Raw genomic sequence first — 56821 nt, 5'->3', positions numbered from 1 at the left:
CTGCAGTGCATCCATCTAGGATCTGTCTAACATGAATCAAACCAGAGGCATTTTTAGGCAAGGGATTTTTCTGCTGTTATTTCTTTTCTTCCCTGTCTTTAGCAACAGCTCTTCTCAGGAAAGTCTGTAGCACATCCTGCCTCAGAGGTCTGGGATATTTCCCATGTATCTGAGGCAACCAAGCTGCTCTCCTCTCCGAGGCAACCAAGCTGCTCTCCTCTCCTTTCATAGTTAATGCAGAGGGAAACAGACCTCAGCATGCAATGTAGCTCCTCCATTTTGATTAGCTAGTGGTTTTAAGGTGGGTATCCCAGACCTGACCACCTAGCACTAGCAAAATCCCTCTGGCATGCTGCTCCTCGTCAGGGGACCCAGCAGGCATTAGAAGGTCCTCTTATGTTCTCATAGGCTAATTAAATCATTCTTTATCAGCTGAATTTTGTTATTCCACCCCAAACACGGCCTATTGTCCTGAGTTCAGACTGGCTGCTCGTCATTCTACAGCTAAAAAAAGGGTAACCATCTCTTACAGCAAAAGGTAACAGACATTGTTCCTGGTGCCAACTTATTAGGGACCTCCTACATAGTTTAACATTATCATGTTTTAAAGCATCTGTCACTATTGCATTTGGATTCTTTGCTGAGTATACTCAGCTAGTACTATGTTTCTACCTCATATAAACAGCTTGCATAGGGTTATAGAACAATGGGGCTTTTCAAAGCCCTCTAGAGACAAGAGTCTCTTATGTTGGCCACTGAAATCAGTAAAAATTTCTTACTGATGTAGAAGACAGCAGGATATACATCTCAAGGTGATTAGAGGTGACTGCCACACCAGTCCTGCCTACAAGTTTTCAACAAAAAGTTGGAGGAAGGATACAATTGACAAATTACATAAAGTTCACAACGGCATTAGGCACATTACTGCACAGTTCTATCATCAAATTTTCTGATATCTCACATCCACAAACCCTCGTGTACTCCCAGCTTCTTACACCTTCAGGTATTCCCAGTTGGTGTACAGATACATTTTGTTATTCTACCTGGAAATGGAAGAGGTTAAAAAGTAGTATATCTAATTCATGAAAACTTTCTTCCCTTCCCTCCCACAACCCCAATTCTTCCAATTTGTCTTTCCAAACTTCTGCACAAACTGACAATCCAGAAAGGCTGAAAGGGCTCTTTCTCTGAGCAACTGCCTGGCTAGAGCCAAGACTTCATGAGCTTTCAGTTCCTTAAGCTCAAAAAGACACTCTAGGAGCTCTGGTGAGGTTCTGTAGGAACTGCTTGGGATTCAGAAAAACCATGCTGAGCCTGAGGGTGTGTTAGCTCTAATAGTTCAAATAAATCATTGTCTTTTGATAAAAAAGAATCCCACCTTCTATTCTGCCAGCAGCTGTTTTTTTCAAGTTCTGTCTCTCAGTCATTAATGATCCTTTTCACTGTCCACAGCATGTCTATGCCATAAAATATAGTGTCTCCTAAATGAGGGGTTTACTGATAACATCTCTTCATCTATATCCGATTCAGTGCAGTGATAAATCCACCTTGTTGGTACAATTATGAATTCACAAGAGGGCTTAGGCTTTGCACCTCTATTCTCCATCACGTGACATGATACCTGGATAACACAGCAGGTAGCACTGATTTGGCAGGTAGGCTCCATATATAGTTTAGTGGAAGAGTTTGGGGCTTACAGAAAAGATCCAAAAAGCAAGCAAGCAGAATGAGGGAACACTTCAGCTAACTGAAAGGAAAGAGTGCCCTTTAATCCCTGTTCCATTTACACGTTTGCCATTCTCAGCTACAAGAAATTTGAAATTCACGGCCCAGTCATTTAGTAGTAGGTAGGCATTACACAGCATTTTCAAGTACCGAGAAGAGTCCTTCATGCAAAGGGTAGTGATACTGGTACTGTGACTCATTCAACTACTTGGTAATTATAACAGGAGCTGGGTTCAGTTCTGTCTGGTTTCTGGAAAGATTCAAATCTGCATTTACCCCCATGTATCCAGAAAAATGCCTGATGAAATTACAACCTATGTAGTCTGAGAAAAGGGGGGACCCATGTGCATTCCCTGCTGTTAAAGCAGGTTCTCTTTCCACTGTTTCTTAAGGATTTTTTGGGACCAAAAGTTGAAATCATGAGCAGCCATGATGCCACCTGAGTTAATAGGGCATCCAGCTGAAACAAGGGATGTCTGGGCTCCCACAAACATTTACATGTCTAGAGGGAAAAGAGCATTGTGCTATAAGCCTAGCTGGTGGGCAGAGCTATTGACAGAAATTCATAAACACTTGCACAATACTGCAAGAAAACAGCTGACCCAGAAAAAGAGCTTGTCCAATTGGTGGGAAGATTTCTTCCAACAGAAGATTTATTTTCTGCTGGAAAGTTTCAGATGAAAGTTTCAGTTCCCCCCATACAGAATGTTTTTTTTTTCCAGTAAAAAAACCTAATATCACAACTGATCTATGTAATAGACAGAAGCAAGCAAAACAAGCCCATCATCTGTCTTCAGTTAAAGGCCCAAACTTTCTGAAGTCTGAAGCATTTGTAGCTATTAAAGCAACTGCCCTCTTCAGTGTTTTCAAACAGCTACTGCAGCCACTCTTATTCAATAACACCTTTTCCCTTAACAAAAGCAAGAGGAAAAAATAATGGAAGTGAATAGAAGATATATGATATATAATCTGAACATTTTTAAGTACTTTATTAAATCATTAATCTTTAACCTTCACAAACTTAGTGACAACATACAGTGATATTTGATAGAGACAACTGTTCTTTCATGCTCACACAGCAGCATTATTTATAGTACTAGGACACCTCTGAACAACAAAGGAGAATGAGAGTTAGCAATGAAAGATTCATTGTAACATAAGCAATAAATCAGAGAGCACTGAATTGTTGAATGCTAAAGAAAAGGAAGCTACCTGAAAATAAGATTGTGATTCAGCAAAAATCTTTTAAAATGTGTTTAGTGCTAAGCACATATTTGTTTCTTACTGAAGTCAGTGAAATTTAAGCATTGATTCAGCATTAAGTATGTTCTTAACTGCTCTGCTGAATCAGGATATAAATGAGGATGACATTTCTGATGATTTCCATCCAAGTCAACAGGAAAAATAAGGTTTTCAGTGAAATTCATAAAGCCATCAAATATATATGCACATCTAAGTTGATAACAACAAATATCACTGACAGAATAAACTCTATTAGCATTCATTTTAGATTGGATTAGTAGCATTTCTGCAAGCATTCATTTTTCACTTTCCACTAAAGTGCTTTTGTTCACAAAAAAATTGCTTCAGGAGGCATAAATATATCTAGGAGTTGTTACAGGTAAACCTTTCTCCTTTACTCATCATTTTCACGTGGTGCTAGAGCAATAATCCAATAAACTCAAGAATAAACCATTGAATTCATATCTTTGGTCTCTACCTTTACAGATTCCCCATGGTTTTCATACATGTGGGATTCCTTAATATGTATATGTTTGTGTGCATATGGATGCCTGTGTGTGTATTCTCTTAACTGGCAATTTCAACATTTAGCTAAATAAATCTCCATATTTATCACTTTCTCTAAAAAAGTCCTGGTCATCAAGGCATTAGGATCTGGCCTTTCCAATATTTAGCGTAATTATTTTATTCGAATAATTATTTTTCACTCATTTAAAAAAAACTTAAAATAAAAATGATCAAAGGCTCGGGAAAATTGGCCTATGAGATGTGAAAGAACAGTTATTCAGGAGAGGAAACAAGTGGAGAAAGATCACAGAATCACAGAATCACAGAATGGTTGAAGTTGGAAGGGACCTCTGGAGATCATCTCGTCGAACCTCCCTGCACAAGCAGGGTCACCTAGAGCACATTGCCCAGGATTGTGTCCAGGTAACTTTTGAACATCTCCAAGGAAGGAGACTCCACAATCTCTGGGCAACCTATTCCAGTGCTCAGTCACCCTCACCCAGAAGTTTTTCCTCATGGTCAGATGGACCTTCCTGTGTTTCAGTTTGTGCCTGTTGCCTCTTGTCCTGTCGCTGGGCACTGCTGAGAAGAGTCTGGCCTCATCCTCTCGACATCCCCCCTTCAGATACTTGTAAATGTTGATGAGATCGCCTCTCAGTCTTTTCTTTTACAAGATATGGAAACAGTCTTCAAAAATATCAACATGTGATGGGACAAGACATGATGGGCAAAAATTGCAAAAATGATTTTAAGGTGGCCATTAGGAATGAAAAAAAATCTAATTGCAAGGTAAGGGAAGCTCAGAGATAGGTTGTTTGGGGAGGCAGTGGAAGCCCATCCTGGGGGCTTTCTAGTTTGGTTAGAGAAGCATCCATCAAACAAGTTTTAGGTATAAATTTGTCTTGCCATGGGAGGAGGAGACAGATCTCTTGAGGCGCTGTCCATTTGCACTTTTTTCTGATTCGAGGGGGAAATCTGAGTAGAAAGTATTAGAGAAAAGGGGAATTGTAACTGTAATCCATGTCAGAGTGCAGAGTCAGGTACAACATTGCTCTTGTACAGCTGTGGCACTCCATGGTGCATGTGTCACATTTTATCACCTCAACAGTAGGATTCAGCTGCCTAAATATAGTTTTCTGGAGCCATTTTAGACACGCTAGCATCTACTAAACACGTCATGGGGCTGACCCAGCTGAGACAGCTTTCTCACTGATAACTTGAAGGAAGTCTGAAGCCAACAGGTAATTTGCGTTTACTTATATAAATGCAAGTGTTCCTGCTCTCCCTTAGTGGAAATTTTCTCTTTACTTAAAAGAGACCATGACTAGTCTTCAAATGTGCTTGTTCTGCATCACTATTGATGACTGAATTACTTAATGGCAAATATATTGAGTACCTCCTCAGTAGAAACAAACCCTGCAAATCATCAACTTTGTGCATAGATTGCAATGGCCCTGAAGTGGTTGTTTTTGGAGCCCATTTAGGACCATAGACTTCATTTCCATTTTCATTTATACTCATGCTTTGATTTAGCAAAACTAGATATTGCTATTGGTCTTTGGTGATCTAAGTTAATGTGTCTGACTGTGGGAATCAATCTTTGATTCAAACTGAGAGCATCCTCTTTCATTAAATTAGTGTCAGCTTGGGTCTATTACAGTATGACAGTGACTTGGTAATGAAAACCATTTGGCTCACACTCTTTCTTTAAATAAAAAGAATCCAAGCAGCTGCAGAGGTCAATATCAAAGTGATGAGTCATGAAATGAGAGTTTCAAACTAAGTTATATAATGAATGTGAGCATATAGCCTTCTTTGCACAGAAATAAAGCAGAAGCTTGTGAAATAAGCAAGAAATGACTAGAAAAAAGCTGTTTTCTGGTCCTTCATAAAAGTTGCTGGTCTTTTTCAGTTTGAAGACCTTATAAAAGTTTTCCAGGGAAGCTATATGTCCTCTGCAGTGAATTTAGGCTTTTGTTGATAGGTCTGTTTTTTCTATGTACTCCCACTAATTCCTTAGAAACCACAGACATATGTGAATTCTCTGAATCCAGTGAAATTTAAAAGGGAATAATAATCATGTTCTTTGCAAGCATGCCTGTAAACAATTGTAATTTCCTTGTTGTTCTGCTTGTGATTAGGGAAAGTAGGTCCTGCTTTGTTTAAAAAATCTAAAATGAACAATCTTCTCCCCTCAAAGACATGACCCCAAGAGATGCATCAAGATGTGTATCTCAGCAGAAATAGGCTCCAAGTAAGGTTTCTGCAGACTGCTTTTCCAATGTTTTCATACTAAATGCTTTTCAGAAGGGTTTTAGGCTACCATTCCAATATCCACTGAAGTCAATGATACTGATATCATCGAGGAGTTGATATTGATATTTTTTCAGTGAGAAAGAAAGACCAAGTGGCAGATTCAGTGTGTTTTCAGTTTCCTGTGAAAAAAAGCTAAAAACAAAAAAATACTGGACAATTTCGCATATCTACTCTATGCTAGGTATTTCTGTAGCTAACTCATTGCAGCTGCAATTAGAACTAACCTAATTTTAAAATTATTTCAGCAAAATTTGCTTAATTTAGTGCAGAAATGATCATTAGCAAGACATCTCCAACAAAAGCTGTCAGTATCTTCCAGCATGCCTTAGTCTAGTAAAAATGGTTTTCAAACCTTTTCAATTTGCTGGTGTTGAAAAACTTTTCAGTGGTGTTGCCAACCACTGTAGTGTAAGCTGAAGCCTGAGAGTCCACAAGTAAGTTTAGTTTTCATTGTTATCGTATGTGAGCTCCTTGGAAATTACCCAGGGACCTTTGAGGTCTTCAAAGACCTGCTGAAAGCTGCTGGCCTGCATGGGCATTTCTCAAGACTTGCTGCAGTTCCTCCACCATCCACCCTGTACTTCTATGATTGTATGGCTGCCATCACTTTGCCATCAGGGCAAAGCTTAGTCACTTGTTACGCTCTTAAATATTACAGAGGTAGCTGAAGTCAAAGTAATTGGCAAGTAGTGGGCTGATAAGCACCCGCTCATTACCCATTCCCCCCTCTTTGGGCTTTATCACTTTTCAAGAAAAATCTGTAGGGTTTTGGCCACCAGTGCCTGGAACATGGTCTGCAACTTTGGAAACAATCCAATGCAGCGTTCAGAAGGCCTTGTGCAATGATGAGAAAAGTCCATAGTTTGAGTACCAGACATGATCTTTCCACCAGCTGGTGCTTTGCTCAGTTCATTACTCCGATGGTATAGAATGATGTAAAACACTACCAGGACTGCATTGTATCTATTTTTAAATGCTTTGAACAGCTGCACAAAACAACATACTGCGAACACAAGACAATGAGATTTGCTGTATCCTCATCTGGAGCTTTTAACTACTCATTTATTATTAATGCCAACCTGTAAAAATGAGCTGTGTTTGCAGTCCTAAAGGGATTGAAATTATTTAGATGAAGTGACACAGTCCTCAGCAGTTGACCTTCCTGCAAGAAGGGCATATCTGATGCATTCTGATTTTAGTATTTTATTTTTCAGTATGAAAATGATATCACAATTCTCTCCAGCTACATCTCTAGACACATTTTCACATGTGGTTCCATTTTATTTACTGTCAAGACTTATGTATATATTTGGCTTTTTTTTTAACCTAGAAGCAGCGCAGAAGTATTAGAGATCATACAGAAGTATGTCATTTTTAAGAGTGAATGTTGTTGATAGCAAAAATACGGTGGGACATTGACCCTCGTTTATTGAATTTCTCTGTCTTGCAGTGAAGGAGAGCACTTTCCTTCCCGCTTCGCCTCCCTGCCCCCCACTTCCCTCCGTAGGGAGCCACTTCAAACTCACTCAATTTGGAGTTTTTCCACTCACCTCTTGCATCAGAATCTAAATGGAACAAACCTCCAGGTTCATATCCAAGCCATAAACTCTACTCTTAAACCATCCATCTTTCAATCTGTGTTTTACACTACAGCAAATAATTTTCATAACCACCTCCTTTCCTCTCTGTCAAAAAAAAAAAAAAGCTAATTAAATTTATGGCACCATTTTCCTTTTAAGCAAACTGCCCCATTCTTCTTCTGGGTCTTCTCATAGGTAGGGTTTGGAGACTTTTTTGGTTTGCTCTTTCTTATCAACATCTCTTGGCAGATCTGTAATATTGGCAGATCTGTAATAAAACCATGAATTTTCTTCTAACACCAAACAAAACTTAAAGGGCCTACTGAAGTGTTTGGAAATCTCCCATCAACTTCAGTAGGGTGACAATTTCATCTTCCAGGAGGAAACAAGCAGTTGTGCTAGTATTGGCTTGTATCCATGACCAATCCAAACTTCTACACATAGATATACTTCTGCATGTCTCCATATATCGTATTTTAACTTAAAACTGTAACAGGCACTAGTCAAAGAAATATTAATTTCCCTTGCCAAAAATCAAACAAAATGAACATTTAATTCATTATTTGGAGTGGTTATTTAAAATCGCTTAAGGTATTGTCTATAGTAATAACTAAATATTGCTTCCTTTTCTGCATGAGCAAATTCAAAACCGTGCATGTCACAGCTTCCCCTTTCTACCTTCACTTAGCACAACTACTGCATAGTAATAACATATTGCATTCCCTGATTCTACCGGGAATTTATCTTCCTGCACTTGGACAGCTGTAGAAGCCATCCTTATTGACTGTCCTGCTGCCTCACTTTCTCTCGTAAGGGTGATCTCATGGTCTGGAGACCCCTAAAGAAAGACACTGATATACAACTATCACTGTACTGATGCCGATTATCCTTAGTGTGTGTACATCCCACACTGAAACTGAAATTGTTTTCTTCCATCTTGGTATGGATATCACAAAGTCCTAACTTCTAACCCTCACCCTGCTGTAATACCATTATTATACAGTTGCTAGTCGCCAGAGATAGTTTTTCACATGAGCCATATAGGTAGGCAGGTGCAGTATGTTGAATCTGGGGAAAGACAACTTTAGTGGCATTTTGGTTTTCCCAGAACTCACAGCAATGGTATAAGCTGCAGAGATCTTCATCAAAGTCTTTTCATTCACCATGAAACACAGCAACAATGTTGTTATGTCACCAGTTTATTTTCTAGTTTTCTGTCATGGTGCAATTGCTGTCAAAATAAGCCATCATCCAATCGCAAATTATCACATACTGGTAATAAAAGTTTCTTTGACTATTTTACAGTATTTCTTGAATTGTTTTAATTTTGCAATACATTTTCTATTCCTGACAGTTGTTCTGTGCCCCTCTTTGCTGCCAGTGTATGACTTCTCATACTTCTGTTTCTCAAAGAACAAGATATGGTGTTAGCCATCTTCCATTTTCCTATTTTGTTCTCATTTCTTTTTTTAAAAGTCAGAGAGAGAGAGCATAATGAAAACAGTATTGACAGAATAAGGCATTGTATTTTCAAAGAAGAACTGCATTTCTGCTGTTATTTTAAAAGACAACTAGCCATCATTTTAAAAATCAATCTAAATCTAACATTGTGAAGCACTGTCTTTTCAGTTGTCTTCCTCATCTGTTCTTTTTAACAAGTTTATTTAGTGGCTTAGAATTGGAAAGCAATTTTGAGGTAAAAATACATAGCAATAGCCTCCTATTGCTAAAATGTCCTAAAAAAAGAAAACTGACCCACATGGATTCAGTTTAATCACATCATATTCTCAGCATTTTTTCAAATAACAGCTTGTTCCAACAGCTGTGTTAAGAACACATTCAAGGAACTGTCCATCTCTACTTTGAGCATTTTACTATTACATCAGTTTTGGAGGCTTTTTACTTTCCCATTCTGTTTGCTTTCCCTTTCTCACTGTATTCTTGGTTCACCTAGGAAAAAAAATATAAACATTTTTTTAACTAGAGTTTCAAAACTCTTATCCTGTTCCTGTTATTTTATCTGCTGATAGTTTTCATTAAGTCAAGCCCCCAGAAGTTATTTGCAAATACTCATTCCAAGTACAAAAGCTCTCAAATTTCTAAGTTAAACTGATATACCCAGTTTATTTTGGGGTAAGCCATGCAAAATTCAGAAAATTCTGAGAATTCAATGTATCAGATTGAATCGTCAGATTTCTACTTTCTTAAGTGTTTTGCTCATTTCTACTTCTAATAGGTGGTAAGGTTTTTAAAGGAATAACAGGAAAAAAATGCTTTTTTTTTTCCACCAGAAAACTTCCACTGAGCAACCTTGGCATTATAAATTTGGCCCAATGTAACCTTGGAATTACACTCCTTATCTGTGTAAAAGTTGATCTTCTCATGAAGTCTTTTAGGCATATGAAAAGCATTTATGTTGCACCATCTTGTCATGCAAATTTAGTTTAGCTGAGTCTAACTGAAACAATGTTTTACTAAACCGTTACTTAGTTTTCTTGTTTTGTAAATCAAACACAAAATGAATGTTTCCTCATTATTCACTTCTTCCCCATTTTGTCCAAATTCACAGAAATAAGCTAATCAATCAATAGGTTATCTGTATGTTCATACCAGGGGATGAGAAGAAATACACGTTTTGCACTCTTTGCTACATTTCAACTCCAGTTTTCCTCTTTTTGCTTGCAGGTCTCGTAAACAGTTTTCAAAAGTTTTCAAAAACAAGGGCTACTTGAGAGCCAAGGTAACTCTTCTCTTCTGAAGCTTTTTGGGTAATTGTTTTCCTGTCCATTCATTTAAAATTCCCATCATGGAAGCCATCAGCTGCTGAAATATTTTGTTAATACTTAAAACTTTTGAATGTAATAGCCTCTTTTGTGCAAGGGTACAGATTTTTCATACAGCCAGAAATGTGACGCTGAACCAATCTGAAGTGAGAGACGTAACACATTCATCCTTTCAAATAGCGCTTTCCCACCAACAGCAGAGAAACAGAAGTGCACATATTCTTCCTCCAAGGGCCATTTCTTAACACAGTTCAGAGAGAAAAGCAAGTGAAAATGGATTCTGCAGGACTGAGCTACACACAACTCCCACAGCAGTTCCTCCTCGCAAGCCGAACAGGATAGGGATGTGCATTAAATAAGCCCTTACTATCTCACCACATCACAGTGGTGGCTGTGCTTTAGCTGAAGCTTCACATAGACAAGCATGGGGCTCCTTTTTACTCAGAGCAGTCCTTGGTGCAGCTGTGACTGAGGGTCTTTTTAGACTTAATTTGCTTGCTACTCATTTTTTTAGCTATTTAATTAAAAAAAAAAAAAGACAATCTAAGCAAATTGGTCTGAAGCAAAGACGGATGAGTTCACTGAAGAAACTTTTAAAACAGATTCCTAAAGATCACATACTCTTAATGATATTCTCTATTTTTTCTTTTTTGTGTCTTTCTGAATACATAACACTATGAAAAATATCCACTACCCTATCTGCAATGGAAAGGACAAGCAAAAGCACATCAACTCTCAACTCTATGCTGACAGAGTCTACGTAACACCATGATAAAAACTTGACAATCTCTCCTGGATCACTCAGACCTACATTTTATCGGTGCTTAGTTGTAAGCACCTAGAATAAAAGAAACCACCATTCAGATTTAACTGCATGTGTAAAATTGCCTGGCTATTCTTGAACTGTAAAAAACCTTGCATTTTATGTGCAATTCAAACAAATATCTACTGCTAAATAAGGATTAGTGACTGCACACAGAGCTGGACCAAGAATAAAGTAGCCTTGAGGGTATTTGGGTACAGGGCCATAAGACATGAAAATAAAGTGGATTATGCTGAGGCATGAAACAAATACCTCCCCTAACTATTCTCAAATCATTTAATCTTTATAAAGCAAAAATGTTTTAAAGTCATGCTATATATTCTGCCAATTTTAAAGCTGTTCCCATCACTGCTTCAGTTTCTAACTAGTCTTCACGTTTCAGCAGCTTGCTGAAAAGCCTGAGCCCTCTATTCAGTGTGTGTTGTGGACAGGAGAGCCATGTGCTCCTGGCTGCAGGGCTGCTCCACCATAGCACTGGATCCCAGCCACTCTTCCAGCTTTAGTCATGCTTCATGTGTACTTTCAAGAATGAGCAACTCCATATAGCTCCAGACTTTTTTTTCTAACGCTATTTTGCATCAAAGCAAGGAGGAGTGCTCTCAAAAGCAGCTCTGTGTGGCAAAGTAACACATGAGATTTGCAGGGTGCCTTTGAGCCCTCCACTGTCTTACATGCAGGAGCCTCAGATGTGCTAAGGCTTTCTCTTCTTGAAAGAAACAGGGTCCTTCCTGTGATAGGATAAGTCTTTGTAGAAAAAATATAGTTTACATAAAACTTTAATTTTGTGAGAAGCAGCTGCACTTTCTCTGCCTTGCACACTGGCCTGTATGGTTGGAGGGATACAGGCAGGACCAGCTGGGAGGAGTACTGTTCACTTAGTTAATTTACGTTGTGGTTGCAAAGTAAAAAACTTCAGCGCAATAGTCAAATATCACCATAACTCATCAGCTCCCTTCCAGCTTGTTATCAATCTCACAACAAGTCGCTGACATGCAAACACAGCCATTTAATCATTTCACTGTACAGTGGAACGCTGCTTTTATTCCTCCTTATTTCTCCCCTCTATTTATTTGTTCTCCCACCTCACTGTGGACTAAAGAGTGTGACAAAAATGCAGTGCTGGCGTGCGACCATTTCTGCACTTTAGTACCTGTTACTAATTCAACAGTTATTGCCCTTGATTTGTGTAAGTTTTGAGTTGACTGTCTCAGGTGGTTCAGAGGGAAAATTCTCCACACTCCAATCAATGATCTCAAAATATATGGCATTCCATTGGCTTCAGTGGAAATGTAAGGACATGTTTGCGAACCTTGATAGGTGAAGGCCTTGGTGAAACTTACACAAGGTTTGTTAAGTACTTTAAGAGCTTTATATGAGGCCACTGCATTGGTGCAGATTGCAGGAGGCATCTTACCTCTACTGAAGTTAATGGTAGACACTGTTTTCACTGGAGGGTGACACATCTCAGGATGTCTTGAGCCAGGATATCTGGAGGCCAGGCTTCCAAAATGCAGCTTAGCTTCTCAGAAGGGAGTAAAGAGTTGAATTATTAATTATTTAGGTTTGAGTCAAGCTTAGGTTCAATCGAATTTAATGGCTTCGGGTTCAGCTCCCGTTCAACCCACTGACAAAGAGAGATGGAACTTAAAATGGAAATATTTTTGACTATTTTTAAACTTCATATGATTTCACTATTCCTTTTCACTACTTTTAAACTTCACAATATTTTTGCAACTAAAAAGGTATGTGAGCAATTCATAGATGTATTAAGTAGCCTAAAATAAAATCTTCTATTGAGACCTCAGACTGATAACACCAGAGAGCTGCAACATGCACTTACAGTGTTGGACTAGACAGAATAATTTTTGCCAGTTGATTCAGCTGAGTCACGTCATTTCAATGATGTTTACAGAAAAGTTAGTGCACTTTCTTGCTTATTGAGACATGGTCCATCTGTAATGAACTGGTTTGATTCCATTTTGGAGCATCCTCCACCCAGATCTGAATAGAGCTCATCATGAAATCTCCAAAATAGAAGAAAGAAATTTCAGTTCCTCATCTCTGCTTTCAAGCTCAGATATGTTTAACATTGATTCTGTGATATTACTTGCGGTTTCTGAGCAAAATGTCTCTCCTCGTTTATGTGTTGATTAAATGAAACTTTACCCTATCGTTCAAACTTAGAAGTAGAACTGCTGTCTATGACCACTGTACACATCTGATGAAGCGTACATGTTCAAACAGTGTTTTTCCTTCATCTTTTTTTTTTCAATGACATTTATAAAGCTTCAGGAGAAGAAACAACCCAACAGTTCCAGCTGACATTTTAATAAAATATTATGAAGTTCCTCATGCAGCTGTTCATATTGCAGTTTTTGTTGTCTTAGCAGGCTTCAGGGCTACCATAATACCTTCAGTGATATCACATGCTTACTTCTGCTTCCAGGATAAATACTTTAGGTGATTCTGTGTGGCAGTCAGGTGTTTCTTGTGGTGGCAGAAATCTTTGAGCACAAAGAGTTACTTAAACATACTCTAATTTGAATGCCATTTAGTAGGTCAAACTAAGATAGAGGGTTTTTAACCTGCTTTCCTAAAATAGCAAAATTTATGTAATTACATTGTCTGCCTTTCAGATTCCCCTTAACTTTTGAGCCCACTGGCCACTTTCACTCAAATCTAGCAGAGCACTAGGTGTTACCAAGACATTAAGTTCCTACAGCTTCATGAACGTCAGCTGATAGTAGAAAGCACTGATGTCCCTACAGAGGACTCACAAAGGAGAATGTTTTTTTTTTTGCTGGAATGATTTTCCATTTCACTCGGCAGCAGCAATCCAGCCCATATATAGGCGCATGCATGCACACACAGAAGTTACGGAGAGCCACCAACATGCATGGACTAGCTATAGCACGTGTTCACCTCTGCCCAGCCAAAGGTCTGCAAAGGAGACCGCTGTAGTGATATGGCATGGTATTTCTCATTTATTTTTAAGAAGATATGCATATCATGCTTTATAACTTATATGAGAGAAGAGACTGCATCAGTTTTAACTTTGAAAAATAAAGGAAAAAAACGCTCTCCTATTTAAATGCATCATTAATCCTTCTGGTCATAAGGCACAATGCTCAATCAGTAAAATTTGTCTTCCCTTGATTTTTGCTGATGGTGATGATTGTTACTATCTTATATTCTTATAAGATAGTTCTTATATGTTTCAAGTCTCAGTTATTTTCATCATTTAGTCAAAGTTTCAAGTCCTACTAATATAGGTTCAACTATTTTTCAGAATACTGATTTGCACACACCTACAGTGACTGAAAATAGGAGTGGACCCAGGAGATATTTTGTTAAGTGCCGCTGCATGGGTGACTAAGAAATCCAAAGTAACTTGTGTCACAGTAACCTTCATGGATGGGGGTTTGACCAAGAGTATGTTGTTGAAGGAAGAAGTTACTTAGGATTTGAAAGAAAGGCAAGGGCGTGTATTTTGCAGGTTGATGCATTTGAAAGAGTCTTCACACGGGCAGGCTGGTTCCCTAGCACAAATGACTGCTGCTCTGCTTCCCTTACTTCACCACTGCATTTTTTTTTTTCTTTATTTTAGCACTGTCATATCTGAAGAACAGTCCTGTGGAATATTTTTTCCATTTCCTCTTTGACTGCAGTTCAATTGCTGCTGCAACATATACTACAAGTATCATTTTATGAATTAAGGAGAGATGTTTGCTTACTTATTCCAAGAATTGAATTAAGGATAGCTGTGAGTTTTTGGTAAAATAACAGTAAGAGGTCTGAGACACAGAGAAGAATGATCTTGAAGCATTAATGATCTGTGCATGTTCTGTTGCTGTCAAAGCCCAGTGCTGCAGCCAAGATGTCTCCTGCCCTTGGCTGGCCATGGAATTCCCCTTCTCCCCAATGGCAAAGGTTGGCCATGTGCTTTTTTACATCCCACCATATCCTTTATCATTCCTAGCACAGCTGTATAAAGCACTCCTTCTTTCATTAGTAGTCTTTATAGCTAAAAAAAAAAATTCAAGCATAAAATAAAGGGTCCTCCTTTTTTAATATATCTGAGAAGTTCTTCCCCCATGCACATGCAGTTCTTTTGGGTTGGATCTGGTAAATTTTTTACAGTTCAAGTGAAAACATGAGTTCCCACTGATTTCCTGCTTTGATGCCCTGCTGGGTAGTAAGTTCAACAGCAGTTTGCAATGTGACTTCTAATGCCAGAAACCACTGAGCCCTGGATAAAGGGTCAGTTTTAATTTCCGCAGCCTTACCAAGCCCATCTCAGGAGAGCAATCCACTCTCTCTCCCACACACAGCAAGCAGCTTGCTGGGTGCTACATCTCTCTGCAGCATTCCCAGCTCACGGTTTATTCAGCCATGCAGCCTCCCTCTGGCCCTCAAGCAGCCATCCCCTCCTGCAGCCCACTGGCATTGCACTCCCCTTAGGGACTTCTGGACCCTTCCTCAAGGAAATATCGCCCTAAATGGAGAGCCACTGCTATATAATTAGTAATCAAGTCTGACAACTAGTCTAAGCTAGTCTGGGACAACTAGGCTGACAGCTGCACTGGCACTACCAGGACAATGCCATCAGACTCAAAGGGACTACATTTACCTATATATGTCGAGGCCCCATACCTCACTCATCTGAGACAAATATTGCACAAAAGCTTTGTGGCTGTTTTTTGCTTTTTATAAATCATGCTGCCTGTTAAAACTTCCACACGGTCACTTATTGAGCTCTTTTATTTAGAGAAGGACTACTTTCATTAACAGGTTTACTAGGTTGGCTTGTACTGTGCTTACATCACTGAAGTCTTATCTGTGAGGAATGTAATACACTAGGCTGTATTTCCTATAGTATCAGCAGTAACAGCAATCATCCTGTTTCAAAGAATTATTTTTGAACCCTTTCCATGGTACTTCATGAACGATCTCTCCAACATAGATTAATATTGTACAACCTGCCCTGCACTGTGCATATGTTTTGAGTTATACTTCCCTTAAGACCCTGAGAGCTAATATAGAATTTTGAGGACACGCAGCTGGAGGAGGAGGCAAGAAACATTTTACAGTAACGATGAATACCAAAGACACAGACTCAGAAAGGCATGCACGATCCTAACTCCCACTGTTCTCAACAGAAGCAAAGATCTTCCACTCCTTTCTGACAGGCTATGATGTTTGCTTTTATTTGCACAGTCTGCAGCAGCATGTTATGTACAGATTTCAGTTCACAGTGTAGCAGACGGATGAATAGAAAGTATGTTATTGGGGCATTTTCCTCGTTCCGGTTGTGCAGAAAAACAATCACATACGCACTGTTCAACCAATTATGTTGTTCTCACCCTGTATCAAGTCAGTGGGATATTTCTGCCCCTCCTCTGAAAGAGTTCCCTGATAAAGACATAGCCACAGGTTACTGCACATTAAGACGCAAGCAAGGATCATCTCAGTAACTATATGATACACGACTTCTTAACATAACTTGCCACAGTGTGGTGACTTGGTTGTGTTAACCTGGGCTGTGATATACTTAGCAAAATCTTTCTGAAGATAGGGTGAATACTAGGGAATTTGATTTAGCTTAATCCCCTTCTGCTGCATGCTAATGCAAGACATTGCAGATATCTCGGGAGGAAAAAGCCACCTTTTACAGTAATCCAAGTTATTAAACTAAATCCTTACTGCTATAAACTTCCCTCTTCAATGTATATTTCTTCTCCACAGTGTCTCTTGGTGCTCTGGAGTCCTTGGAGCCACAGTAGCTGTTTAACAGGCTATGTTTACCCACTAGCCAAAATTAGTAGATTACTTAATCTGCTTCTCTCACTGATAAGGGATCCTACTTACTCAGTCCGCTTTAACCACAGTCATACCTTGTGACCATCTTCACCACTCTAGTTTCTGTATCCAGTCACTGTGGCAAATAGCTGACATAGGATAACATAGTTCAACAGATCAAACACCATCCATGTAGGTTCAGCTCTGAGCTACCCAAGGGAAAAGAAGTCAGATGTAGCTCCTGTTTGTATAAATTTAATCAGATCTTCAAACACTGTATCATGCACTTTCCCATTAGTTAAATGGCTTCGTCTCTTTAAGCATACAGTCAAGCCTTGGTCATTATCAGCAGCATGTCTTCAACTTACTCCATGTCTTTGCTATATTTACCACTTGCAGTCTAGTCTTTACATCCCCACTGCACAATACTGCAGACAGCTTGCATAGAGCTCTGCTGGTTTTCTAATGGACTGCTACATCTTGGTTGTTAGTGTATTACCTGACTGTTCATCAGTTGCACTCCTGACAGTCACACTCCATTACCTCCTCCATATTGCTATAATAATTAGACTTTTTGTTTACAGGCACGCAAAGCATTGCTGCAGCCTGTACATACCTCAAGCAAAATTCCAGTCAAATAAAAATGGGCCGAGTGCATCCAAATCTAATGCAGAGGCACGAACGTAATCGTTATTTGACTTCTGTATTATATCAGTAAAAAAATGTAACCCTGCCTTTACTTTGATGGTATTTGACATTTACAACATGATCCTAAGGAATGAAAACAAAATTTTATACATATACACACATACAAACACATTTATATATGTATATGTGTATATACACATATATTTAATCTGCTTTTATGTACGAGTTGGATTCTTGCTTTGGTTTTTTTTAGTGTGTTCCAACAGCTCCGTTATCAGAACACAGAACTTGAAGGGACATCCTGAAGGGTCATTAAATCCTGTCCCCTCATCCTGCAGGCACAAAATCATACTATTCCTTCCACAAAATATTATCCAGCTCTGGCTTAGACAGGGCTTTTTGCTCCCATCGCCGTCAGAGGGCTGGGCCAGAACCTCACGGCTCTGATGGTTAGGAATGCAATATGCAGATTAAGCTTATCCATGGCTTCCTAATATCCATTTACTCCTGTGCTACTGCTGTCATTTCACTTTGGTTAGTCTTTCTAACTCACTAGATTTTTAGCCCCCTAAGCATTTACAGCCTTCATATTCCACCAAGCTTTTATTTCATCTGGCTAACCAAACCATGTTCTGTTAATGTCCCCTCAAAGGTTAGGCCTTCTACTCCCCTCATCACTTCTGTGTGACTGTTCCGGTCCGAGTTTACCTTTCTAGAGGGAACGCTGGAATTTTACACAGTTGTCCAGATAAGGTCTAACAGTGTCTCATCCAGTGACACAGCTACTTCCCTGACCTTGTTGGAAAGCTATTCCTGAAAATTGCTTAGTGATCTCAGTGGCTTTTTTCCCAGACAATACTCGCCTTTTTAAAATGACCATTTGGTAATTGAACCATCCAAACTTTCTGCATGAGATCCTTGCTTTGCAGATATCATTACCGAAATCCTGCTGCACAAAGCATAAAAACAATTTCATATTCTGTGTCTTCAAGAATGGCTTCAGGTTCCTTCCCTGACCCAGATCGTGACACACAAGGGAAAACAACTTCTGTAATCACGCACAAAACTCTAGTAAGCTCAGCACAAAAACATTTAACTCTCTTTTGCATCCTATTCCCCTCCCTCAGCTCTTACAAGTTTGAATGACTGTACTTCACATTTATTCACCTTCAGCTAGGAAGGACAGTATAAAACAGATGAAAGCTTCAGTCAAGAAATGCCAGTAGTTGTTTGAGTTTGTGTTTCTGCTCCACAGGAAAGCAGAATAAAACTTGATCCATTTGCTTCTGGATCTCAGTTTCATAGACCCCTTTGGCAATTTCATTGCAGCAACAGCACCATGGAAAAAATAAGCCCTAATTTTTTAATTCTAGCAAATTTCATTAAATGCAGAGTCTCTTCCCTGTGTGTCTTAAGAAATTCCTTCAGTTTTCACATGCCCTTAATAGTGCTTGGATAAATAAAGTGATTTTGCTTTCAAGTAACCTGTCTGTGTGGGCTGTTAGATTGCAGCAAATCGGCCTTTTTAAAAACCCTAACGCACACAGTGGGTTTTTACCAAGAGTTAAATAAACTATTCAAACCATAATTGCATGTTTATCTTGGAAAAAAAAGTCACCTTTGCCAGCACTGTGATAAGAAATAAACTTTAGACCTCTCTACAGCTTTCAGATTTGTGTTAATAACACACACATGTTTCCTTGCAGCTATCAAGTGGAGCAGCTTCCTAAACTCCTTACTAGAAGCCCAGGATGGACTGGAAATATTATGGGTGCATCCATGTCACCATTTTAGTTCAGATCAGGAGTGCCCTTTTGAAGTGAATCCCCCGATTGTCCCCACTTACCATGCTTTGGTTCACATGGCAAAGCAATCTTGGAGAACATAAACTTGATGAGACGAAATTCTCTGGAAGAAGCATCCCAGGAGTGCCCCCATGGTACTCCAGTTGCTGATGGATGTGAACTCCACAGGACTAGACTAAGCTCATCCAAAGTTAATCCCTCTGAAATGTGTATCTCATGGACATTGGGTCCACTGTTTGTGCCACAGATCCACTCCTACTGGTCCACAGTACTTACTGATACAGACAGATAGCCCAGGTCAAACCAAATGTCACACTTCTCACACATCTTCTCTTGCTTAGTTTCACTGCCTTGATGACACATTTTCTGAAGTTTCAGAGCTGGATTTCAGATATGCCTCAAAGCATTTGGATATTTCATCAAACTCATCTGTGCCTCTTAAGGCAGCAGAGCTGAGCTAAAAATATTGCACATATTTACTTACTCACCAGAAATCTGGTGTTTCTGCTGGAGGTAACATAATGCAGACTCTTCTGCAGTTTGAGCAATTTTTTTTCCATGCCTAGCTAGCAACCAGTGCTGAAAAGAAATAAAAACAAAGCAATAAAATAGAAATAACTGAACGCCCCTCATTCAACTAAAGTTTGACTCTCTGGCATGTCTGAATCATAATACTCAATGAAGTTAGGGACAAATACACCTACTCTTGTTCTTGTCCCAGCTGAAAAAACATATGGCCTTGAACTGTTTGAAATCAGATTGGAGTTTTCAAACTCTGAGAAGGTTGTGTTCATTCGCGTCAGCCAACTGACCTATGGACTATTCTGAGCATTTTGTTAGGTTGTTTTACTTCACTTTTTGGACCACGAGGCTCAGAGAGATGAATTTATAGACTGGTAGGGGTAACACTGCAGTGCACAGCAAAAAGTGACAACTGGAAGCAAGTAGTACAGCCTGATGATCCTTAGAAGAAAGATTCAGAGATAGCCTTATAAGGAACTCTGTATTCCAACGGTGTGTCCCATTCAAAGCATAAATAAAAACTCATTCTTTTAAGCAAGGGAGTAGACACATAAACCACATAAAAACAGCTCACCACTATTATTTCATTCTGTCCTGCTCCACATACACACACTATGGCTACATGCACCAATTCACTGCCAAGTATGGTCTCCAAGGAGGGATTACTACACGTTATCATCCTGAAATGCATTAATGAGACCTGGGGAAGTTATTAATAGTGGCCAATTTCTTTTAACAAATTTCAGCCTCATTTACTGCCTGTATATTCATAAATTCCAGACTCTTGATTGCTCTGCTAGCGTTGCTAACATCATAGCCTGCTGTCAGGCCCCTGAGGGCATCCCCAACCCTGGTGGTCCTGGGCTCCCCCCACCCTGCCCAGCCCCTGTCCCCATTTCAGCCCAGCCCAGGGCCATCAGTCCCTTCCCCACGACGCCACAGTGCTGGGCTCTGGCCCTGCCCCTGCCCAGCCATGGGCCCCCTGATCCTGCCCCTGAGCTGTGGCCTCAGCCTGTCCCTGTTGTCGTGGCAGTGTCTGATGTCTGGGGCCGGGGCTGCCCCTGGCTGTCCCACTCCCTTGTGGGCAGTGGGACAGGCCCTGGCTGCAAGGCCTGACCCTGGTGCCGTGGGGAGCTGTGCAGGGCCCTGACATCTGTGTGAGTTCCTCTAACTACTGATTTTAGCATGGTCACTTACAGTCAGCAACTCGCTGCATACAGACAACCAGCACAGCTTCTGCCCCCAGCACAGCTCTCAAGGTTTTCAATGACTACTGCCACTGTAGATGCATTTCCTAGGACATTTTTGCAAGATCACTTGCACAACAGGGCCATGCGTCCCTTTGTGCAGTAAGTGATAAGCTTTCTTAAAACAGCTGCATTAAAAATAAAGCATGGATTTCATTCACAAAACATTGAAAAATGCAAATACAAACATAACAAATCAAATCCAAGGCCCATGAACTGGGTCCAACCAAAATATGGTCCAGCTGAAAATAACTATGCAAAAGGCTGATAAAATAAGAATGGTTGTGTCACATCTCAGAAGAAAGAGGAAAGCTTTCCACAAACTAAATTTGGATGTCAGTCTGAGAAACTTGCAGGAAATTGCATGCTTTTGTTTTCTGTGTTCAGTCTGAGTTACCTGGAAGCCATCTAATTCTCCAAGAAGTGGTGCCAAATGTTATTTGAGAATTAGGTCCTTTTAAAACGTCATGTTAAGCACAATCCACATCACCCAAACATCACTCATTTCTGAAAAATCTGACTTTTATCTGTGAGGTTAGGAACAGTAGCACATGAGACACACAAGCAAAGTTATAGTCGGGATGGAAGAACTACTAATTCAGTGAAATTCTTATGGATACCAAATCTTCTTTCAGCTAATAATGTAAGAGTGGCCATGCCAGGCCATACCATCAGTCCACCTAGCCTCATATTCTGCTTCTGACACCGGCCCACACTGGGGACCTTTGAAAAAGGAAAGGGGCAATATAGTCATAGCACAGCATTTCTCCAGCATACTCTCCAAACTCCCAGTAGTTTGGTGAGACACAGGTAGGGTCACCGAATAACACTACAGACAAGGTGGTTCTGCAGGGGTTGTCTGCTTGTATAAATTATTAACAAAAACAAGGATGTCTGCCAGAACGCTGCACACAAACTTTGCCACACCTCCTAGCTTACTGCAAAGTTTGCAGTAGGAGGTACTGCAAGGAAACATGCAACTTGGGATAAAAATACCAGATTTGGTAAGTGGTGAAACAGATGAACACATTAAAAGACTTCTTAGGAATCCAAGACTAGCTAGCTTGTGTTTAATTTCCTCCCAAAATTTACATTTATTCAATGTTCTTCACAGTTCTGCTGTCATAGTTAGCTTCCCCATGGGCAGGACAGCTAGGATCTGTTGGATCTAGGATCTCTGACATATCACTTTGGGTTATTTTTCACCCACTTTGCTTCCTGCTTTTCTCAGGGAATTCTTACCAGTATCCCAGACAGAAATATCTATGAGCCTGTTTTGAAGGCAAGAAAATGAGTTGCCCTTTGAATTACCAGTATCCAGCAGGATTATAGTAGCTAAAAAGGAACCTTTAAATATAAAGAAGAAAATCTGATGAAAGAATTATCTCCAAATTAATACTATCTATCCGCACTAAAAAACATGTAAAAAAGAGAGAGAAAGCAAGCCAGCTTAAACTAGAGTATATTTTGGAGAAAGTGTGCCAATTTCTACTTTAAAACAACCCCATGCAACTCCTGTGAAGCCATTACCAACTGGATAAGGACCAGGCAGAAGGTAAATAGCTTTGCAGTGACTGGAGAAAAATCTGTTTTCCCATGTCCTTCCTCAGCCTTGTCCAGCCTTCCAGCAAATCCAAGAGAGTGAAAGGAGAATGGTGCAAAACACACCAACCCGGCTCCCTTCTGCCCTGGGGATAAGAGAGAAGCAGGGTTGTATCAGTGCCTCCTTCCCCTTCCCTTCCCTTTGGCAGTGAGGACCAATGCTTTGTGTGTGGAGAGACAGATTACAGGGACAGAGCAATGGCTGTGGTCCTCTTGACTACTTTGCCAAGGGCAGAGGAAAGCTCCTTCGAAAGCCAAGCAACTTTTGCTGCTGCTGAGTCAGGATGGGTAGGGTGGGGAAGGGTTAGGGTTACCTGGGCAGACGGAGTCACTCCCTGTGCTGCTCTTGCCCACTTCATTACCTCTGGTAGCAACAACGCAGCCTCATCTTCCCATCCCTCATGCCCTAGACAGCACCAAAACTTTTGCCTGCAGGGCTGAGGAGTGCGGTGGCAGTTCTGAGCACGCCAACAAGAAAGAAATGCAATAACCTGAAGCTAGTTAATGGGAACGTACATAATCCCTCCAGTACAGTAAACCAACACCCAGTGAGGCTGTAAAGTCAGGTCAAAAATTAATCCTTTAATCTTTTTCTCTAGTTTGCACAGTACCACTGAGTAGCAAAATATCAGTCAAGTGAGAAAAAACTGTCCATATTGCAGTGAATGGACTCATATTCATATTAAAGCTAACTGACACTCCAAGATTTACACAAGGTGAACTGCTTGCCCAAGGTAAAATACCACAGGCTCCATATCTAAACTGTGGCTCAAGTAGTGGAGTGAAACAGTTTCTCAGGGAATACCAATCAGATTCGCTCTCTGCGTTTGATGCATTATTTTTTAACCTTCAGGGAGGCTCTGAAAAACATGTCTCAGTCTTTGCAACAAGCCCCTACTATGAACTAGACAAGACAGCAAGCACATTTCCTCTTCTTGTACACAATTTCATTAACAATGGAGTCAAATCTGCAAATAACATGCTATGTCTGCAAATCTGCAATACAACATGCTATATCTGAAATAGAGACTAGATTTTTAGACTCATGTAAGAGTCTAAAATTAGCTAGGATGTTACCCTGGGCAAAAATCATAACTAAGATACTTTACAGAGAGCCAAACAATGATCCAGATTACCTTATTTGCATGCAAGGATGAATTACATTTGCAGAAGTTATGTAAATGTGGGTATACACGGAACATCAACTTCCTTATCCTTGTCCTCCTTATACATCAGTCTCCATGTCCATACCCTTCATGATAACCCATTTCCCTCTCATTATCAAGTCCGTGAGTTTTATAAACTGGAAGAAAGGACTGGTTTAGCTATAATATAATACTGCGGTCAACTGAAGACAGACTGCACTTGGTACATTCATTAGAAATGGCAGTCATTTAATAATGAAGCTAGATTAAGGCCCCCATTGGGCAAAATATGAAATATTATTACTTCAAGCTTGTCTTCACTGTCGTATTAACACTAGGAAAAACCCCTGTCATTACTGCTAGACGAACTCTAAAACCTGCCCACGCACCAAGATCTCAAATCTGCATTGAAACTCTACCTCACATACCCTTCAGATAGGCACAGGAAAAGTAGGCTAAGAAACTTGCAGGACTGGAGCCACAGGCCACGGACTGTTAGAGTAACTAGTAACTGCTGATACAATTTTTCTATCTTTTAAATATTCCTTCACAATGTACCCCTTCTTTCTCAAGTCCTATCACCGCAAGTACAGTAATTCTAAAGCAATAACTTAACTATCTCAGCTACTTCTGAGTATCTCCTCGCAGGATCAGGTCCCGGGTACCACACTTAGATGAGCCCTGTTCTGCACTTCTCCAAATGTGCAGGCTGCAACCAAAGCTGACCTTGAATGAGGAGTACAACAGCAACAAGGTTGCTCGATCCTACCCGAAGCTTTGTTAACGAAACCTATATAGAATCCAGATAATCAATTTGCATGCTATTCTTACTGCTAAAAGAGAGCATTTGTAAGCTAATAAACAAGATTTAAAGACAGAAATCCTCAGGCTTACAGCACCTAGGAGAAAAGTCAATATATACTAATCAAGGGTTTAAATCTGCCCTATTAACTATCTCAGTGTAGGCTTCACTAATACAATAGTCTCATTCATCCCCAAACTGGTATACAGGAGTCACTAACCAGGGGACACCACCAATGGAATCCATTTCAAGAAGGTAAATGCCTTTTTGGTTCCTGAACTTGATTAGCAGACAGCGCAGTGTTTCTGTGAGACTGCATTTCATACACAGGAAGAATATTCTGTTTGCTCTGCTCAAAGTAGTTTTGTTTGTTTTCCTAAATGTAGGAAAAACACTGTAGAAAATTAAACATGATACAGATGAATGCAAAGATATTATAAGGGTTATCATGATGTGGAGTCAACAGAGGGTAAGGAAAGCATCACACAGCTCTGACCTACCCCCTCAGATACCCAAGGAAGTAGGAGCGGAACGCTAAGCCTATGTCTACAACAGCAAGAAGTGTGGATCCTAAGGAGTGGCAGAAATGCTGCATTGCTGGAGCATATTTTCCAGTTTAATTTCCTCTCAAAATAATCCAGTCCCTGAGCTCTGAGACCTCTCTGCAATACAAAACAAACCATGGTAACTGTGGGCAATCTCCTGACTCACTTCAAAAGTGTGCTCTGATCCAAACGAAAACATGTTTAACTAATGCTACAAAAATGCAGCTTCAGTTCATGACATATACCACAAGTTGAGGGGGAAGGAGGAAGGTAGGAGTATAGGAGAGAGAGGAGAAAAAAGAGGAACTCAGTTAAAAGTCTGGTCGACTTAAATTTTTTTTCCCAAGAAATGAAGAACTGATAAAACAAGTGATAGTAGTGCTATATATTTTTTCTCCCACTGAGCTATCCAACTAGTTTTTCTTGTTCATTTATTACATTGACTATTGGTTGTGCTTTATATAGAAAAATCACACTGGATTTCAAATATTTGAAGACTGCCAGAGGCACAGCTGGGAGGGAGGAAGATTGCTTTCAGTAAGCACACTGGAGAAAAGGGGTGTCTAATTCTCCATCAGAAATAACAGCTCTTACACACTAAAAGATGATATTGGAATGAGAGCAGAGGACATAAAATGGCAATAAGTAAACATAATCTGGAAAAATGGGAGATTTAAAATCATCAGGGCATTTGAGCTATGGAACTAGTTTCCAGTGGAACTCAGGAGACAGAGCTTAAGACGAAACTTTATCATTTTCTAGAGGAAATTGCTAGACACAGCTGCCTACAATACTGGACTGCAGCCAAAAAGTCCCTCCCAGTTCCATGAGGACTGCATCAAATCCCAAAGTCTGATTCCCGTGAGTAACGGCCATGAAAGATCATTTACCCTAGTGCAAAAGGAAGTGAACTTTCTGCTCTCACACCAGAAGGATGGTGTTTTTACATCCCATCTGGGTGAGTGTTAAGGACAGTTAAAGCTGAAGCATTAGACAAGAGTAGGCTTTCAGATTTCAAAAGTCATTGCTTACCCCTTTCTTTGACCTATAGCTGATCATGGGCTCAACTCTAACTTCAGACATACATCCCTTACCTACTTTGTTGCTGTGACGTGCCAAATGGCAGAGATTATTGTCTTTGCAGATGACACTATTATTCCATGAACATTCAAGTGCCTTTCCATAGAAACTGTAAACTCTCTATCACATAGCTGTTAGGTTTGGACCAGCCTTCCCACAATCTAAGTGCATATCAGATCAGTGACCTAGGATATTATCTGCGCTATCTCACAATGCATTCAAGCAATATTGCCTGAAGATTAATTCATTTGCTATGCCCGATTTGTTTTCACATGTCCAGATTCTCATTTTTTAATTATACTGAAAAAGATTTCTTACATTTTTAAAAGATTTTTCATTGAAAAGGCCAATCATTTTCTGACTTCTGAAATTTCAGTCAAAACACTACACATTCTCATTTCTTTTGAGTTTGCTGAATGGACCTTAGACTGTAGAACAAATGCATGTAGATTATATCCACCACAGAGTTTACCATCTTTGCATGAATGTTGCATGATTTATTAACATCTTCATTTAAAAAATGTAGTATTAACATTCGAGACTAATTTGCGTGCGTGTGTGTGTGTGTGTGTGTGTGTGCGCACGCGCTCATACACACACACACATATATACATATATATAAACTTTGGTAAATGATTTGTTAGAAGATTGGTTTGGAAATGGAAACAGATCTGCCCTGTTGCTTGGAATTAAAGAGATGCACCGGACTGTCATTATGGAAGTGTTTTGCACTTCTTGTAAATGCAATTATATGAAAACACAAAGCAAGTGAAAAAAGTATAAAATGATTTTTTGAATTATCATATTTCAAAAGAATATATTGACAGTCCCTGTGAGATAACAGAAAATGAGAGCTAGCCAGGAATAGCTAATTGCTAGGTTTCACATACAGTAAATGTCAAAAAGGAATTAAAGCGCAAAAGGCATCAGCTAAACCATCACCAGCTTCCATACTTGCTATCTTTCTTTTCAAAACCGTTTCTCTTTATTATCTTGGTTTAATTGCACACACATACACAGGCACACATAGCTCTGATTTCTGTGCTTTGGTCAAGACACAAATTGTAGGAAAAAAATAACATTTTTGTCATATTTGTTTTATCCCAAAACGAAATGTTTCACTAACGATGGGGGGGTGCTCTTTTTAAAGTGCATATTTGGACAGGTTTTGAGTAAGAATGTCACTTTGAAACAAAATATTGCAAATTTTTTTTAAGAGAGATTTACAGCTCTTTTGTCTTCATTTTTCTTTTTGGTTACAGCTGAAACTATTCATTAACTTCTGCAGATTCTTTCACCTGGCCTAAAAGTATACTTCTTTTAAAATGAATAAGCTATTAGTCAAAAAAAAAAATCAAATGCCACATAGACAAATCCACTGTTTTCACTAATAAGACCAACCCTTTGGGAGCACGCTCTGCACCCACGGCAACCTGAAGCAACTAAGCAATTAGCTATAGTGTTACAATATTTAAGCACCTCTCCTTATCTCTGTGTTAGGGAAACATGAGATTGCTGAGGTCAAAACATGGCAAGTGGCTCAGAGTCATACAAACCTCTAATTAGAATAACCTAATTAATCAATGAAATCAGCATGATCATCATTATGATCTCATTAATTACCATTATCAAGATGCTATTTGTTAGCATTTGCATTATTATTCAGCTGAATGTTGATCGGTTTGCCTCGGTTTCAGATTTCAGTATTTTCCTTTTCAGCAACTCCTGCTGAAAGAATTAAAATCAAACATCATTTCCCACATATGCTCACGCTTTAATCTTCTTTCACTACAGTTTGCTTTCAACTGCCTTCCCCCCCACTTCCATAACTGCTTATCATTTATCTTTTGAAAAAACAATTAAGAAGCGATACAGCTTACTGGCATCATTATCAGCACAGCTTTTTTTTCTAGTTTTAACATTTATATTTACAGCCCAACATTTGTTCTGCTCCCCATAGTAGTGGAAATAAATACCATATGCAAGGGAGCTGCCTTGCAGGGAAGAGAAAAGGATGTGTGTGGGCACTCGTGTGCAACCCGGTGTGTGCGAGCATAAAATGGTGTGTGCCATGAGCACCGGAGAGCGCAGGCAGGCCCAGGTCTCACTTTGCTGTTGGCTGACGGTGGACCTCGTCCCGTTGACTACACATTCATGCTCCCGACCCATACACAGCTGGGCCTGTGCTTTTGTGGCACACAGCTGGCCATGCTATGGTGACTCCTAGCTAGCTTCTTTCACTGGAAGAGCTCAATACACCTCCCAAGGGAGGAGATGTTGGTCAAGAGGAACAGGGTACCCGTCGTCTTGCAGCAGGCCAGCTGCTAGGGTAGCATCCCAGTTCCCCTTGTGCTAGCACCATGTCCCATGCACTGCACCACGTCACTTAGTGTTAGCTTCAAGCCAGTGGGAGATTCTTCAAAACTGAGGTCCACTTCAAAATGGAGGTCTACTTCTCCTCTAACAGTAGTGTTAAAGCACGGGCACTCTCTGCAGTGCTCCCAAAACCAGACCTGGTGTTTTCTTTTTAATGTACATTTCCATTCCTTGTGTCTCCAATTTACGCAGTTGCATAATTCCAGCCCATACCTGTAATACATAATTATCCTCTGATTAAGTGAAAAAACACTTTTTTTTTTCCAGATCAGCTACTCAATGTGAATGAGATAAGCCCACTAAAAGGTCAAGGATAATGATACAATCCACAGATTTTTTTAATGTCAAATCAGTCTCGCAGTGTTTGAATAATGAAGTCTTATTTTCAATAGTAACATTGTATTTGATTTCTAAAGGCCTCACATATGTTCCTATCAGGCTTTTTAGAATCCATGAGGCACATAAATCTCATTAAAAATAATTGGAGTGGGGCATATAGGTACTTTGGGGACTTTTTCCTGAGTAGCTACCTGTATCTTTAACCACCTAGATACCTTTAAAATTTGGGCTATAGTGAACACAAGTCATTTGCGTTTCCTGCCAAGCACCACTTTTTATTATTAAAGTGATTGTGAAACATTATTTCTGTTGATCCTGTCAGTCCTAGTTGTGACCAAAAGCCAAGAAAGAGCAAGTTCTGAATTAGTGCTGCAAAGTGGGAAGGAACAGCACCAAAAAATTGCCTAATAAAAGTTTGCCCCAGTCCCTTGGAGCATGCTGAAATATAAGGAAGATAGATCAGACCTTTTCCCAGCCTCATTATCTTACCTGCCACAGCCCTGCAATATTCTGGGGTGTCACCTGAACCCTAACCCGCAGCCTAGCATCTTTTAACATGCTGATGGTTTATTTCAGGTGTCAGAAGTAGTTCCGATTACCTGAACTTCCTTGACAGTCATGTGAATTGTGCCCATGTATCTAATTATAAGCACTAACACATACCTTAAGGTTTTTGGAACAAATTACAGAAGGATGATTTGAGAAGGGTAGTTTATTTCTAGTTTGGCTGGGCTCAATTATAGCAGCATATAGCCTTGAAAAAGAGGAGGAAAATCTTTTTTCGGTGGGCAGAGCGGCATTTATTGCTAACAAGCAACCAACATCTTACTTCAGGAAGGTCTTGTCCCCAAGGCTGTACCAGTTTCTAGAAGTCTATCTTTCTAGGTTGACCAAGAAGCATGCAACAGTATGCAGTGCAGTTTAGAAGACCCTGAGTACAAATTCATGAAGAGAAAGGAGGAGTAATAGGCCATATGACACTTTTTCTCAAGGTAGGCTAATCCCATTGCTTAGGAAAGAGAGGAAGGTTTTAATCCCTCTTTAAGAAGCAGTTAAAAGTTCAGTCTGCTGCCCATGGTGAGCTACTGCTCCGAGAGTGCAGCCTACTGTGTCTGCACAGCATCTCCAGCTATGCCATAATGACCTATAGGCACTCTAATTTTTTATAGGGTTGGTCTTGGAAAAAGGTCAACTACCTTCCTGAGCTGTTGCCAAAAAGTCCTCCCTCTCTTCCCTCCCTCTGACCTCAAGAGAACACTATCATTTTTCATGACCAAAGAATTCAGATACAATTCCACATGGTTCAAAAACGTGGCAAATGGAAGCACAGCTCATACAAATGCCCACAATACTCTTATTTCTGAATAATTACAAGCAAGACACTGTTGTGACATTTAAATACAGTTAACCAAATTAAAATTTGGCTTTTTCACTGCAGAACTCTTAAGTATAGTCTAGCTGGTAAAGCATCAGCCCAGCGAGTTCCGCCTAGAGGCATAGCTGTCTCAACGTTTGCATAGCTCTACTAGCTAACACAGAGCTTTTAGACTGGACTCTTAAAACATCAGGTATGCCAGCCTTTGGAAGTGGATTTGTTAATAAGTAGGTTTCGATTTGTTCTCTGAACTTCCTGATCAACTTAATCTTCTTGCCGTGAGCCAGACAAAACTACCATAGTATCTATACTTTTGTCCCCATTCTCTCACCTTTGCTGCGAATATCCCTCCCCAGTTAGGTAATGAATCTTAGAGGTTCAACTTTCTGCAATCAGTAAAGCATATACCACAGCACAAGCAGCAATGAAAAACAAAGCATTAATTCACCAACTTCTGTAAAATAAACACATAAAATGAACATATGTTTCCTTTCAGAGGACTTAGCAGCTTATTTGACTACCCCAGCATTTACTTTGGATTTTAGAAAACATCCATCCAAGACATTCCAATATGCATAGCTCACAGCCTTTAGTGTGTCCGAATTCACACCACTTGGAGGGACGTATAAACTATCAACTCTTTTATTAGTGGGAGACCAACATACAGAGAGATTAAGTATTCCTCTGCTGCACACAAGAAATCAGCAATGGATCAGGGAACTGAACGCACACCCTCAGAGTGCCACATAACTATTTGTTATACTATTGCATGTCTGCACCTCAGCTTGTACAAACCTACTGCTCATCTGTGGTTAAAAACTCTTAGTCTCTTCTTTTGTCCCACAGGCGTAGAGACTTCCTCTCTTCCACTGCTAGCTCCTCCTGCTTCACCAGCGCTAATTATGTTCGCAGCTCAAAGTAAATTCTTCCCAAAGCAACTTATCCTATCTGGGTTAATTTGAAATGGGCAGTTTTGAGAGTGAAAGAAGGGCTTGTGTGCCCAAAAGTCCTTTCCGCTTTTTTCTTTGCTCGTCTAAACAACCAATATCACTACTCCCTGCAAATCTTCCTTATGTCCTTAAATCATCGTGACTGCAACGCAACTACTAATGGATACCGCGTCCTCTACTACAGGAAGTTTATGACCTGACACCAAACCTTCAGATCCAAAAAGTGAACTGCTGAGAGAAACTTAAGTCCAGACATGAACTCAAAGTTTGTTACTTTACGTCTGAGGTGGCCTGGCCCCAAATCTCCTTGAAAACCTATGGAAAAAGTATCCTTTAGCTTCCAGAGAGATGAGGGCTGAATAAGTACTCTTTACGTGTCAGTTCTGTATTTTAAATCTATCCCTGCTTTCCTCTCTCACAGCACTGTGTAATCTTCTGGAAAAGGTCTGCCTACCTGACTGATCTACTTATTTTTGTGTCTCCACAGTCAAGGCCCATGTATTCCAGGACGAAACTATCTTCAGACTTCTGTAAAGTCAGATTTACTATTTTCATCTCTTATGTATTGTTATTTTAATGTTTTCCTACCCTTGAATACTCTGTCTACTGTTTCACAGGTATTCCAGTCAGGAAATCCAATCCTTAGACTGTATTAAAGTAGCACTTTAATATATGAATAATGCCTGAAATTGTTGTTATTGCTCAGTAAGTGAACTTCTGAAAAAAAGAAAATCTTGCGCAGTTGTGACGTGCCACTACAGGGGAGTCCAAGATTTTTTCAGACTCTGGGTTGAGTTGCACTGAACTTGAGAGATCATCATTTGGCAGATATAAGAATTTATTAGATCTAAGCGGTTCTACACGTATGATGGACACTGGACAACGCTAAACAACTAACAGCAGACAATCTACAAGTATAACAAAGCTAAAAAGTATAGTAAAGAACTAAAAAGCACAGTACAATGACTGTTCTCGAACGCACGGTATAATGACTGCTCTTGCCCTTTCCTTGTCCTTATGGGCCACCCCTCCAGCATAGTTTTCCCCAGATTACTCTCACCACACTTGAGCTGTGCCACAAGGATTTAGGTTCTCCCTGGCAGCTGGCATCAGGGGCGTCCCTGCTGATGGGTGCGTTGTCGGACTGCAGGCCAGCTGCCGGTGAGTCCGAGTCCACAGAGAGGTATGTGGCTTACTTTCTTTTATCCTTCCCAGGCTTAGTTCATTATTCAGTTAATCAGTGCCAGACCATAGCTGGACAATGGAACAGATGGCCTCAGGTGATAACAGTATGGATGCCAACACGATGGTCAACAGAATGCTCAGCAGTACGTTCAGCAGCTATCAGTACACGTATTCAACAGATATCAGTACCGAATTCCAAGGTACCCAGGTGCTTACAGTGTGAATCTGCGGTGTCACTTCTCCTTTGCTGATTAGGTTTGCTCTGCACTCATGGGGTCACTGGAGGCCTATGGCAACCCCACAGTGTGGTGGCTCTGGCCGTGGTGCACCCAGGGTTCCTAAACTCTTGGGGAGCACCCCAGAGCAAACCCGTCTTCTATGGGCTGCACCATCCTGAGTGCCACACTTGCCTGTGTGGTGCCTATCAACAGTGGATTTTCTCTCTCTAACAGGCTGTTTTGAAAGTAGAATTGTTGAAGTGTATCAACTAGAAAAAATAGTGGTAATAACTGAATACTTATAATTCCTTTCAGAAAAGGAGAGAGCAAGCCCCAGAGCACTGAATTGCAGGGATTTTTGTGATGCTACTGCCTGATGAGTTTTACATAAAATTCTATTTTGATTATATTGATGAAGATAATGGTGCAAGCTCAAGAGAAACTTGAACTGAAAATCATAAACATTCCCTTGGTCTATTATTCTTGATGCAATGTTCATTTTGCCATTAATGAGATAAATGAAATAGTCTCATTTGTTTCTTTTTCAATTTCAGCTAGGACAGATCTAGCCTAACAGCAGCGTCCCTAAAGACTTCACTTGAGAACTGAAGGAAACAAATAGGGTCACATTTCCACTTCAGGAGCTGTTGGGTCATAAAAAAATATAATTTTTACAGATCTTTATAATTAAGTCCATCTAAATATCAAACATGAACATTTCTGTTAACCTCTTCTTTAGCCCTCAGTCTTGCAGCTGTTCTACTGAAGTAAATCATCTGCAAAAGGAAATGCAGGATAGAAACTCTCCTAAAATGATGATTTAAAAACAGAGATGATTTGAGATCTGTGATTAAAATCTCACATTTCTGTAAATTGTTCTTAACCCTCTTGGTTTCAGTAAGAATAAACATCACCTGAGAGAAAAATATTTGAGTCCTAAACATCTGACTTTCCCAAATTAGCCTGATACAACAAAAAGGAGTGCAGGAGTGCCTTTTTCAAGTAAGGAGTGTTTCTTTAGTTATAGATGTTGCAGCTGCCTTGAAACTACCTAGAAATTAACTGCTCAGACTTTGGATGACATCAGCCCTCCAGAAAGGAAATACATAATCCACCATCACGACCATGAACCTGGGGGGGGACGTCAAGAAACAGCAATTTACACAGGGCTAGAGCTGCAAACAAAAGCGTGAGCATAGGTATAACACATGTGCTCTCCTAAAACAAACAAACATTTGGGTTTTATATTTTAAGTCTTTGATCCTCATGAAGACACACAAGAACGAGCGAGATATGAGAACACCTTCCATAGCTCAAATTGCGGTGTCTGTTTAAACTGAAGAGTCTGTTAAATTTGTTCTGAAATTACCTAGTACAGTGCATATTTAAAACAAACAAACAAATAGGTGAAGGTGGGTCATCTTCTTCCCAGGACAAACAAATACAGAGGCGCTTAGGGATGCTGTGCTATTGTTAAAGGCCTCCACAGATTCCCAAAGAGTCTTGCAGCAGGTAAAGACAGAGGAGAAAAGGACAAGAGATCACACAGCCCCTGACATAGGCGAGCAACGGACAGGTTTGCTCGTTTTGTTTCCTTTTGAATGTTCAGTGTTTCTGAGCTTTTCAGCATACGGATATTTTAGTGAAAATATTTTTGTACCATAACAATTAGGGCAGGGGTAGGTGGCATGACGCTACATCTATTTGGGACCAGAACTTTGTGATTTGGACAAAATAAAAATCAGTACTATCAATAAATTCTCATTATTGTTTTTCAAGACTTGTCTTTTTTTTTTTTACATAAAATTTCATAGAGCTCTGGAAAGCATGAGCATTTGGAAATGGTGAAATCAATGAATGGAGTGCAGTTGTTAGCTCTCTGACTTAGGTAACGATTGTAGGCCCTGGTCCTATTTTCAAACGTCACATTTCATCATAATTCAAAAAATAAAATTGGCATTTTATTTTGTCTGCAACTGTGACTTCCATGTAAGAACATGAATCTAGGTGCTAGAATCTTAAAAATAACAGCAAGAATTACTACACCCAATACCAGAAGGCTGTAAGATTTAAAAAAAAAAAAAAAAAAAAAGAGACCCATGTCAATTGACAATAGTCTGCACTAGCTGGGCTCCCAATGCTGACTAGCCCCGGACACAGCACTGCAACTGTACGAGAGGACCCTTCTGCCCTTCAGTCCCCAGCCCTGGCAGGGAGGAGAAGTTTTGGGGTAAGAATAGGCCAGCCAAAGAATTTGTCATGGCCAATCCACCAGGAAAAACTGTTTCATTACGTTCCTGTGCCAAACTCTGAATTGTTATCCAGTCTAGGAAGGATGCTAAGATTGTATTATAATGAACTGTCACAAAAATCTTTTTCCTAAACTCATAAATTTCTGGCAGTTCTAGATCTTATATCTAACTTTACATAAGAGTTTCAGAACATCAATATTTGATTAGAGTATTCAGCACACAAACCCCCACCACAAGCATTTCAAATGAATTTAATGTAATAAATTAATGAAATCTGGCACCTTTATCTTGTTCATATAGAAGCCAAGGAAGGCATTTAATTCAGCATGACTACGCTTTAGGACTTTAGTCAGTCATTTTAGTCAGTTTAGGACTGATCCTTCCCCTTGTTATTTTTGCACCTATATGAACTGTTGGACTTTGGCAGAGTTTATTTAATCTATGACTGATAACACAACAGAGAACCAAATTTATTTCCAGAAGCTTGCAATATAAACAGTCTGGTGTCTGCCTTCATATTTTCTATAGGTCTGGTCATTCCTTATCAGAGGTTGTACCATGAACTGCTTTACTGTTAGGATTCAAGGTCCAAAGCAATAATGCTGTGTGTAGAGGTAGATATTCAAAATACATAAAATCCATCAGGGAGCTGAGCCTTCAAGTGCTGTTAGTTCTTTTGCTTCCTCAAATTTTCCTTCTGCTTTTCCTCCTTTTCAGAGTTTAAGGAAAATGTTAATTTATTAAGAAGTCATGGAATTACATTACCTACCTGCTACAAGCTAGAGTACCCCAAGCTACATTGTTTTGTGCAAGGGGCAAGCTCAGCTGGTTACCTGTAGCAGCAGAGAACTTGCTGAAGCTGCTGAGAGCTGCTTTTGCCTTCCCACCCATCACGCAGAGCACATGTGCGTTAGCGTGTCTCTCTTGCATTCTTCTGGTGAACCTCAGGTGGTTATTGCTAATTCGGATGCTAAAGTTTCTAGTACTATGTTTTATTTCAAAGGTGATTCTAGAGGAGGGGGCCTCATTCCTGCACTATATTTCCCTGTGTGGTAGTAACGGCTGTTTGCTCCTTCATGCCATGTCAAAAGGCTGCTGGATACTGAGCATGGCCTTGTAAGTTGATGATAGTTTGTAAAAATACTGAAGTGCAACTGTGCAAGTGTTTACTGAAGTGTAAAAAGCTAACACACACACACAGGCAAAACCATGCTGCACTTCAGGCTTTAGAAAGATGGATAGCATTAAACGATCAGTAGAGGAAACTTCTAAGATTAGACTTCATCTCTTTAAAGAACTACCAAAAGAAGGAAATAACAGATAACAAGGAACGAAATGTTTCCAACTGCCTGACCAGTCTCCAGCACCCTCTTTACACAGTATTGTGCAAACTAATATTTGCAAGCGCTTCTAAAAACAAGGAGTTTCACTTTTGGCGCAGCAGACATAGAAATACTAACAAAGAGAGTCCCCCACCTCTGCTTTCCCCTAGTTCATTCTACTCAACCTTCTGATTACAAAGCACTCCCTGATTTGGGCTTTGGTGCATTTTGCAGGCACGGAAAGGCTCACTGGAGCTGGAATGATGCTCACTTACTTAATTGAATATGCCTAGCAGATGTGACACAGAAAGATAATGAATACACGGTTGACAGATGTCTCTGCTATGTATATACGCACATTAGGAACCAGGGACACGTATTTCCTTCTGTGGAAAATAGAGAGAGCTGCCCATTGGAGTCAAGCTCAGACTTGTTGCAGTATCTTTTTTGTTTAAGATAATGACACATCCTGAGCCTACAGAGAATATAGGGGAAGTTCTGCACCACTGGCTAAACAAATTAACCCTGTTACATTCTCACTGCCGCTGGAAAGGGGTCTTCACTTCCCACTTTGGCTGCACAGTCCTCCTATTTCCCTTGCAGTGGCTCTGGCTCCCGCCGCACCACTTCAGGCCATAGTTCAGCAGGCAGCTGAGCCAAGACAGGGGCTCACTGCTGCCAAAAGGGGAAGATTGGGCTTCCCCTTTATTGTGCTGCAGCTCATTGCCTCTTGTGCCTGACCATATGGCCCCGCTTCCTCTCCAGCCACACCTCCAGCACTCCTCAGACCCTTCCATGAGCCAATTTTGGCCTGCACAACTGTAGGTTCAGCAAGCTAATTCATCTCACTAGCCCAGAAGAAAACTAACACTGGAAAAAAAAGACCCAAAGCCAGCAGACAAAATTAAGAGTTTGCCATTAAACATAAGAAGATGCTGTGGAAATTGCTGTGGAAATGTTTACCACCACAGTCACCCTTTCCCACATACCCACAAGCACTAAGAGATGACCAATATCTTCTGGCTTTTGGAATACGCCATGCTTTAGCTGCAGACAGCAGCGATCATTTTTTTTACTCTTGCTCGCTGTCAATGAACACTGACGCTGCGTTCTGCAATTAACACAGGAGGCGACAGAACAGCGCAAAGAGGGACTGACATGGGTTATCATTAAATGCAACGGTGGCAATGTGATTTTGACTGACACAGGTTGCAAACCCAGTATTCTAATCCTACATATCAATGTGCAAAGGAAATAGGAAACAGGCTCAGGCAAGGACTACAGATGAAGGTAATATTTTAAAGCAGTACCAACAACATGGTAGGGCTCCCACTAGTTAATTTCATGCACAATTTAAAGCTTAGGTTAAAAAAAAAACAAAAGTGAATATGATTACCTCACTATCTAGCAATGACTTCAGTGCCTTATTGTCAAATAGCAATATTTTGATTTTTGCTGCACAAAACCTGTGTTCACTGGCTGGCAGCCCATATACTCTTTGGCTGTGCGACAGTCTGGAAGTTCCTTTATGACTCTATGCAGGATTGAGAGCCTAAGCCAGTTTATTGGTCCAATGTCAAAAGGATAAGAGACTTGGAGCTTTTCCCAAAGTGCTGATTATTCAAATGAAATTGAAAACTGGCAAGAAATTCAAAGTGAAAAAACCTCATTCAGAACTGCATCTGCAGTAATCAAAGCTGAAGGCTATGTGAACAGATTCTGTGATGTGCTGGCTTCTGTCCTCTAAGCTCTATGAAGTGGATCTGACTTGATACCATGTCTCAGTTCTCCAAGCACTCTCAGCTTCCATCAGCCTCAAGAGGATCAGAAGACATTCAGCACCTTGTGGGACTAAGCCAGGGAATTGCCAAGGACTGCAGAGTCTCTGTTTGAGAAGACACCAATAAAAAATGTCACGCAAGTTTCCTTTTATCCCAGATCAGATGCTTGCCATGTACTTTGCAAGAGCTATGTAGAAAGCACAGGAGATTCTGGAGCCGTTATCTACGTATTTGGAAATCCCCCATAGGGGGAGGCAAGTGAGGCATAATGCAGTTACACAACAGCAAAGTCCTGATCTGGGACTTCATAGACTTCTTGTGAGACACACAGCTAACTCTACTATGCACATAGCAGTAGTGCTGTGATTCTCAACTAATAAAAGCCAGGCATCGTTTTTTTTTAAGGATATATAAATCCCCTTAAAACAACCACATAAACAAAAGAGTATAAGTAAGAAAAGAACACTGCCCATTCTATAGAGGGGAAACTGTGGTAGAAATATATTAGACACCCATAGGCACCTTGAGCTGAAAACTAAATCTGTATCTCAGCTTCTTCCATAATGCAACCCTTCCTCATTTCTGCCTGTTTTGGAAGCCGTAAGTCCCAAGAGAAACCAAAATTGACCAACTGAGAGAGTTACCGGCGGGTGAGTGAGAGGTGTAGCAGGAATCCCCGGATTTTGCTGCTTTCCCCATCTGTGGAGAATAAATAGAAGTTGTTATTACATGGTCCCATGAGAGGCAGGTCAGAAAAGAACCCTTCCTTGATAACCCTGATTCTACCTGCTGTACATGTCACTTTGTTTTCTCCTTTTGCATCTGTGGGATAGAGGCAATTGTTTTCTGGGTTTACTGTTTCAGTCCTTCTCTGCGAATATGCCTGTGGAACATCATGCTATCTGAAGCTAAAATGATGCTGGACCCACACCATCTAGGCACAGAGGCAGAGTGTTCACTTACTTCACACTACCATAGTAGGAACACAAAAGTTAAATTGAAGACAAGGAATAGAGATATATGAATCTCTATCTATAGCCACACTTATACATGGGCATACATGTATACATGCAATATATACAGGCATACATGTGGCAACAGGTACATATATACATGTATACATAAACAAACTTATTTCACAGTTGCACTAGACCCTTAATGATGGTAAATTAATTCCCAATCCCAACCATAACCTGATTTATGGATTATCGATTATTCTGTCATTAACACCTCCAGGTGCCAACTGGTCTATGGTTTTCTAGTTGAAGCTAATTAAAAAAAATTTTTTTGATCAAAAATGGTTCTATGTCGAGTCCAAGTTCTGTAAAATCTATGCAAGATTAGGATCAGACACATGTTTCTGTCCAGAATGCTGTAGTGGACCGTTAACACAATGAAAATAGTCAGCTACGTAAAATGGAAGAGAAGCTCATGCAACTGGAATACTCCATTCAAATCAAAGAAATGCTGAATTACACCAGCCTGTGTCTATTCCAGTCAAACTGCTGCATGGCACCTCTCTGTGTTGTTTAGTGATATCATCACACAGCTATTTCATGAAGTTTCCTGATCCATCCCCCAAAATCTAAATGTTCAGCATGTCATACACTTTTAAACAATATAAATGAGCAAGACAGAAATGACAATACTATACATAGACTCCAACTGTAGTAGTTTAATCAATGTCTGAGTGCGTAATTGTCAACTTAAATGTTCTTGGTTTTGAGCTTAGCAGAACTGAAAAATCTAAACTTTCACTTTGTATAATTATTTTCAAGCTTAGTAGCATCAAGAGTTAACAGTCTGCAAAACTGCAATCTATCAGCAGTTCCTAAAGTCAAAAGTTGACGGTAGAAACAATAGCATACGCTAAAAATATATACCTTAAAACATACATGGGCCTTTTTTGATGCATTTCGAGAAGGGATCTTAATCATGCTGCCATATTTGTCATACGCAATAAACTTTCATAGTTCTTTTAAATTTGTTAAGGATCATTAGAATTCTTTTTATGAACAAAGGATTTGCACAAAACTGAGTTCTAATTAAATGTTTGGTGAACACGTGCACTGTTAGAATAGTCACTGAATATTAAGAGCTCTATAATTAGGATTTTGCTAGTAATAATCAGACATGCCTTGAGGCTTTCTGGAAAAGTCAAATGATAGCAAAATATGGAGAGATGACATTTTCTCTCTCAGAATTGTCTCATTCTGTCACGAATCTGAGTCTTAAAAAGGGTGAGTCTAACTCATCTCATGTTGAATTTGACAGGCAATGAGTAATCAAGCTACCACCAAAGTGAAGAAGAGTGAAATTGGCAGTAGCCAAACTTGCAAACAGCAAGTGAGATACCACCCAGAAGTTGCATGTAGTGGCTAGCAGTAAATAATGAGTGGGTTCAGAGACACTCATTTCCAAAAGCACACATCCCAATCTGTTTTTGAACATGCAGCACTGTAACAGCAGGTATCTTCCAGCTGTATTTCTTGGCAATAATTCAACCTGTCAACTGGAGACTGTGCACCTGGTGCTAGGAGATCAATTAAAAGAGGCCGGGATGCTGTCTGTTGCCAAATTTCTGTTGTCAGTTGTGAAAAATCTACCCTAACACAAAGAATATTTTTTCTATTTAAAATTCTAAGTTTTTTTTTAGAAAGCTACAAAGTAGCATTGGATGGAAAGGAAGGAAAGGGTATAGTTCAACAGTTACAGTATCCTCCCTCCTCTCCCATTGCCCGCCTCCCCAGTAGGCAAAGACTTTGAACAGTTTAGGGTTTCTTACATTTCAGACGAAATATCCAATTACAGAAATCACAGATCTAGGAAAGCAATAATTATCATTAAAGTTTTGCTACTCAAGAGTACACGTTTATATGCGCTGATCACCCACTTCACGGATAATAATATAAAACACTCAAGTAGCTGATTGAAGGATATTAGTTCTATATGAGCCAGATGCTGCTGGTCTTGCTGCTCCCACTGCCAGGCAGATGCCTGGAGGCAGCTGCCTATTCTCTCTATGCCTAATGGCCTAAGGTATTTGTGGAAACAGAGCGAAATGCCTCTGCTAATCATCTTTGGCATGGAACCCTTTCTTTTTTTCTGAGTTAGACCTCTGGCGTGTAAACCTACAGGTACGACAGAGATTTCATTTCTACATCCTGGGACCCACAGAGGAAGCAGTATATGCACTTCTTGTGATGGCACGACAGTTCAGCTGAGGTCATGGATGAGAGCAAAAGTCGGCAAAAGGAATTTAATAAGAAGTTCTGATAATAAGGAGAGCAGTAGGTAGAAATGGTCTTGCTGTAACAATACAACAACTGTACTAAGCAACATTTTCTGACCTAAGAAGAACATAGATATTCATCTATTAATTCAGTGCATACATTCTTTTCCCTTGGATATTATTATTGTTTCACTCTGTCTTCAGCTAAGTTCCAAATTGCCTAAAAGCAAAAAAGGGAACAGAAAAATATGTAGACAAACTTTAACTTCATCTGTTGCTCTGAAGAACATCAGTCAGGCATACCAGTCTAGTCAGGCATAGTGGAAGTTCCCACCACCTTAACTGCCACTTAATTAGCATCGCAACATCTAGATGACACTTTCATCCTGAAGGCACCCTACAATCTTCTAAACCCTTAAAAATAACAGTTTAGAAAAAGCTTGGTTAAACAGTGAGAAAATTGTAGATAAAGAATAAAGAATTCACTCAAAGTCGGAAGGAAATCCATGTATCACTGAAGTTAGAACTCAAGAGTTTTCATATAACAGGCCTCTGGTAAATTGACAACTAGATAGGAAATGTTGATACATTACAGAGAGTTGGGCAAAACAGCTATACATAATCTTGTAACAGCTACAGATTGGAAAGATGCTTAAAACCCATCAGCATTTCAGAATTTTTAGAATTCATCTTTCAATGATCTCTCTTAGCTCCTGAATGAAAATCAGATAAAAAGTGGATGCTACAATGATCCACAAGGGTACAAAGAGGGTACCAGATTTACATCATTTCTCTGCAAAAGGGCTGAGTGAAGCCTTTGCACCAAAGTCAAAAATGAAAACAAGACAAAAGGTCAAGATTGAAAGTGGCCAAAGATTTCATTTTTATTCAGAATTTTCATGTGTCAAATCACATGCACAGTCTCTTAAAAAAGGAAATTCAACATCCGCTCATGCAGAAATGTTAATGCTTAACCCTGCCAAATCAGCTGTCAGTAAATGGGACACCAAATGCCTGCAACTCTCTGGTAGCAAAACTAGTTTCTGATAAGCTGTAATTTACCCAAATACTGCAATATTTTGGAAGCCACCACACCGAACCTCAATAACAAAATGCCTGAGGAGCGGAAACAATCCCCAAAAGATTGCAGTACAGGTGTAATGCCAGAACAAAGAGATGAGCCAAAAACCATGAACTGTTCTGTGGCTGGAAATAGCATCTCTTTAAGCTTTGCTTCTGTGCAAGATAAAGACCTTCATAAATTATAACATCATGGGACTTTATATTATGGTTTATTTATGTTGCTTTTAAATAATAACAGTAAGAACAACAACAACAACAACAAAATCTGGTCAGAGATTAAAGTGAATGTATATTTCATGACCCCAGCATCTAATGCAAAATGAAGTCTTCACTGGGAGTCATGTCCTGAGACACTTGTCTCTCTTGAGGGAGTGTTAAAATCCACTGAAGATTATGGTGCTACGCAAGGAAAACTGGCAGAAAGTCAGCTCTTTTCTAATGTTGTTAAATTAAATGTGCACAGGAGCACCCTCCAGCAGTAAGGCCAATTAACAAAAAACAGTCTGCGTTCATCCTTCTAATCTCTCCCAGGCTCAAAAGGGGTTTACTTATTTACTTTAAGAGAGATGACCAGTACCTTTAGAAGTGCTGATACAGACCTTACTGCAGCTTTAACTAAACACCTCTTTCAAATAAAGTCTCCAAAAATCTTGTTCATTATGCCTTTCAATACAGGGTAAAAACCTGAAAGTCTTTCACAGATATTTTATCAAGATTTTATAAAATAGACTTTAGCTCATCTTATTTTGTCAATAAGACTTGATAATATACGTCAAGTTTTAGCCTCTCTCCTTACAGCAAGTTTTCCAGATCTACTTTGTTAGTAAGGAACGAGCTAAGTTGACAGGAAGCTTATATCTAGCTCTAGAGAGGGGTCCTCCCACAATTTGGTGGTTAAGCTGAGCTAAGCATTTGAGTGGGGGAAAGGGGTTATCCAACCTTTCAATGCCTTTGCAAGTCCTCATCATACCATTTACTCCTTCCTAATACAAATCTCAGATGTTAGCACCTACAATGCCCTTAGACAATAGATGGTTCTTACTCTAAGAAGTTTCTTTCTGCATCCAGCAGGTCTCAGCCTTCTCTGATCCCCATCCACTCTTCTAAAATAAGGAAAAGCAGCTGCTTTCCCATTCAGCAGGACACAGCACCTCTTCCACATGACATTTAACAGATATGTAATGGCAACCCTAACCTTCTTGCTGTACAGCTTAACAGGGAGAGGGGTGTAAGTCTGGGACATATCTTCACCTCCTATGAACGGAGATCCTTTACTCCTCCTTTAACTGCCAAAGGTCCATATTAAAATGAATCACTTACTGATCTACTTAACTGTAACATCTTTCCCTCTTCCCCAAACGCACCTAACAGAAAATAGGAGAAGTACTACTTTAATCTTGTTTTTCCTCTTTTAATAGGGACTTCTCTTATGCAAGACACTACTAGAAGATAACAATAATTGATGACTTCAGTGAACACAGACTAGATTTTATGCTTCCAATCAGTGTACGGCAATAACCCAGCTTTACTATAAGTAGCTTATTTAGTCTCTGGTAAGCCATTTAGTCTTCTGGACAGACTCCAGGATTCCTCTCCATTTAACATCTAAAATTACAGAAATCACAAATCTTCACCTTTCTCTTCCCCTCTCATTCTGAGCTCATTAACAGCCTTTTAGGATCAGGCTATATCCACTCCAGTGATGAACCAGTGCATTTCCTCAGAGAAAAATAAACTATGCACCCTCTGTATTTGGAATAAGCTGACCTAGCCATGAGTACTACCAGGAAACTTCTCATAGATAACTGAATCTGTTTTTGCAGCTGAGTTATCAATTATACACTAAACATATGGGCTGGGGGGCAGTATTGTGCAGCCAAAATTCCATTGCGCTTTTTTATGCTATCAGTCCTAATTACACCACAAGCACTCAAAAGCAGTGAGCTTGAGCTAGACATGCTGGTGCTACAGACAAAGCCCTTTCCAAGTTAAATGCTGAAAGCCAGTTAGACTGCATTCACTTATTCCTCTCTATTTGCATACAAGTTTATATTACTAGCTCACAGAAGCAAGAACTGCAGTATTATCTATCCTCTAAATAATAGCCACGTGTCAAGATTAACCACCCAAACCGCTTAAGTTGTATATGCATAAAGTCTCTGTTAGGCAGGGGGTTAAGTGTCCTTTTTTGGCCTTAACTGTATGGAGACATCAACCGTGGAGCCCAAAATAGGACCATGTTGCCTGCAACATCATCTGTTAAAAACCTATTTGTAGATATAAAAAGGCAGTAGCTTTTTTTCTTTCAGTGTGGTTACTTATACTGCCTTCCAGGGGTTTTGCCAACCCACTACTCTCATCAAAAGAAAAACCAACAAACATCCAGACCAGGTCCGATATGCATCCAATTTACAAGGTACTTCCTTTATTCTAGTAAACGCTGTTCTACAAAGCAGCAGGGACTGAGTCATAGCCAGTAAATAAAATGAAAGCTGCACGTCTCCCCTGTGTTATATGTTATTACTCATTGCAAAGAGGATTAGAGAGTAAAGAGAGACTGTAGTGCTTCTAATCCTCATTTCATCAGTTTTAAATCTGCAAAAGTAAAGAAAAATCATAATTTGAAATGACATAACAATTATTTAACCCCTTGGGATGAGGAATTTTAGAACATAAACTCATGATTGTTAAGTCTTTCTGGTAGTTAACTAAATCCATTCTTTTGCATAAACATTTTTATACGAGGGCTGAGAGATCAGACAGTGATTTTTCTCTCGTTGTGCAACAGCACTTTCCTCAGTTTTGCTCAGGCCACGTAAGTCACCAGGCTCTTGTGAAAGCTGTGGCGCTATACAAGATTTACAAACAGCGCACAGACAGTTCTGCCATCACCCTCTTCCTTTACCAGAAACAAGGGAAAACAACCTGAAACTGCTTCAAAAGCAGTGTAAATATGGCCTTCAGAAATGTCCTCCTTCAACATACCTGCTCATATCCTGAAGGATTATCCTTTTCAGAGCCAAAGTCAGACAGGAAACATTACTGAAAAGAAACATAAATCTAGAATCTTAACCCCGAGATTTGGGCCCTGGAGGCTGAAGAGGAAGTTACTCAATATTGCTTGAGCGGAGCTATACAAGCCTACATCAGCTGGCTCATCAGGCCATATACCAAATCAATTCAACCCATTTAAGCAGAGGAAGTTAATCCAGCAAAAGTATCAAAAGTTCTCTGGTAGTTAAATTAGCTCCAGGAAAGGTCTGAAGAGCTCCAGAGCCTGTGAAACTTTTGCCCTTCCTTACCACATGGGAAATGATCGAGCATGTGATTCTCTGATTGAAGAGGTATTTTGAAAAGGCTGTCCAGAATTGAAAATGTTATTACTGAATGACTCGGAAAGCTCAGCTTCTATTCAATAACTTTGGAGTTTCTTCTTTCAAAAATTGCAGTTTTGTCACTTTGCTACCATTACTTAAAGTAGTATCGGAGGCAAAAGGAAATAGAAAAGGTCTAGCTTGTATCCAAGACAGATAGCTGGACAGTATAGGCTGCAGTCTACATCAATTTCTGTCTAGATGTGAATGCATCCTATTGGGGAACTCTCTCTTTTTGCATAAACAAATCTTGATTGTGCAGATAACTTTGCTCACAAAGGACTGCATTAATTCCCCTGACTTCTTACCACACAGACTCACACAGGGCAGTTTATGCCTTTCACTGCTGTCTTTAGGGTATTTTGCTGTGCCTAAAAAATGGTCTAGTCCTGAATTAATACAGCTGATAAATTTCAATTGGTATTTGGCAGAGTGCTTTCCCAGTAAAATTTTACTGCTGTAGTCTATAAACGCAGAAGTCCAGTCTCGTGGTATAACCAATCTATATCATTGGCCCAAAAAGATTTACTTCAAATGTATTAGTTTGTATGAGATGAGAATCAGGCCTTTGAGGTTCTTCTAGAAAGAAACTTCCTAACTGTGTTTGGAAGGATATTTTTATGATAGAGATGAATTCGTTATGCACACTTCTAAGCAGAGATGCCACAGTGCATCTGTGCCACGTGGGTCCTCAACTGGGCAGGAGACTGCTGTGGGAGGGATGCTTAGAAAAGCCTTTACAAAGAGTCAGTCAATGGACAGAAGTGCTACGAAGGGCTGGAGAGCAATCTGGGGAAGAAAAGAAAGAGCTCTTGAGATTGATACTTGAAAGAGGATGCTTTCTGCAGAGAAAGAAGAGATACAAGCATCCTAGGAGAAAAAGATGTCAGAACATGTTTTCTTGTTCACGTGTCAGAACAGAAAAAGAGCTGCATAGTGACATATGGAGAACAGAACACTACATCAAATAATAATCATTCACTGACAAATGCAAGACTGCAGTTTACTTCCTCAAGCCCTTTTTAGAAAAGACTGAAGCAATTAAAATGTTTTTCCTACCCCCTCTGATGAGTAGTCCCTTATGTGCCCATGAGGATAAATGGAGAAAATTTGTCAGGCTACTGGACTATTTGAATGTTTGCTAATGCATCCAATAGTTTAGACTGCATTTTTTTCTTCATCAAAATCATTACATTTAGCAAGAGTTTTTAATCCTGCTCACGTTTCAAATTCATTTTTGCTTAAAAGTATTCTGAACTTCAAGGAGACCCTAACTAACAAATTACTGTTAGAACAAGTAGCCTCTTAAAGCCGTCAAAAACCCTTTAAACATTCCTCCAGAAGAAGTGGAGAGCAAAAGCTGAAGTCTGCGGGGAGGAGAGAAAGCAACAACAGTAGGAATTTTTACTTTAAGCACAAAGCATCTATGTTAAACATTTCATAAGTCTCAAGGTTTTGTTCTGAAAATAGATGAGAGGGAATGTTTTTGTGCATGTCTAGTTCACATAGCAAATAAGTTCATTTTTTAAAATGTAGCTTGTGCACAGACAGCTGCAGAACAATTATTATGTATTAGTGTATTTCATTCCGTATTAAATTCTGACTCACTAGGAACTCCCTCTTCTCCCACTCCCAAAATTTAATCTCAGATAAATTTTATTGCATCATTAGTTCAATAATTATGATTGTACTGTATTAGTGTATGTTGCAGTTCTCCAAATACATAATTCTCTCTTTTTAGCCAGTTTCTATCATCTATCAAAGTTACAGCCTCTTTTACTGCTAACAAACTGGATGAGTCGGATGCCATCTGGCCGTACCACAGTCTGCTTGCTATCTCCAGACATCATCCAAACTAAACCAATTTTGAGAACAGCCAGGCTATCTATCTGCACTTTAAATGGCATATATTTCAAGATGCCAGACATTAACAGCAGCCCATATTTTTTTGGTACATTTAACCGTTCATTCATCTTTACAAGGTATGCTTAGCCTGTAATGAGGACATGCCAGATAGACTCCAAAAAGGATTCCACTTCTGAAAACAGATACAGCAATTCTGACAAAATACAGAGTTGACACATAGATAGATTACAGCCCTTTCAACTCAGATTGGGCTTACAATCAGGGAACAATAACTGACACAAGCAGGCCTGGATATACAGATTCATTTTCTATTGTTCCTTCTTAGAGCTGTGTAAAAAGTAACATTTTTCTTTTAGTGCAATTATGCCATTAATAATTCTAGAACTTTTTTTTGTGTCAAAATGTAGATTTACTTGCAAAAACATATCTTCAGTTATGGGAACCTTTTTTAAATTCAGTTTTCACTTAACAGGATAGTCCTGGGTAATTAATTCATGTCTGATTTTTTCCCCCCATGTTTTCAAATTACAATTATGCTTAAGTGCTGGTTTCCCTATCATCTAAGTGCTGGTTTCCCTGTCATCTTCTTTCCTTTTATGTATATAAGTCTTTGGCATAGGAACCATGTTATGTACATTTACAAAGCCATTTGGAAAATCATACCCATTCCCACTTCATCTGGGAGCTACACTAACATAATTTATACTCTAAGAAAGTATTATCAAATAGTGTTTTTGTTTTTGTAAAACTGAGCCATTTTAGATCAGAGCTGAAAATAAGATGCCCATCCAGCCACTTATACCTCTATCCGTTTCCCACTGAAGTTGAACGTAAAACTCACACTTGAGTAACATACGATACAAGCCTTCTCTGACCCAACTGGATATTGCCTATTCACTCAGCCAACTGAACCTTACCTGTGAGCAATTCAGATGCCTTCCTGCAAGCAGGTGGCTGTGACATATACCAGAATATGACATGCAAGTCATGGGGCACCAAGTTCGCAGATGACAGCAAACTGGGAGGAGTAGATAGCAAGGAAGGACAGGAAGGAAGACTGGAAGGAAGAGCCATCACAGAGAGGCCTCGTCAGGCTGGATGAGTGGGCCAGCAAGAACTGCATGAGGTTTAACAAAGATAAACGTTAAGTCCTGCAACTGGGATAGCAGGCACACACACACCAGTAGAGGCAAGGGTCTGAGTGGCTGGGGCGTAGCTTGCGTGGTCCTGGAGTACGTCAAGCTGAACATGTGCCAGCAGTGTGCCCCTGCAGCAATGAAGGCAATCCTTGTCATGGCCTGCACCTGGAAGAGTATAGCCAGTAAGTCAAGGGTAACGACTGTTCCACTCCATCTAGCACTTGCTCAGCCGCACCTGGAATACTGTGTCTAGGTTTGGTCCCCCCCAGTTCAAGAGAGATTGAAAACTTGGTCCACAGCTGGGCTATCCAGATGATGAGAGGGTTGGAGAACTTGACAGCTGAAGGAAGCTTGAAGGAACTGGATCCATTCAATCTAGAGAAGGCTCAGGGGAGGATATAATCAGTCTTCCAGGACCTAAAAGGTAATTATAGTGGGAGAGGTAGGTACTTCCTTTACAGGGATGCACAGTGAGAGACAAAGGACAATGGGCACAAATTGCTTCAGGAGAAATTCCACCTGGAATAGGGAAACAATTTGCACTGCAAGAACAATTAAACATTGGACTAGCTCTCCGGAGAAGTGGTGGAATTTCTCTCACTGTAAATGTTCAAGACTTGGCTTGATACCCAACACAATCTAAGGGCCTGCTTTCAACAGAAGGCTGGATCATACCATCTCCAGATTGTCCAGGTTCCTGCCAACCTGGACTTTTACACAATTCTGTGATACTGTGCACAGCCAACGACTGGTCCATATTCAATAATGACATAAATAAACTCGAGGGATTTCACTACGCTAAAAGTAAGGTGTCAAAAGTAAGCAGAAGCTGTTCCCATCTATAACCAGTGAAGGTAAAGCTCTGTGATATGAAGAAGTAATTATTGCTAGCATCTTATAGCATTACATACCCAGTCGCTTTTGATACAAGTTTAGAAACAGACAGACTAGTAACAATGTAAAAGCTGTCCCCCGTCTCAGAATAAACGAGGTTATGAATTTAAGTACAAAACTGTTTGGATAAACACTTTCCCACTTTCCCCCTTTACAAACTGCCCGTGAAAATCTGTGTCATGTCTAATTCTACTTGCCCAACAGCTATCTTCAGATGTTGGGATTTGGATCTTCCTCAAGCCACTGTGAGACACAGGATTTGCGGCTCCATCCTCCAACTCTGAAGGGAAGAGCAGCAGAATAGCTACCCCATCTGTCAGGCTGTGTTACACAAGTACCACCACACCCGTCACTCTTACCACATGGTATCAGAAAAAGAAAACTTAGGAGACGAAGAGAAGCTGGAGAAAGGAAAGGAAATGAAAGAACATATTTGGGCTTTTAAAGAGGTTATGAAACAGGATGCTCAGGAAAGCATCAAATTAGAAGAAGTTGAGGAAAAAAAGGACAGCTGACGAGAAAGGAGGAACAACAAAAAATGTTGAGGTAAGTATCCGAATTTTTAGCAGCTCATTTAAGTTCAGTCTGGAGGCTTTGGAAGATTTGATCATTTCTTGTATTATAAAAGCAGTCAACTACTAGAACAAACACCATTTCTACCTTTTTCTAAAAAAACCCAGCTTCATGTTTATAAATAATAATTTCTGTGTATGCTCCGGAATGACCAGCCTCTTTTAAGTGCCCGTCTCCTTTTGAAGGGTATCAGAAGAAAAGATGCTCAAGTAATGGATTAGACAGGTTAAAGAGATTGTTCCATATTAGTAAACCACGACTTAAACAGTTCCCCCTGTTTGCCAGCTGTAGAAGAGCAGCCAAAAAAACGTCAAGCATGCAGGGAAATCTGTCCTATGAAATCATTCGCGGCTATTACTCAGGCTCATGGAATTTAACATTATACTAATAAAATCATGTTTCAGAGGGTTTGAATTATAAAAAGATATAAAGAAAGAACAGAAACTATTCCAACTGACATTATAGCTGTGGGTACATGAGAGTCACACTTCTCAAAACTACCAGAAGATGGAGGGAGTGGAGTATAGGCAGAAAAGAACTGGAGGAGTGAAATAAAAATTGGCGGACAAAAATAACACTTCTCAGCTACTTGCATGCCTCCCCCTCAGCATTGCCCAAATGACTACCTCTGAATGGTTCCTATAAGCGTACCAACTTTTACAGATCCTGTATGGAAGCAGCTCTTCTTCCCCTAACTAAATGCAGAACATAGGTACCCAACACTGGATTGCCTGTTTTACGATGGAGCTGGATGCATGCATAACCGTCACAAATACTCAGGCATTGTAATGCTTAAGACCTTTTGACAGTCTATACATTCTTTGTAGCTGCCTAGTTGTTTCATCTACAGCGTAGTGATATTTAGCTGTTTACTGAAATTTTTCAGATCAAAAAAAAATAAATATTTCATCTGAAATATATTCTCTTCCTCTCAACTACAAATCACTTCAATCCTGGAGAGAAAGAAACTTGAGGAAACTTTATGAATTAGCTCATTATTATTCTTTCAAATAATCTCTATCATTGCCAACATAATTTTAAATTCAAAGTTCAGCCTAAAAACACTGCTTCTGAGGAGCAAGGAGAAGAAGAAAATCCACTTATAAACAAATTCTAACCATGAAGACAAAAAAAATAGATATTCCATCTCTCAGTCATTCCGTAGGACAATTAAATTCATTGTATTATTTAAAATGCTTTTCAGTGCAGCCTTTCAACAATGCAGTCATGTAAATTAAAAAAGAAACATCAGCCTTTCCTGAAAACTGTTTATTCAGATGTGTTTCCAGAGCACTGAGAAACCCTCTCGTGGAACACCTGACTCATGATTTATTAGTTAATAGGGCTTCGGGGAGAGGCAGGAACCCATACGCTTTCTTAATGCTCCACATCTACCTGAACACTACTGAACGTAATTTGTTTAGCTTCTTCAACATTAAAACATTATCATTGCTCCCTCTAGCGGGTGTCCTAAATGAAGCAAATATTCCCCTTTGATTACCAGAGGAAAACATTTTATTACCAATAACTGCAGTTTGAATGTAAGTATGGAAACAGTTGCAGCTATCAAAAAAAAAATAAAAAGTGTTACCAAGTATTTCAAAGTATCTCAGACCTTTAGTTTCCTTAGAAATTGTAGGAGGCCAGCGACAAACTACCAGACTTTTCCTGGCAGCTGTAGGAGCAAACTGGATACAAAAAAAAAGCTGTCCCATAAGGAGCAGTTGGAGCACAGAAGCTGGTTTCCTTCGGATGTGCATCTTGTTCCCCTGCAGAGTTCTTCACAAAACAGTCGACTCTCCACTCTCATGCCCACACTCCTCCCTTCCTCGGTCCCTCCTGCATCAGAAACTGGGCAGGCAGGAGCACATGCTATGCTTTGGTTTGCCTTCTGGTTTATTTTCTATTTTACCAGCCTAACATGAAAACTAAAGAGAAGGATGGAAAACGTTAGAAAATTTTACTGCCAAAATCTGAGGCCGGGGGAAGACTTCAGGAAAAAAAAAAATCCTTTTCTCTTTTCCCCCCATTTTTGAATGAATAGCAGGCAGTATTCTTTGACTAGCTTTACTGTCCATGGATGCAATTCTGATTAGTTTAATGGACCAAACTAAATGTTCAAAAACTAAAACTCCTACTGAAATCTTGGTCTTCTCATTAAGAGCAAAGGATGAGGAAAGTGACACAAAATTAAAGCCAGTAGCTGGAAGTTCAGTATTCATTTGTATAACCGTTTTAAACACTTTATAATTGAGTCAAAATTCAGCTTTTTACCCTCTAATAGGAAAAGAATTAGAAGAGCGCTCCATGAATAGAGACCTTTTGTATGTAAGTCATTTCCAGATGAAGCAATGGCAGCACTTATTTAGGAATATTTAGGAATATTTACAGTCACACAATTATTGATTAAGAAACAATCTATTTTTGTCTAGGCTGCTACTATTCTCTTTTTTGCTTATCTTGTACCCATCCGCTCACCTTTAAGTACTTTGTATTTAATGACATTATTTACACATCCATAGGTCCGTTAGAGACGAGACTCTAAGAGGTCGTTGGTACTTAAACCTCTCTAAAATTTTCTTTTTCTTAAAAATGAGACGACAAAACTCCAAAAGCTGGTATCACCCTCATTCCATCTCAGCTGCAAATGTGACCATCAACCACAATTTCAAATTCAAATGTAATCTCTTCCTTTTCCAGCCACCTCTAAGGAAAATAATATTCTGAGCCACAAAGCCTAGTTCATCTGACCGTGAAAAAAGGGAGGATACCAAAATTCAAATATAGAAATACAAAACTTCTCTTTAGAAAGAAAAGTTACTTACTAGAGGAAGGGAAAACCTACTGGAAACTGGTGAAGAAAACTGGTATGTTTGTTTATATTAAGCACACGCAGCAGGTAAAATGGCAAAATAGGAAATTAAAACAAACCATTAAGAGATAATCCAAGTAAGTAAGTAGAAGAAAAACCATAGGAATGAAGGATTATTTCTAAAATCAAATCCACAGACTTTTACTCTTTAATTATCCTACTCCACTAGGCATTCGTCCTCCAGTGGTCATCAGGCGATTGCCATAATGCTCAGATCTTATTTTTGATCTCTTTTTAGTAACTTCAGTCTAAAGCTGAAAGACATGCAAACGCTTTTGCACTCTTGCTTCTTAAATTCTATTATACAAATATTTGCACATGCTGAGTAAGGAATGCAAAAATTCACTTTTTTGGAAACTGGACTTCTGAATTGGCCTAGTTTGTTTGGTTTTCTCTCTGCTTGTTTCCAAGCTAGAGGAAGGCCATGCTGTAGCACGTGTGGGACTCTGGACAGAACAATCAGTCTGACTGCTGTCACGTACCTCAAGCAACAGCAACACTGAGAAAGGGATATATTTACACTTCAAGTTAAAGTGACTAAAAAAAAAAAAAACCCAGTTACAGGAAGTGTGATAGATCATCAAGAATATTTTTAAACAGCATATGTCCTAGTTATGAAAATATATTTGCTACTTAGCCTGTACAGTTGAGATGCTAAGTCAGTGAAATGTTGCAAAACACACATCAGCATACTAACAAGTCTGAATGTCAAGAACTAAGTAAAAATAGACTGTTTAATGAGCAAAGTGGTTACAGTTATAGTAAATCTCATTAATTACAGCTCATGGGTCTCCTTCATGAATCTAAGCTGGGGAGAAACTAAGATGAAATTGAGGCCTTGAGTCTCAGAAATCAAAGTAACGATAACAATCAGGAAGACGTAAACACAAGTAACGCAGCCCTAAATACGGCTTTTTATCTTTCCAAATGACTGGATTTTTGACCTTCTGAAGATATCTACATGGTTAGATAGACTCAAGATTGAGGGGGGGAAAAAAAAAAGGAAACAAAACAGATGCGGGCCAGAGTCTCCATCAGATCTTTTAATGTTATTTTCTTATTCCTCTTCATGATCCAAGAACTCACAGCAAGGTACAACCTGCTTATATGCTGACATCTAGAAAAAAATGACATGGAAGGATTCTCCAACAAACAGGAGGCAGTACAAAAAGACTGCTGCAGATCAACAACTGTGAGACAGTGTGGACATTTACCTTATTTTCCAGGTCTCTGAAGCTGACAAATAAATTACAGTCATTCAAAATTAACCCAGCACAAAAATGTGAAGCCTTTATCAATTTCCTCTTCAGACTGTATTTAAGCAAAATTCACACTGAAGTCAGTAGAAAATTGTCCTAAATAAAAAGGCTGAGTAGCAATCTCACAGCTGAGAATCTGATTCGCGAAAGGAAATTTTATGATGGATTGCCACTTATATGAAGTAGAAGAATATATATATATATATGTATATAGGCATACACATATGTTTTATATAGGTATGTGAACACACACACACACACACAAATATATAAATAAAATGGTAGAGAGCCAAACTATGGAAGCTTTAGTACTGGGTGGAAACACTCCAGTGTAACCATACATACGCATACATTGTGAAAGAATATATCAGTTTAATAATAGGCAAATCGTCTTTTTAAATGCTTTGAGCATTTTGCCAGAAAAGTTAGAATATTGTGCTCTCAGTATATGAGTTAAGAATGTTTCATGTTAAAGGAATATATACTTTTTTAACAAATCATGATCCCCTTTAAAAAAAAAAAATAGAGCACTTCATTTTGAAAAGATCTGCCTTTGGAAGGAGTAGCCTGTTACAATGCTTTGCCTCTATTAATGCAAATCACAGATGCTAGAGTGAATTAAAAACCTTGTTTCCTGAGAAATTAATCCAAAATGAAAATTCATTCTCCACCAAGTTAAATAGGCCATATCGGATCCTTCTTTGCTGATCGTAAATTCAACAAACTGTAATTGTCATCAGTCATGCCTTCCTTGCAAAGCTTTCCTGCAGGAACAGGCCAAATTTTAACTGCGTTAAAGGTTAAATACCTTAATTGCTATTAAATTACTGTTGTGGTTTGGTAAACACTTTCCTTTTTTCTCCTCTTATACCGAACATCTCAGGAATGTGAATGTCTCAGAACAACATTGCTTACAATGTTTAATATTTTGCTGCTTCGGTATTTCTAAGGAACACTTGTCATGTTTTCAGATGTACTTCAGATGTATACAGCAAATGTACATATTCCAACAGCTGTGTATCAAACAACAACCAAATACAAAGAAATTTCTGTTTACCGTGGTAAACAAGTCAGTCAATCCTGGAACAACCAAGCTAACTAATTAGAGCAGAAATTGAGCAAGTTATCTCCAAGTGTTTTTAGTTATTCTCTATGAGCTTAGGTCTCAGTCAAAGCTGTCATTCCTGTGTTATCACTTTTGCTCAATGACTAGGAGGATGGCCACGTGGAAAAAACCCTGAACTAGCTTCCTGTAAGACTTTGCCCCAAGCATCACTACAGCTCAAGACAAACACACACAAACGCACCCCTATGTTTAGCGAGGCAGCCAGAAATATCTGCATTGTTTTAACAGAAACACTTGACAGACTAATATTCAGATCACAATCATTACCGGAATACGGTTTAAAGATGCAGCCCCTGACAAAGTCCTTTAACTTTATCTTTGTACATGTGCATTTGCCAAAAGAAAAGTATACAGGACAACCACTTCACTCTCAGAGCCATCTGTTCGCCTATTCCAGCCTTTCTGTTGTTCCCAATAGCAGGGCTGTTGTTCCCGCCCTGTTTGCTGGAAGCTTCTGACTGTAAATAAAACTGGTCATACTGCTGTGACATTCCTCCACCTGTACAGACGCAGGCGCGCAGAACTGGTACAGGGCAGCCCCCTGCCCCCATGTGGCCCGTCTCCAGCTTGCATCCTGACACGCGTTCACAACGCTGGAAGAAAACGAAAATGGGTCATAGTGGGCAGATTTCAAACTATGCGTCAAAACACTCCAAAAGTAATATTCCAAGCGCGTTCTTTGTCTAGAAAGATGTTTAGTCTTCCCCACAGCACTGCTTCTGCTTAAGATTAGCATTGCAAATATTATTAATAGTGGAGACCTGCCGAGACAGCTGGAAAGTGAGGCTACTAGGGCTGTGAATACATAGGAAATAAAACTCTTACTGGCCAAGAGAGGAGGTTAAGTCTTACTCAGCACGATCAGAACCTTTCAAGTATTCACTACGACTAAAACTTTGGGTAAAAATTGCTTTGTTCATTTCTAGCAAGGGCCTTCAAATGAAAGCGGTTAAACTCCAAGGCAGGAGAGGACTCTTAAGCGAGCGGGGAGACACCGCTTGCACCGCGGGACCAGCAAGATGAGCCTGGCCCTCGTTTTGCAGGTGCTGATGGGAGATCACAGCAAAACCCGTCACAACCGATCCAGACAGAAGAGGATGAATTTTAGCTCTCAGGATGGGTGAGGGCTTTACCGCGCAGCGGGAAGAAGCCGTTTTTGAAGAGACCGTGGCCAGAGAAGCCGCCGTGCACGAAGGCGCGGCGGCAACAGAGAGCCGCCATGGCTTCTCTTGGAGGGACGTTTCTGTCGGTAGCAGAGGAGGAGACAACGCTTGCGAGAGGGAGCGGATTTACTGTGGGTAGTAACTGAGCACAGCCACATCGGGGCGGAAAGACGCGGGGAGGAGCGGGGCAGCAGGCACGCCCGGGCGGCGCGAAAGCCGCGCCAGGGGCGGCCGCCATCTCCCCTGTCCGAAACGCCCCTCAGCCGAAATG

The 56821-nt window shown here is 39.8% G+C and overlaps 1 long non-coding RNA gene across 3 annotated transcripts; it reads right to left on the bottom strand.

Annotated features, from left to right (window-relative positions):
• Positions 1-2724: 2724 nt before the first annotated feature.
• LOC138066177 (uncharacterized) lies at positions 2725-45380 on the bottom strand. Of its 3 annotated transcripts, none has more exons than XR_011139416.1 (4): positions 45270-45380; positions 38614-38668; positions 12391-12495; positions 2725-4449 (listed from the first exon to the last, which is right to left on the bottom strand). It is a non-coding gene; the product is annotated as an uncharacterized lncRNA (long non-coding RNA). The 3 variants fall into 3 exon arrangements; XR_011139418.1 differs by lacking the exon at positions 2725-4449 and adding an exon at positions 8996-9320; XR_011139417.1 differs by lacking the exons at positions 38614-38668; positions 45270-45380 and adding an exon at positions 19717-19796.
• Between the last annotated feature and the right edge of the window lie 11441 nt (positions 45381-56821).

This window comes from Struthio camelus, chromosome 2 (assembly GCF_040807025.1).
Source record: "Struthio camelus isolate bStrCam1 chromosome 2, bStrCam1.hap1, whole genome shotgun sequence".
Taxonomy (NCBI): Eukaryota; Metazoa; Chordata; class Aves; order Struthioniformes; family Struthionidae; genus Struthio; species Struthio camelus.
Note: the sequence above shows the minus strand (reverse complement) of the source record. Positions and strands in the feature narration are given on the sequence as shown.